General features: G+C 39.8%; 4 protein-coding genes and 2 non-coding genes across 11 annotated transcripts in view; 1 reads left to right on the top strand and 5 right to left on the bottom strand.

Moving 5' to 3' along the window:
* The window catches only part of map6b (microtubule-associated protein 6b), a 10,988-nt gene extending 10,352 nt beyond the window's left edge, over positions 1-636 (bottom strand). The window contains exon 1 of one of the 2 annotated variants that reach the window (XM_067507879.1): positions 1-636. This exon is cut by the window's left edge and continues 486 nt beyond it. In XM_067507879.1, coding sequence (XP_067363980.1) covers positions 1-242 — 242 coding nt within the window. In that variant the 5' untranslated portion in view covers positions 243-636. The other variant, XM_067507878.1, reaches the window with a different exon arrangement.
* A 785-nt stretch (positions 637-1,421) lies between these two features.
* thap12b (THAP domain containing 12b) lies at positions 1,422-6,928 on the bottom strand. The gene is made up of 5 exons (XM_067507877.1): positions 6,602-6,928; positions 5,814-5,934; positions 5,586-5,693; positions 4,161-4,197; positions 1,422-4,054 (listed from the first exon to the last, which is right to left on the bottom strand). The coding sequence occupies exons 1-5, from the start codon at positions 6,688-6,690 to the stop codon at positions 2,148-2,150; spliced, it is 2,262 nt and encodes a 753-aa protein (XP_067363978.1). The 5' UTR covers positions 6,691-6,928; the 3' UTR covers positions 1,422-2,147.
* Positions 6,929-8,409: 1,481 nt separating this feature from the next.
* On the top strand, positions 8,410-8,481 carry trnap-agg (transfer RNA proline (anticodon AGG)). The gene has a single exon. It is a non-coding gene; the product is annotated as a tRNA-Pro (tRNA).
* A 265-nt stretch (positions 8,482-8,746) lies between these two features.
* trnap-cgg (transfer RNA proline (anticodon CGG)) lies at positions 8,747-8,818 on the bottom strand. Its single transcript has one exon. It is a non-coding gene; the product is annotated as a tRNA-Pro (tRNA).
* A 203-nt stretch (positions 8,819-9,021) lies between these two features.
* dyrk1ab (dual-specificity tyrosine-(Y)-phosphorylation regulated kinase 1A, b) lies at positions 9,022-20,582 on the bottom strand. Of its 4 annotated transcripts, none has more exons than XM_067507272.1 (12): positions 19,739-20,582; positions 17,850-17,919; positions 16,139-16,335; positions 15,749-15,841; positions 15,413-15,601; positions 15,042-15,189; positions 14,675-14,961; positions 14,369-14,515; positions 14,047-14,187; positions 13,598-13,901; positions 13,175-13,299; positions 9,022-12,709 (listed from the first exon to the last, which is right to left on the bottom strand). In XM_067507272.1, the coding sequence occupies exons 2-12, from the start codon at positions 17,860-17,862 to the stop codon at positions 12,122-12,124; spliced, it is 2,232 nt and encodes a 743-aa protein (XP_067363373.1). In that variant the 5' UTR covers positions 17,863-17,919; positions 19,739-20,582; the 3' UTR covers positions 9,022-12,121. The 4 variants fall into 4 exon arrangements, with proteins under 4 accessions (XP_067363373.1, XP_067363374.1, XP_067363375.1 ...); XM_067507273.1 differs by lacking the exon at positions 19,739-20,582 and adding an exon at positions 18,877-19,339; XM_067507274.1 differs by lacking the exon at positions 17,850-17,919.
* Positions 20,583-30,168: 9,586 nt separating this feature from the next.
* On the bottom strand, positions 30,169-67,424 carry LOC137129196 (CD166 antigen homolog A-like). Of its 2 annotated transcripts, XM_067508128.1 has the most exons (16): positions 67,063-67,424; positions 42,400-42,506; positions 41,965-42,181; positions 41,758-41,822; positions 41,263-41,350; positions 40,847-41,020; positions 38,531-38,655; positions 38,251-38,383; positions 37,806-37,918; positions 37,584-37,710; positions 36,702-36,823; positions 33,974-34,106; positions 32,831-32,860; positions 32,268-32,379; positions 31,729-31,860; positions 30,169-31,632 (listed from the first exon to the last, which is right to left on the bottom strand). In XM_067508128.1, exons 1-15 carry the CDS (start codon positions 67,121-67,123, stop codon positions 31,758-31,760), a joined length of 1,710 nt encoding a protein of 569 aa, XP_067364229.1. In that variant the 5' UTR covers positions 67,124-67,424; the 3' UTR covers positions 30,169-31,632; positions 31,729-31,757. The 2 variants fall into 2 exon arrangements, with proteins under 2 accessions (XP_067364229.1, XP_067364230.1); XM_067508129.1 differs by lacking the exon at positions 32,831-32,860.
* Positions 67,425-71,690: the final 4,266 nt, after the last annotated feature.

Below are 71,690 nucleotides of genomic sequence, written 5' to 3'. Positions count from 1 at the left end.
CACGCTGCGGCACCCGTCGCGGGCGGTGCCTTCTCAGCCTCCTGCTCTCCGGGATGGGACTGGGTTTCTATGGCAATGGCACCGGTACTCTTCTGTTTCGGCTGCGGGTGATGGGCCAGATGCTGTACGTCGGCCACATCCGAGTATTTAGTGAAAACCAAAGGCACCGCGATGTCCCCTTTGTCCAGCTCGGTCCAAAAGCGGTTAATGCAGCAAGCACGCGTAATGCACGGCCATGCCATAGTGATAAACAGCCTACTAGGACTAGAAAGGATGCACCTAAAAGCTCTAAATCGGGAATAAACGTGCAGACTAACGTCCTACTCACGACTTGTAGACTCGGTCCCTCAACCCCGGTACCCTTTCAGGTTTTGTCCAGTCAGGCTTATTCCTCCTTATGTAACTCTCTGCTGAGTGTGTGTCTCACCAATCTTTGCCTGAGACTAAAGGGAAACAGAGCCCACACGCCTCCCTCTCTCACCTCCTGCAGGCTGTTTGTTCTTACTGAAGTTTAAATGGACTTGGGGCTTCGCTGTGGAGCGCACATTACTGTCTGGTTGCGCATCAAAGCGACCCCACCCACATTTGTGGGATGCTTCGTGATTCCCCGGGTCTGGGAGGTTGCACGGTGAACTATGACCCGCGCTCGTCATCGTCTGGCCAGCAAGAGAAAGGAGCCACAGCCAGTGGGCAGGTCTATGAGCCACAGCTGCAGATTAGTCGTTTATGATCCTTGTAAATATAAACGGTAACGACTAATACTAACATGCAGACAACGCAGCAAACCGCCGTGTTTTGTTGCATTTAATTAAACACACTGTGTCATGTGTGAGAATCCAAACAGAAGATAAATAAACATTAATATTTTGTTGAGCTTCACGCTGTATAATACCACGATGGAATTAAATCAATGAATATAATCACATGTGACATGACCTGGTAACCTGGCATCAAAAACATGGAAGCAGTTCACTTTGTGTAACTCAAGAAGCACCGCCAACAGCACTTTGCTCAAGTTTTCATCCATTGTTTATCAGCGGAAATAAGAGCAGCGTCACATCAGCTTTTTGGGGCACCTGCACGTTGAAGACAGACTCCCCGCCCCTGCCAGGAAGTAACAGGCGGCACACCCGCGCGACTAAATAGAACGCATTGATTTTATGTACAAGGCGTCGAAATATTTACTGCTGTCCTAACGTCTATGCTCAGGCCTGCTGGTCAGCAAAGAGGAGCTGCTACCATGGTGTAAAATGCCAAATTTTATCTAGGGCGGATGTAACATAAGGCTTTTGCTCCATGTGGATGAAATGGTCGTCAATTCAACTAAATAACTACAAAAAACTGGGTCCAAAAATTGCGTTTTCATACAACCAGAGGCAGAAAAATATATTTGCCATAAAACGTTAAAAAACAGTTTATTTAATCAAACTGAAAACAGACTAGTTTGTATAAATTCTGACAAGTTGTTGCAGCAAAAGACTATTTGCAATAAGCAAATAACATGATACAATTATTTCTGAATTCAGAATTGCGTGAAATTGTTTGCATTTTTCCTGCAGACCAGCAAACAGGTAACCTATCAGTAACATATCAGAATGCTCAGTGTCCAAATGCACCATTGGAACTTTCAACATATTGGAGTTTTAGATATTCTCAAATAAGGATCTATCAGCAACATAAGCATTTGCCTAAAAAAAAGTTAGTTAAATAAAAAGCAGAAAAAAAAACAACTACACTTCCTTAGGATCACTTCATAATCAGAAAGGAGGCTGCTCTGACAGCCTGATAACTGAAAATTGACTGAATCTATCTGACACATTTTTAAAGGCTGACATCTTAATCCAACAGGTATATTTATTTTAAAGTTTAAATTTTATTAAGTTTTGCTTGCCCACATACATGCAAGATCAAGATCAAGTTGTAATGCATTTCAACTCATATGCATTTATCTCACATACAATAAAAACAAGGATCATTGGATTTTTCGTGAAAAAAATTGCATCTTTTTTCTTTTTACACCTGCAATTCATTTATTTGTACATAAATCCAGATGTCAATGCATCAAAACAGACACAAGAAAGGAGGGTGTGCGTTTATTACTCATTTTTGTCCCACAACTGGTTATTTTTCTCAGTGTCTGTGTTATATTACTTTGTCGCATCTTCCTCCGCTGCTTCCTCGCACTCTCCCTCAGCTTCGGGATCATCCTCTGGATATAGTCTGCAGTATTTGTCTACCATGACATCCAAGTCGTGTTTGACATGGGTGTTAACGTTGAGCATTATAAGACTTTTGTTCCACTGGTTAACAGGCACGCTGTTGAGATAAACCTGCAGTCGGTCACTCGCCATGTCAGTTTTGTTGTCCTCCAGCTTGAGAACTGGTAAGGTAGAAAGCACCTTGAGGAAAGAATTGACGTTAGGAAAGAACTTGACATCTGGAAGCTGCAAGGTTTCGTGGATGGTGGTGGGCAGGCGGACCTCTTTGCCCCTGTGCTTCCACTTTATTCTCCAGCAGTGGAGCTCTGCAGGGAGTGTATCTGGGTTTGGGAGGTCGTTGCGGTAAACCTCCGCGTAGTTCTCCTCAGTGGTGTTGAACTTCATTTGGCCCATGACAGCTGGGACCAGTGACAGACACTTAAGAGCTTTGAGGTTGGTCTCGGAGAACATGTCCTCTACCTCCTGCATGATGCCACGGATAACTGGGACGGTCACGTACTCCTTAAAATAGACCTCTGCTTGGATTTCGACCACATCAGCTGCACGCTGCTTCCGAAGGAACAGCCTCGGGATGGTCACAGGGATCTCTGCCACAGTGGCCACACTTACGGCCTCCTCATACCAGAATTCATGGTAGACTTCGATGTTATCGCTGACCTCATTTAGGGAATGTAGGACTGCGGTCAGACTGTTGGCAGCAAAAAACACATCCAATGTTTCCCCATTGAGATTCCTCCCAAAGGCTCTGGTGAATGTGAGAACATTCTTTAAGATGACGATGGTGACAACGATCTCAAAATCAGCCAGAATTTCTGCGATTGAATACGCATCCGTGACAACGGCATCAGCAAATGTTCCATCGACATTGTCTCGGATGGTGTCCATGCACAGCAACAGGGGTGGCAACAAATCTAGCAGCACATCAAAGACATTGTGCTGCTCTGTCCAGCCAGGGCCACAGGTTTGTTTTAGTGCGCTCCCTTTCTCTTCATTTTTCTGGTAGTGAGTAGATATCGCTCGCTCTAGCTCATCCTGAGTGAATGGGGTGCTAAAAAAGGCACCAATCCTCCGTAGAGTCTCCATGACAACCTGGACACTGGGAAAAGGCAGGCTGTTGGCCAGGTGGATGTTCAGTGCCATATGGGAGCAAGGCATGTGCAATGCCAGGGGATACTTCTCCATCAGTAATACAGCCACAGCTTTCATTTTGGTGGTGGAAGTGCCAGTTGCTTTGTGGGCTTGACCACGGCACTCCTCCATGCTGAGCCCCCAACGGTCAGTCAGCTGGGCCTCTAGCCTCTCTACCAGTGCAGACTCGTCTCCATCAAATGGGACAAAGTCCAGAAACTCCTCTCGAAGGACATTCTGCTGATTCACAAAGCGTAAAAATAGAGGCAGGTGTTTCTCGCCAGCGAACTCGACAAGGTCCCCGGTCACTAGAGAGAAGAAGCGGCTTTCTCGCACCTCCATTAGCATCTCCTCCCTCACTGTGTTCTCACAGACGTCCAGGAGCTGGCTTTGCTGGGCTGCAGAGAGGTATTCTGTGTTCAGAGCTGTTGCCTCAAACCGCTTCTTCAACGCTTCATCTCCAGAATTCATGCGGTAATCTAACAGAGCCTGAAAGTTATTGGACTTGTGTTCGGCTTCAGATGCTTTGTTAGCCTCTAGTGGGATACTCTGTTTTCCTAACATAACCATAACCTCAAACAGAGATCTCAGGTATTCACGAAACTCCTTCTCCTCTGTGGATAGCTGTGGTTCATCCTCATTGGTGCTTGTGCTATCCTCAACTGCTGTGTCTTTTTTGGAAACAAGCTGTTCAATAGAAGATGCCACTGGGTAGAGAAAGAGAAGAACACAACAAAAGAACAGTGATCATTTTAAGTAAATACATGTTTAACATGTTTTCAATACCTAAAAATAAGTGTTATATTTGCTTACGTCTTCTTTCTTTAATCTTCCGTATATCTTCTTCAGTCTGAAATTAGAAACTGTATTTAAGTCACAAAACTCAAAGAACAGTAGGATCCAAGTGGTAATACAGTGTTTAAACCAGGATTTGATTATGCTAGCAGTGGTGGGGTCAATGTCAATGGTCTTAATGGTCTTAGAGAAAGAAAGCTGATTCACCCCTGTAACAGTTTGCAGCTGTTTATTTATTATATCACATCTGCAGCAATTAGGCTCTAGTACAGACACCTCTTTGGGTGACACAGTCCAACAGTCATTTCACAACGTTCTGATGTCCCTAATACCCTGACAAATTAACTAATGATTTATTAATTTTGCAACATAAAGTACATGTAACAACATAGACTAAATAACTCATTTAAATTAAACAAATTCACATACAATAAAGAATGGTCCTGACATTAACGGTGCGTGAAGTTTAAAAAGAATGAAGAATAAAGCAATCAGTCACTTTCTACTAAACCTCTGGCCCACACCTGGCAGATGGAGAGGTGGGTTTTGGAGTTTTCTGCTGTCACAATCAGAAGGTCCACCAGAACTTGATCAGCTTTAGGATTTGTAGGAAATTGGGCTATTTGGTTAGTGTACAGTGGCCTTCAAACATGTAGCGTTAATAATAATTAGTCAACATGCTTGCTGTCATTAATGTGACAGTGGATGAGAGATTGCGGGCAGAGCTGATATTACTGTCATTCAAAAAGTAGGACTTGTCCAACATGTGTTCTGATAAATAATTGTCAGTCTGACCAATCTATTCATGTACTAAAAAAATACATTGGGTTGAGTTATTGACAGTGATGCGCCTTAATATTTTAAGCAAAACATGCTCTAATTTTTATATGTGATTAAAAAGCTGGCAGTGTTTTGTTAAATGGATGGGATGAAAGCAGACATCAACTAATGCAGACGAATTATTATTTTCAAAGACTGGCCTGAATAATTGGTCAAACCCTACTACAGAAATACTTACTAATCTGGTTTTAAAAAGTTGTTACAATGTGACACTTTTTAACTTTTACGTTTGAACAGCTACAACATAAAACCTGCATACAACGCACACCTTTTAATTTGGAGACAAACATCAATCCTGCTGTATGACACAATCAGATACTTCCTACAGTCGAAGACACGAATCTACATCTTACTGTACAAGTTTGGCCTGAGTAAAACAGTGTCTGAAACCCACAGTGTTCAAAGCAGTGTCATGATACTTCCACAACCTCACTTCCAATATTAAAAAGACAGAGAGATTAAAACAGAGACAACTGAAATTCAACTTCAAATTAACCTTACAATGGTAAAAGCACAAGCATCCAGTCTTAATCTACTTGGGAGGATGTAAATGTACTTGTACATTGTAAGTGTGCAAATCGCTGTGATAAATAGATTTCTTACAAGTTCTTTAATCCGTTTGCGATGCCTGGTATGAGGATTTTTCAGATGGCTTGTCAGATCAAATATGGTTGGAATGGCTGTATCCTTCAATACTGTTCTATAGGGGCTCTGCAAAGCAAAACAGAAAATAAAAACACCTACATGAACCATTTTTGGAGAGTCACAGTTTTAATAGATAAGTGGAAACATACTGCCAAGCTATTAGCTAGAGTCACGTCAAGTACTTACTGTCTTGCACACCATAGCTGGATCGAAGTGCTTGGCACATAATCTGTAATGCTTGTTCAACTGGTCTGATGTTTTCGCCTCCAAATCTGCTCTGCGGCAGTTTTCTACCCAGATTCTGCATCTAAAGAACAAAACCTGCAAATCAGCTCAATGGCAATTTAGCAATTTCACAAGATCAGTTTTACACGGAGAGAATATTTTTATTTGTTTTAACTAATTGTAGCCATCTTATGTAAAGGTGTAACATTTATCCATGGCAAGAGAAGGGTATATAACAGAAATATATATTTTGAGGTTTATGTTGGCAGTTGCATTATATGTGTCACATAATTAAAAGCAAAAGTGGGGAGCAAATAAAGTATTAAGAAATTAATCACTTAAAAAAATGTATTTGTTGACTCATTGAAACACAGTGTTTCATAGCTGCAGTGTGTGTTTTACGAGGACACACGAGTAATAAGTGCCTATTAGATTGATGTGACTAGTTTACTATAACCTAACCTAAAGTTGGGTTAATCAATGGTTTGAGTTTCGTATCAAGTGGGACCTAAAGTAGACAAGATTATAACCATGCAACAAAAAAAAAAGTAGACGTCCATGTAGCGCACATAACTAACACAACCATCTGACTAAATAAATACATAATATCAAATGAAAAACGTGTGACATTGGCAACTGGAATTTACACGCCACTGCGTTTTGTGGTTTATTAGTCATTACAGTAAACAATAACTTAAAATTAAGAACGTTAGCGTCCCGTCAGCGTAGGTGAAATATGATACCATTACCTCTCTGGATCCCGTGGAAAACGAAAAAACGCCAAATCGGACTGGGTGCTCTTCCGTGTACAGTTGGGGGCCGCGCAAAAATTCGGCATGTTTTAGGCTAGCTACTTAGCTAACTAGCGTACTACTATCATCTGCTTACTCTGACGCTTTGCTGGAGGCTGGTACTACCTAACAATAGCAGTCACACTGTATGGCCCCAAAGGTTCGCCGATAGGCGTTTCCATACACGACAATAATACAGCGTTTATTTAATACACGAGACATTCACAACGGTTGAATTTTTTAGAAAACGCTTGTCTATGACAAAGCCCCGCCCCCGTGACTCCTGATTGGGCATACCAAAATTATGAGGTGCAACTATTGGTCGCACGGCCTCTATAGAATTATCCTATTGGCCAGTTTGGGCCAAATAAAGACGGCAAACCAATATTTCTTCTTCCTCGTGACGTTTGGTATTGAGTGCTCCTCAAAAGTGTGGCGCTGCCATCTACTGGCTAAGTCATTGCAGGACGGGAGCTAACTAGCTTTTCCCACCTGGTTATTAAATTGCACTGCAAAGAAATGCATTGACAAAGAGTAGCAGGCATGTTACAGGAGTTAATAGGAAAAGAAAAGCATAAAAAAAACTTTATTGGTTCAGGTAATTATGAAGTTCATTCATATTGAGTCTTAATGTGAAATGCTGCTAAAAGCTAAGACAATGAAAGATGAACATATGTGTATCTTAACTGAAGATTTTATTAGTGCAACTTCAACTAATTAACGGCTTCTCCATTCACAGGGGGATGGAGCCTATCCAGCTTTCAGTGGGCAAAAAAACATAAATGTAAACTAGTAATATTTCTATTAGCTAAGGGTATTAATGCAATTATGGATATCAAAAGTGTAATAACAGATGAGAGTGCGGTTCTATTCAATTGTAGTCTCCCAAGGTTACCGATGACTACGTCATGTCAGAACAAGTCAGCATGCACTGTGCTCCGAACACCGGTGTTGGAATCTGCGCAGAACCTGCTCAGAACCTGCTCACCTCATAGCTTTTTTTTTTTCTTTCTTTCTTTTTTTTTACACTTCTTGCGATTGTGTCTAAGAATCCTAAACATTGATGTTCATCGATTATGTTACTGATCAAAATGAGTAATTGTCATAAACGTCTGTTTGTCAAGAATATTTTCCGCAATAATCCAAATGCCGATGGAAAAAGATCTTATTATTCGTTTGTCGAGGGACCTTCGGGCCAGAGTCAATGGAATCGATTATGACAAATGTTTTGTTTCGAATCTAAAATAGGATCGTATTAACTTATGACCACATAGAGAACTGGTCGCCTAAAGCAAATACAGTATTTTCAGCACTCTTTTAACTCTCTTCGTGAAAGCAGCTAACGTTAGCTCGCTAACGTAACGCAGAAATCCACCAGTAGACTCGTTATGTGTTAGCTACAGTCTGTCTTTCGTATTTCCTTCCGTAATACAATAGTTATATTTTGAGGGGAGACATATTCAGACTACATCACGCCAGATCTTAATATACCTGTAATATCTGAACTAGTTATTTTAACGATATTGTAAGAGTTAAATGTTAAGACTTTTCACATCGCAGAATGAGTGACTGCCAGTCAATCTTAGCATAACGTTCTAGAAGAATAGCTGTTTCACTTAATACACTTTCGTTGTTTAAAATTATAGATATATTGTGAAAAACAGCTAAAGCTAGAACCCCAAATGGTAAAAAACAAGAACAAAAAAAAAAAACAGGTACTAAATGTTCAAGTACTAAAAGCCACGGGCCAATGATCGGAATCATTCGGCTCGTTGGTCTAGGGGTATGATTCTCGCTTAGGGTGCGAGAGGTCCCGGGTTCAAATCCCGGACGAGCCCAGTTTTCTTACTGCCTGGACTCAGGAGCCCGTTTACAAGTACAGTTGCTAATATCGCGACACGGTGCAAAAACATCTTAACTGGTACCTGTGCATTAGCGTGCATCACGTCAACATCCAAACGCCTGTACGCGGACGCCGCTACCGCAACAAAGTATTAATTATAGTTTTCTCAATTTCATTTTAGGTGATTATTAAATTATGTATAGTCGATAAAAAGTAAGTCCGCTGGATACATACATTTCTATTGTTCTTATAAAACTCTTGGGCTCGTCCGGGATTTGAACCCGGGACCTCTCGCACCCGAAGCGAGAATCATACCCCTAGACCAACGAGCCGGGGCATTAAACCAGTCTTTTTCGCTTTTTATGAACTCTTCATATCAGAAGGCGTTCGTTCGAAGTTTTGCGGCGTTCGTGTTGAATATTGAGGTCACCAGTTATTCACTGCAACACAGAGATCACGAGGCGAGAGTGAACACTTCGAGAAAGTAGCGGATGTAAGTGAAATTGGCAGAGAACAATAACGACACACAGAGAAATTCAATTAACTTCTTTTTATATATCATACATAAGACTGTCTTAATATAATACAAAGGGCATTGTCATAAACACAGCAAAGTCTTGACTAGATCTTACAATCTGTGGATACATGGACTTATCCTTTCCCCCATGCTGTTCAATTCTATAGTGCATGTTGCATGTACAAAAAAGTGAAAAAATGTGAAACCAAAAATGAAAAGGACAAATCCAAATTAAATAGAGGATTTCAACTTCTGTTGGGTGTTCAGATATGTCAACAAGTATACGTGTTTGTGTGTAACCCACAAACTCAACAGGCTTATGAAAGATGGAACCTTTTTTTTTTTTTTTTCCAACCATGTGCTTCTCATATAACCAAAAAGTAAGGTTTGTGATGGACATGCACTTACAACATACCCTGTGAAAATTATTAAGGTTTGAAGATCTAGCTTTCCCTGTTTGATTCAAACCCTACCTCATAGTGTTGTCCTGATGTAGTCAAGTACCTTTGCCAAAAGGCAAGGTTTTGCCACTAAGAAAACAGGAGTTCCTGCCCACTGAATGGTCACCAAATTGACAAACATAATCAACATACCAGCAGGAGCAAGGTAGTGAGTTCTATACTTCCTTTATTAAAAAAATATAAATATATACATAAATTCTATTTCAACTATTAAAAAGGGGCTGCATTTCATGACAACTGCTCTAAATAAGAGGTCAATCAGCATGATCTGAAATAGGCGCACACTTACGAGTCACTGCAGTCAATTTTTTTTTCTTTTTCAGTCTTTATTTTTGGAATGTTTAGTACCAGTATGAGTGCCAGTAATAAAACCACTAGCAATTTCTATAGGTCTCAAATTCTGTGGGGTATGAAAAAAAATGATTGCAAATTTGCAATTAACCTTGACATCCAGATAAAACCCCAATCTCAATATAGGTAGCTTTACATTTGTGTTTGTGGAAATACCAAGCATGATTTCCTATGATGGTTTCTCCTTTAAAATGACAACAGCATGACCTGCCCTTAGTTTGAAATGTGGTTGTAGGCAGGTTTTTCTAATTTCAAACCTGGTAAAATGCGCAATAGAAGAAAGAAAGCACTTCAAAATCCCTGATATAAAAAAACAAAACAAAACAAAAACAAAAAAAACGAACAAAAAAAAAAAAACCTAGTTATTGACTGTAACATTTTGAGGACATGCACATCTGCCTAGGCAAAGCACGTGACTGTGGGCTGGTGGACACCCTTTCGTTTGGAACAGGACAACAATCATGGGGATCTGCCCTACCAAATCAGAAGATTATCATTTAACATAAACTGATTCGCCACAATTATTTTTACCCTGCCAAGACGATGACACCAAGTCTTGCTTTGCGGCAGAAACTAGCCAAGTTGACCAAATGATGTATGAAAGGCAGCAAAACCCTTTGAAATAGTATGATGGGGCAAAAGAAAAATGACGACACAGAAATAGAACGCATTAGTCTCCTTTTTTTTTTTTTTTTTTTTTAAACCATCAGCTTCTATCTTGCTACTCCGGAGCCTGCAGAGTAACTACCAAATTCTCTAACATACCAAAGTTTTAAAAGACTCCCAAAATAATCTACCAATTAATATGGAAACAGTTTTGGTAAAATGTTGCAAACAAATCTGGCCAGAATACACAATAGCGGTTTCAACAACGGTCTCCAGTTTTGCTAACGTAATATATTGCAGCTGTTTGTATTGACGTTAAAATAAGATCTTGATAAACTTTGCGTCAAAGTGGTGAACTGCTACATTATTGGTTACAGACACCTATATGCTATAAAACAACTGCTTTGGTATAAAAACATATCCAAAGGGAAAATAAATTCTTGTAAAATTCACAGCATAATTTGAGGAGAAAAAAGGCAGTCACTTAACTCATTTTTTCTTCAGTTACCATGTTTTGGATGGAGAGACTTGTGCAGGTGGTTCTGATGAGGAACTACATGCAAAAGGGAAAAGTAACAAAAACATAAAAGGGTAGACTCTGGAATAGATTCTTTCCACTGCAAAATCCTTAACCAGTGAATAAGATTTTCAAGGAAGTAATGTTTAGGAGGTTGTTGTGTACAATAAGACCCTGTTATGTGGGGCCCTGCTGAAGAAGAAATCTTTGTCGAGAAAGGCCTCAAATTACCATTCTTATTTACCTTTTCTAAGTTGTTTTAATTTCCTTAAAGAATTAAGGGCTGTCTAGAGAGAAAAATAGAGAAAAGCCATCTTAATTCAAATGATAATGTCCAGCTCCATCCCATTCCATGTCCATGAGTCATAAGGCCAAAGGGTTATCTAGAACCAGCCGCTGACTGTCTTCCTTTCACTGGGCTGGATCCTTTCGTCTTCCATGCCCATTGCTGCTCTCGTCTGTGCCGGGCCCTGTTGCAGCTTGCAGGACTATGGGACCTCTAGGCCTGAGGGGTGGTGCTTCCCTCTCTCCTACGACCCGACCGGTGTCAGCATCGACCTGCGGGTTCTTCCTCTCCACCTGGCCAGCACACGCTTTAGGGACTCCACTGCTATGTGCTCCCCTTTAACAGAGTTACACAATAACGACCAACAACACGAAATATCACCGCAAACAATTCCCCTCATTGTCAAGCTACAGGATTTACAAGCAGCTTTTACGTGAAATTTCACTTAAAAAAGGGCAAAAATAATTAAGAACCAGTGGAACAGTAATGTCAGGCAGTCCACGGCTTGAACCGAAAGAGGACGCCGAGCATTTCATCACCAACAGCTACCTGCAAAACGGCTTCAAACTTTGCTCTGAAATGCTCCTTAGAAGATTTTTGCCACATAATACCATATGGTGATTACTTGGTGGTTACATGAAACTGGTGAAATGGTAACATGGATGTCTCAATCTCACTATGGTTATTCCGCAGTATTATTTTGTGCCTAATGATTGCGAAAGAAAAACTGATGAAAATTACATATATACTTTTAAACAAAAGGTTTTTCTCTGTAGTAGCGGTTCAGTGATATCTCCCTTCTGACGTGAGCAGCTTTGTTCTCAACACACTTTGTAGTAAAAAACACCACCTTAAAAATGACGCACAGGGGGAACACACAGCCAAATGTCAGTGCAGTCACGAACTGGCCATAGAACTCTGCTGCACACACACTCCAGTCATTGGAGACTCCTCCCGGTCCATGCCCTGCCTCATGCCCAGGTGGCCTTCCGCTAGGTAGTGGGCAGGCCCCGTGTTCGTGCCCATGGAGAATGCAGGGTGCGCTGCCATGCCAGTCTCCTGCCGTGGGTTCGAGAAGGCACCTAGCCCCATGCTGAGCCCACCATTCTGACCAAAGTCAAGAGCTCCGGCAGGCAAATGGCGGAGCTGGTAGGCCTGGTTGCCATGGTTCCCAGTGGAAGAGGACGATGTAGAGGAAGAGGACGCAGAGGAAGACAGGGAGGTCATGGACAGATGGCCATGAACCACCTCCATGGAGTCCTGTGTCGAGGAGCTGTGTGTCGGGGAGGTGTAGTGGCGTGGGCGTGGTCGCGTAGCCATCATCTGCCCATGGTGGTGATGAGTATGTGAGTGGGGATGCAGGGCCTTAGGGTGCTGAGGGGGAACATGGAAGGTGGTCTCCTGGACTGGGTGGGTCTCTCCAGTGACTGACTCTGGTCCAACACCACCTCCCCACACCAGCGGGGGTGGGTAAGGCTGTCTTGCCTGTTAATGTCAAGCAAATAACAGTGTCAGTGAAATATAGCCATGTCTAACCATGGTTAGCATCTTTGCTTAAAATTGCCGAGTTTAACTGATCTGTTATCTGCCTATTTTAAATTATCACCAAATCAACATGCGGACAAATGATCAACTGTGGCGACCGTAAACTCACAGGATACGCAGAAAGGAAAAAAATTTAAATTAAAAGAAATAAAAAAAAAAGCAAGCAACTTGAAAAAAATATATTTAAAGAGATATGCTTTATTTGTATTAGCGTAACGTATTACCGTCTTTCAGGCTTGCTCTGAAAAGATTTTAATCAAACACAAATAAACAGAGTGCCACCAAGCATATACTAAATGAGCAAAAATAAAATTAATTACAAAAAAAAAAACACCTAAAATTTACTACAACTATTTCTCTACTCGGTATCAAATGATTTCAGTAGGCACTGGTTAATTTACTGACCTGTGGGCAGAGGCTGTCACCATCGATAGCAGGCATGGCCGTGCCGAAGTGTCCTCCACTGTGCAAGTGGTGATGGGTAGGGTCTGACCTTGCTCTGCCACTGGTACTTGTCCCAGATGATCCTCCTAAAGGTGAAACAAAGTGTCAAAAGTGCAGCTCAGACAGTGTCACAAAATTAATCAAATGCTACAATAGGATCAGCTCAACCTCATTAGAGCATACAACACCTTATAACTGTCCTTGAAAGATTTCAAGGAATTAGTTAAACTTTTTGTTAATAAATTTAAAGCACTAATGCCCATGTAGTAGAAAACATTCTCATTTTATTTTAGAACACAGCAACTGATCCATAGATTTTGTGTTTCACCAATTTAGATGAAGGACATTAAAAATTGCTGCAGTGACTTTTAAGCTGGGAGTCACCTGAACTAGAGGAGGTGCTGGAGGTGGTTCCTGAAGACTGGGACTGTTCTAATGCAGGGCTTGTAGACACACTGCTGCTTGTATTGGTCCCCTCATCCGCAGTCTTCTTGAAGAAGCTGTGCTGCAGGGCATAGTAGGGCTGGATGCGGCTCTTAGGGTCATAGTCCAACATCCGGAGGATCAGGTCCTTGAATTTCAAGTAGTCAGCAACAGCGTGGCCAGACTCCCCCGCCCGTCGGCCACCTGGACCCCCTGTCTCCACACCCAAGATGGAGTGGAGCTTCCGTGAGGCTGGAGGCTTATACTGTTCAAGGCAGAGTACAGAAAGATTAAGAGATTTACTCACTCTCGACTTCTCGACTTCACCACATTATCCACCTTGGTTTTTAAAAGAATTACAATGCACACATTTTAGCCAGTCTTTAAATGCAACAAAGAAACAAACTCACCCTTTTGCCATCTTTGGTCTTCTTAACACTCCACGTACCATCTGAAAGCTTCTCAAAGAACTTCCTGGCTTTTGGGGCTAGGTCCATTATGTGATTAGGCGGTATACCAAGAACCTCAACTATTTTGTTCATCTGGTCCACCTGTGGAAATGTTGTAATTAACAGAATATATTCACATTCTATATATTTACACTTTAATACAGCAGTATATGAAAGCTTCATGCAATGAAATGTTCTCCTAAGATGACTCAACGGTAAAAAAAAAAAAAAAATTGGAATACATTTGCAAGGGTGAAAAACCATTTGTTATAACAAATCATACCTCATTGGCTCCACTGAAGAGAGGTTCTCCAGTGTGCATCTCTACCAAGATGCAGCCCAAGGACCACATGTCGATGGCCAGGTCATAGGGCATTCCAAGCAGCACCTCTGGGGAACGGTAGAAGCGACTCTGGATATACTGGTATATCTATAAAAAGATAACAGCAGGACAGTAAGACTCACCATTTGCCTGTAAACCCTGAATTAAATATTCATCCCACCTTATTAGCTACTACCACATACTTCTCAGGCATATTCTTGCATACAATTATTTTATTGCTGATAAGGGAAAACTGCAGCCACATACCCTTTGTCCAAGTTGGCATGAGCTGCCAAAGTCCACTATTTTGATGGCGCTCCTCTTAGGGTTACAAAGGAGGATGTTCTCAGGCTTCAGGTCACAGTGGATGATGCTGAGCTCAGGTGTAGCCAGGAAGAGCAGCGCAGTGCATAGCTGCTGGGCAAACTTCCGGGTGAGGTTGAGCGATACGCCACGGAAGTTAGTATTTCGGAGCAGGTCATATAGGTTATATGAAAGCATCTCAAACACGAGGCAGAGGTGGTTCCGAAACATGAAGTGACGCTTTAGGTGAACTGTAAAGATACAGTATCTATGTTAGTCATATACAAGTAAAGCTATTTAATATCTTTGGAATCTAATTTAAGTGTCTTACCAATGTAATATTTCATCTCGGTATCATGTTTGTTCATGAGCTCTAGAAGGCGCACTTCAATTTGAGCTTGATTGAGGAAAGCTTTCTTGTTCTTGATGATCTTAATGGCAACCCATTCCTGCTCTGCACGGTCATATGCTTTCACAACCTAAAGATGCCAACAAAAGCAAATGTTAGGGTTTCCTTAGGTTAATGTGAAACAATCCCCATTAAATGTAAACTACACAAAATAAATCATTTAGAAATGGCATCAAATATCTCTAGATCATTTATATAAAGCAAAATTAAATCAGCTCTTAAATTTGTAAATTTAAGACTTTTTTCCTCCATCACAAGTTTTGAAATCAAATGTGCAATTCATAATCAAGCACCTGTCCAAATGATCCTTTTCCTATCAAGGAATCAATCTCATAGCGGTCCATCCACTTCTCTCCATTCTTGACGATGTAGTCATAGTTATCATCGTCATAGCCATCATTAAAGACTTTCCTCTCTTTTTTGTGACTGGAATCTTCACCCTGACCCTGTTGGTGCCGTCGCTTCTTTTTTGCATAATACACCTGTAAGTTAACAGAACAATATATATATATATGCTCACACTTGACACATTACTTTGAAATTCCAAAGGTTTCACAGTTAAGTTTTAATCCCTGCAATGCGAAAAAGATTATATAGTTAACATCCAATTATTAAAAAACAAAACTAACCTCATTGATGTGTTTGTATGTTTTGATAAGGTCAATGGAGAGCTTCCTCAGGGGAGCTGAAGTTGGGTCACGAAAGCACTGGGGCATGTGCCTCTGAAGTGTCAAAAGAGGAAATCAAAATACTTCATAAAACAACATGCACAGTACTCTTGAATGTAAGAGGGCTGTTTCTAAATCTTACAGGCCATTTATAATGTGTATTACAATATCTTCTGTGCAATATTAAATGGCTACACTAAAAGAAACATCTGAGGAGCAGCTACTCTGCCTGGTGACAGCAGCAAAAAGGGAGTCAGACTTTCAAATAACATTAAGTATAGCAATTCTTGTAACACTGCACATTAGGACTAAAAGAAATCCAAGAGCCGGGGTAGGGCAGGTTTAGTTCACCTGATTGGCAGTGAGCTGTGGTGTCTGGTCGCTGTACGGTAAGACCGTAACAGATTGGTCAGTGCTTGGCTGGTGGCGGTCACTGTACTGCTGGTGCGTATGGGGCATTGGAGCAGCCATCTGAAGACCAGCAGAGTGTAAAGAAAAAGAGGGCGCAAGCCGGACGGACGAAGGTTTGCATGCTGAAGTCTCTCCTCCTGGAAGAAATTAACATTGCTTTGAGTATCGTATTTTTTTATTCATTATTATATCTAAAAAAAAAGACACAAAGAAGAATTAGGGGTAATAAAAGTACCTTTTTTTTGGCCCAAAAATAAAACAGGTAAAGCCATTTCAAATAAATGGCCATTATTTACTGCTTAATCTAGCGAGAGAGAATTTCTTTAACACAAAATGTGTTTACCTTTAGAAAAGAAATTTATACGCCAAATGCAAATTATGCATTTGTAATATTTACATGCATGTTGAAATGTTCAAGCTCACATTGTAGTACAGATGAAAATGATCATAGAATGATAAAAATATGTTAAATCTAAAATGTAAAATAAATGATTTCACTGTTCAGAGAAATCAGGTTAAAATATAGTGTCTTGTTAAAACTATAGTCATAAAATGCATCAAAGGATAATCATAAAATTAAATAAAACAGTAATATATCTCAACCTTTGTGATGAAAAAGAAGCAAAACAGCAGGTTTAACAGTGAAAATGGGTGAAATAAAGCATCTCCACACTGTACAGTGAATCATCCTTCATTTTAAGCCAGAAGGAATCAAAAAATTATTAAATAGCATGTTCAGCTATCAGCATCTCTCACCAGACAACACAATTCACCAGTGCTTCACAGTAACCACTATTCAGAATCCCAGCAACAGCACCTAATTAGCATAGCCTATCACCACAGAGATACAGCGTGATTTGGCAAGCCCATCAATGCACAGACCAATCACAACGCAGTATGCAAATAGCCTACTTTTGTTGCCAGGGCAGAGCTGCTCCCATTTTCCAATGAGAAAACAAGAAATAAACAAGAAATAAAATTGAACTTTGGCACACTTAGACGTTGCTTTCAACACAAGAGCCTGACAGCAAAATAGCTGCACAGCCCAAAACCTGCACTCCATCTGAGAGCGTTAGAAAGCTGACCCAGCTTTAGAGAAGGGAAAAATACACATCCACTAGTAGAAATAAGAGGAACTGTAAGACCATAGCCCATAAGCAAACAAGCAAAAGCTATATTTTAAGAAATAAAACGTTTAAATGCTTATTTTAATATTTATATTAGTTTTTTTAATTTGTATAAGGTATTTTTTATAAAAATAATTTGGTACAGACAACCTCAAAGATAATACTCATAAAGTGAACCTAGATTTTTTTCTTCAACACCACATTTAAAGCACAAAAAACTGAATAATGACTTAATCTATTTTACTGCTTAGTAATCTGCGCCCTGAAAGCAACAATGTCAAACCAACCAACTTTAATCACTTTGAGCTCTGTCATCAGATAAAAAAAATAAACAGTAATAAATTGAAATGTTAATATATTTATATATTAAGTTTACTGACCAATATTAATAACTAAACATAAGAGTGTCCTAAAACTTAAGTCTACGTGGCAGAAATTCAAAACAGCAAAATAACTGAGAAAGAAGATATCTTAGGTGCACCACTTCCCACCAAAGGGTTAAGGCTTAATATATAGCAGCTAACCTGGATGCATCATCTCCTGTAAAATTTCATATCATCCTGGGAGGAGAGTCCAGCAGCAAACCACAACCCACTACAAAGAATAAAAACACATCATTACCATTGTGCATCTTTGGTGAGATATAAATTTATACTGGTTAAACTTTAAGTTGAAAAGACAGGGCAGGGGACCTCTAAAGACCAGAGGACATCCCAAAACTTTGAAAAGTTTGCTTGGGGTAAATTTGTGAACTTTTGTGAATTTAAAAATAAAAAACAGGTAAGCTGCTTGTGGATCAATGGTCAAAAGCAATTAATACCCATGCCATGAAATTATTAAAACACAGATGATGTAAAGCTGTAGTACATGATAAATAGTTCACTTAGAGAGGCATAGACTACATACCACTTGACTAAACAATTAAAAATGTATAGTGCTGTGAACTTAATAGCACTGGATCTCCTCACAGCATGTTCATATTCCATATAAAACATGCTTTTTTTGTTTTCAAATGGCAACCCAGCTGGCCTGACTAGAATTGCGCTACAAAATTGTGCAAATTGAAAAAGGACAGAAAAAAAGTTTGGTTTGAGAGAATTTTCCAAACAATACCTGTCATTGGATTAACATAACTATTAACTGAATTTGATATTTTAACAATTACTAAGCCTACTACGGAAAATTCAAGCTGCATTTGAACACAAAAGCAAATTTATAAGCACACTTGTAGCTCTTTAGTATCTCCAAAACGTTTGCTTATTATTCATTTTCAGTACTGACATATGAACAGTTCCTTTTCCTGGCTCTGCTCATCACGGCATCAACGGCCTATTTAACGTTAGGTGTAAATATAACGACAGCTAGCTTGCTATTAGTAGCCATATCGTTTTATAAGAGATGCTAAAGATATCTGTAAAAAGCCTGTGTGTCATCTTCTCACGCCCAACTGATTACATCTATTCCAAAGCTGAATCAAATGTAACCAATCCAAAACAATTAAAAGCCTAACGTCCGTGTATAAAGACGGTGCCCTAGTAGCTCTGTACTTACAGATGATGGGGTAGATCTCGTCATGGTTGGATTTTAGAAAGCATATTCAGAGTTAATTTTTCTCCTCGCTTGCTACATATCGTTCTTTTATGCCTCCTATTCCTCGTACAAATGACAAACGTATTCCGGCTCACGTTACCGTTAGCAGTCTAACTAGCTAACGTTGTCGTCGTTAACGTTACCCTGAAAACTGCGGGACAAGCAAGCATATCTCTCACCAATCCCACGTTAACGTTAGCTAGTGACGCGGTGTTCAGCCAGCGGGGTTGTGGGGCCCATTCAGCTGGTTCGTCAACAACTCAACGTTAACCATTAGCCAGGTTAGCCGAATTAGCCAACAGGCGTTAGCCAGGTTAGCTAGGTGAGATCCAACTCTAAAACCAAGACTAACGTTATTGCACATCTAATATCAATACAACTAGATGCTGCATTAGCATTGCATGACTGTTGGCTAACACAGCAACATTTACTTCAAACGTACAATGACAATGTCTAATATCGCAGAGTTATCGTTAACGTTAGCTATACGTTAACACCGTGTCAGCATGACTCTCCTACCAACCCCACACAATCCGCTGCACCCTCCAGTACACAACCAGCTAGAAAACTATTCCTGTCCAACATTAGAAATGAGTCCGTTGACCTACTGACTGAAAGCAAATGTTAACGTTGGGTTCAGCGGAATCGGCACCGCCACAAAATGTTAGCTAGCCGCCATACCGTAAGCTACCATTCTCCACTTCACTGTCGCGTCCATTATTGTTAACCATTCACGTTACAGTTAATGTACATCTGCGAAAAAGTTGACGTTGAATTTCAAGATAACAAGGGCTAATGATGATAACAGTTTACAATTGCTCACCTCTGATGGCACGATCTTCATTTAAAGTCCAATAACCTGTATGATGAGGAAACTTATCCAGCTTGAGATTCTCCCCTCCCTGCACGGTTAGCGAGTAATGTTAACGTTAAATCCGATCCTCGTCCTCTGACCGGCGAACTCTAAAATAATTCTGCAGTCAAATTTAATACGCGCCTCATTTTCCAAATCTTTGATGATCAACATCAGCGATAGAATGAGCTTTGAGTAACGTAACCATCAGCTGATGACTAGCAACATGCTAGTGTTAACCAGCACACATAACTTACTAGCTAACCTTAGCGAAATGGCTAGCTGGTAGACAAAATGAACGCAGCTAACATTAGCTACCTGCCCTGGCTAGCCGTAGCTTCTTCGGCTAGCCTCAAGCTAACAATTCTAGCTACCGCTAAATAAACGTTATGTCAAATTCGGATTTTACGTTGTCTTTGAAAATTTTGCGTCGGCCACTTCGATAAATACGCACGTACAGTTGAATCCGGAGTACTTAAATCACGAATCAGAAACGGTGCCCTCTGATAATTTTGGTTAGGAATTTTGTGTCAATTTTCACAAAATGGCGCGCGGTCCAAACCTGCGCAGTGAACCGGCCCGGTGGACCAGAGACACGGACAACTGAGTTAGTGCGACGCCGCCTAATTATTTCAACTGTGTTAAAATGTCGGCCTCTTGATCTTCTTGATCCGATCCACTAGACGCATTTCGATATCCAAAAACGTCAAATATATATCCACTGACAGCATCATTCCGGCGGGAAGGGAGAACATTTGAAAAGACTGAGCTGGGAAAAAAACCCTCCTGACAAAATGGCGATGCTCTAGCTTGTTGCCATGGCAACTGTCAATCAAAAAACGAAGTACCCGGATGCACGAATGACGAATAAAATCTAACTGGCCAGAATTACAGGACACACATGATTTCAGTGGTGTCCCTGTCTGTCTCTTTAACCGTGTTTGCCCTGTTGCTACCAGCCGGCAGAGATCATATAATGTCAGACTGTGTTTATTTTTACAATTGGAAACCATTTGCGATACATTCTCTCACAGTGAGGAGGTCGGTTTTTTCTAAGTGTCGGTCCATTGTCCACACTTTATCTTTCCTTCCTTATTTCAATTATTTTAATTAGAGTACTATTGCATTTCTATTGAATTTTACCTGCTGATATAATACCACACCATAATATTTTTCTTTTTCTTTATGTTCCAGCAATGTGTATATATTTTCATTTAAATACTATATTTCTCTTTTTTTTCTTTTTCTTTCTTTTTCTACATATTTTCTATTTAGCCCAGTCATGTTACATATCTTTTTGAGTTAGTGTTTGTCTTGTCTTGGGTTTTCTGAAGAGGGTTCGATCTTTTTTTACCTTTTCTCCTTTGCCAGTAATAAAATTCCGGAGGCAAAATGCTAAATCTCTTATTTATTTATTCTTTTAGGTTTATTAGTATTACATCGACTAGAATATAAAAATACTGGAAAGAGTGAATAAAATACCCACTAGAAGTTTAAATGTTTGAGTGTAAAGTCTCCACTGGTTGCTAACATTCCCATATTCCCAAAAATAAATACATACAGACTCATATTTTCAGGAATAACATTTAATCAATTGTTTCATTAATTATTTGTTTTTTAATTATTTGTTTGAGCATTTCTTTGAAGTTATGTGTTCTTAAGGTAAAATATACCAGGGTGCCAAAAATATTTTACAAATATAGGAGGTACAAGTTTACTTAATGATTTTTTTTTGTAAACAGTGTTTTACTTTCACTGTATTTTCTTAATATTAGTTTCAAATTTAGTATGCAAACCTCACCGCCAGGCCTCACCTCATGAAAAGAGCTGTTATGTAATTCGAGAGGCTGTATTAGGGCAACTGGGAAGTTTTAGGAGGAACAGCTACAGAATTACGTGCTGCAAAACATCACCTTAAAACCCACTGACAATACTTCACTTGATGTGAGCCCTTATGTGAAAATATCCTACATTTTTTAAAAACACTGTTATACATTATCGTTAAGAAAGAAGCAAACAAATACCATCACTTTTTAGAACAGAGCGTTTCATTTGTATAATTCACAGACGGTTTTCAGACACGGCTTTCTATTTTAAAAAAAAACCTAAAATGATAGGGATGAAATGAGACATTTGGCTATTAGTGTTTTTATTTATTTGTCCCCATATATATTTATTTTATATATAATGTCCCCAAACATTGACTCAGAATAAGTGATGAGAGGTAGTCACAGTCAATCAGTCAAACACATTACACAGTTTATCTGAAGCCATGTGAAGTTTACTGTCTTTTTTTCATAAAATACTCTTTGACAGTGAAAAACACAGAGTATTTTTAGTTTAAGAGATATTGTATGTGTCTAACTCCTATACCTCAAGCCTCTGGTAAACCTTAGATTACATTTGTGCACAGAAACAGTGGGAATACAGCAAGACCATAGATGGATAACTAAACATGCCCAGAGGCCCAAGAGGTCAAGGGTCCATGGGCCAGAGCCTCTAAAGGTATTGTTCATGTTTCTTGTTGAAAGAACTCATCCAAAAGAGATGCAAAACAACCACAGAAAGATGCAAAATTACTCAAAAATGGTTATGGACAACCTGACACTATCCAAACAGGAGAGAAATGACAAAACACAAAATGTCCAGAAATATAAACTCACTTTCAAAAAAACAAAAGTAAAATGACCAAATTACAAGAAAAAAAAAATAAGAAAGGGTAAGGGGCCCTTCCTTGGCTCTACCTAGGGTCATATTCTCTCATATTGCATCCATAATCTCTGCCACAAATGAGCAGAGGACTGTTGGTTTGGAGACAAACTTGAAAAAATATTACGCCAGGACACTTCCTTATATGTGATAAAGCAACTATTAATTAGTTTTATATTCCAGTTTAATTTGTGACCTGCCACGTGTATTTCCTTTTGGAAGAAGGCCGGTCTTTCATTCTCCAAATGTCAAGATTTAGGGGGAAAAAAAAAAGAGTGGCGGCTGTAATCTGAACAGTGCATCACCGTTTGGTGCCTGGGGCTGCATAGCTTCAGGCTGGTCAGAGTGCCCATAGTGAGCCCTGTACATATTGTGGCTGAGAAAGTTAGCTTATGCTACAGGTCAGGTCGCAGGTCTTAAATGGGTCAAGTGAAGTGTGGATTTGATTTCCAGACAAGTGCAAGTAATGGATTCTTTCTGGTACCAAGCTTTGCAGGTGTGCGGCAGGTTCAGTGCAAAATTTGACCCATGCAGGACTCTGATGTCCCATAATGCAATGCACTGTACAGTAACTAGCAGTAAAGATTATTTATATTATATATTTATATTAGTTATTATAAATTTCGTGGTATTTAAATATAAATATTGTAGAAAAGGATAACAGTGTAGAAATTGAGTAGCCAAACTTTGGTCCTGGGTTTCCCCCTGACGATGTCATGAAAACCATCCTTGCTGGTTTATTTGTAGTCAGAGGAATCTGTTGTAATATGTTGTTCTATCGATTCCTTAAGTGATGTATTAATTAATGTGTTTTTAATCCTGTGTGTTTTTAGTCATTTGATGAATATTAAATATTGGAAATTTGCTGTGTTTTTGGCCACTTTGTGCCCTTTTTAGTTGTTGAGTGCCCGTTTTGGGTAGTTTTGGCACATTGCTCTTATTTCTTAAGTCATTCTGTGTCTTTTTGGGGTCGTGTATCTCTTTGTGGTAATTTTGTGTCTTATAACTGAACTCAGGAATAATTAATAGTAACTTCAGAAGCTCTGGCCCATGGCCCCCTCACTTCTTGGGCCCTGGACCTGTGCCCAGTAGGCCCATTCAATAATACATCCATGAATATGAGTAGGATTTTATAGAAGCAAAATGGTTTTACACAATGTGGTGGAAGAGCAGGCAATTGTACTTGTGCAAAGGTTCAAGGATGTGAGTAATGTGAGTAAAATCCAGGGCAAACTATATAATAACAGTTTGAATGTTACAGTTTGAATTTTCAAAACTGGCTGACATTTTAGAAAAGTCGATAAACATGTATATTCCAGCAGCAGACAAGTTAAATGACAACCAAGGCACTATGTGCAAAAACCTGTCAAAGGAGCTGAGAAAGTGGGATTGAATGTTCATATAGCGAGGTTGTAAATGAGTCAAGTGAATCAGATGCAGATGCTTAGAAAGAGTGAGTTTGGTACTTAGGGGATTTGCTGCAGGTGGACAGGTAGAAAGATTGAGGAAGGACCAGGTGAGTCAGTGAGTGCAGGATGAGAAGAGGCAAGATGGAGAGTCTGAGGACATCTGTTGGTTGAATAAGGAAATGACAAACTTACAGAGAGTCTTCTGGACCTGTTTCGCTACTGTCGCTCACAAGTTGTTTAAATCAACACTTTACACACTAGGTTTTTCCAGTTTACATCAACCTCATTGAGCATATGGATGCAACTTACCTGTGTAGCTTTTTGAGCTATAGCTCATTGCAATGACTCAGAACTTTGTCAATATACATTTCTGTTGTGTTAGCAGGTCACTCTGCTTCACTTATAAAAATGAATAGTATATACATCAAGCCTGCTTTATTTGTTGTTGCTTTTTATACAGTGTAGTGTCATTCAAATAGCTTTGCAGACAACAAGCTAATAATAAGAGTATATATAAACATTCAAAATATGAACAAGTAAAAATAAAAACAATAAAATAGATAAAAATAGATACAACAGATAAACAATTAGAAGAAATGAAACAGAAAAACATTTAAAAGCAATTAATCCAACAAAAGAAATGATTGAATAAATGTATTTCTATAGATATCAGCCCTTTTAACTATTCTCGTTTTTGTCCTGCACTTTTTAACTAAAAGCTGGGTTCTGTACTGACTATACCGGTTTAAAAGATGATAAGAAACTCAAAAACTGGAAGTAATTAATGTCACAACATATTGTATTCTTACTTTAATGAAAAACATTGTTTTTACTAAAAACAATGTTTTTATTACTGTACTGCATTAGATTTTATTCATTTTTTTCATAGTGTTTAAACACAAAAAAGCTAAATACTGAAAATTATGAAGTGAAAATACGGAATGTGTGTTCACTTCAAATAAAAAAAAATAAAATATGTAAAAACTTTGTGAAACACATTTGCAAGAAAAACTTCTGTTGTGCTAAGAAGGAGCTGATGAACATCGAGTGGATCCAAGTTTCATTAGACACATCTTAGCAATTGAGAAAAAAACGTAATAGAAGCAATTTAGATACATAACAGATATGTAAATTCATCCATTCAGCCGCTCCAAATAAAAAGGCTGACCCAGCACTATCTGGGTAGAAACTTGAAAAAGGTTCCAGTCACAAGACCCAAAAGAGCCCCCAAGGGGTCATGTGGTAAGAACAAAATATTTGTCATCCAGTGGCAATGGAATATTAGTCTGTGCACACTGATTGGCAAACTAAGGGCACAGATTTCTTTTTTGTTTCGGGTCAAAAATTGACCATCCACCGCAAACTGACTGCTGTCCTGGGGAGCATAAAAACATTATAGAAGAAGGAAATTCAGACATAGAAAAGCTTTTAGTGCGTTTGCATTTAATGTCTATACTGGTGCTTTAACTGGTGTAAATGAAGTAGCTCTTAGTATATAGTTTAAATACAAGCCACAACTGTGCAAAAAAACGTTCAGTTCTGGCAGAGAAAACCTAAAAGATATTGGCTTTTATCACTTTTTGGACAAGAGAAAAATAGATTTTACAGGTTATACTAGCCCTTTGATGAAGAATACGAGATGGTTTGTAGTTCATGGCAAAAAGCAGAACAAATACACTGACTCATTAGAAATCATTTTTTATTCTGCATTATTGAGTTATGACAAGACAGACATTCACTTGTACCATGGGGATACGAGTTGTGTCTATGTGTTGTGTCTATGCTTCTGTGCATGCTCGCTGCAGACAATTTGTATCGAAGTATTTCAATGCCAAACGCTCTGAGAGTGCACAAGCCTAATTTGGATAGCTCAGCGTTTGCAGAGTCAGATTTGTGCACATGATTCTGACCATGTGCTCACTCGTTTGTGTATGTGCTATCTCTGTTTTCCCTGCTTGTGTTTGGCAACCACGCGAGCCCCTCAGAAGCTTCGTAAATACCTGGACCCACAAGACACCCTGACCGAGACACTTAACCTGCATGTGATGTGACTCTCAAGGTGTACTACATACTGTTAGTATAAGAGTACCCTGCAGTGTTAACCCAGACCAACATCTAGACATAACAGTCATATTTTAAAACCCCATTTAAAACCAGAGTGGGGCAGAGGATCATAATTTATCTGCATTGCAGAGATATCACCATGCTTACGATAAAATGATCCTACCCATGTGTGGGAAAAATATAACACCCGACTTGGCAAACCCCCCAGTCCTTCATTTCTTCTTTATTTTTAACTTCGTTATAATTTTGTCTTTTGTTATTGTTCCTTTAATTTTTCCATCCATTTTCCAACAACAAACAGTACAAGAAAAATTAGGTTTTTAGACTAAAAAAAAAATGTTTAAGTCTATGTAGGCATTGTTTCAGTCACCTTTTCCTGACCCATTTCAACATATATTGTGGTTGGTTCCACCAGACTGTTTGAATATATTGCTTATCAAAGTTGCAAAAGTCTAGTGTGTGAAGTGTTGAATCATTTATATTGTGAAATGCCACTGCAGTAATGGCATTTACTGTTGCCTTCTTACCTGGATACATCAATAGCGTATATCTGAGTTAAGGTTTTAGCTGAAAGGAATACTTCAACTCAAAAAATAATTTCTTTTGTTGTTTATTTGTGTTGTTTTAGTTGAGTTCACAATTACAAAACATCACATTCTTACCAGATTACAGATGAAGCCCAAGCTTGAAAAGACTTACTGCATGTTTCTCCTTTACATTTCTGAACCCATTTTCCTTTTTGTGTGACTTCGGGCATGAAGTACCATTGGGTCAACTACCTTTTAGCTGCTAAAAAGCTATAGTTAAAAAGGGTATTTTATGTGGAGTTTCTCTGAGTGAGCGATAAATCAGGGGAGTGACTGACCACACATTGTAACCTGTAGTCCACTGCAGCAGCTGTAGACCTTTGTATTTATTCAATACTATTTACTTTTTGAAAATTAAAGGCTGGACTACGTTTGAAGTAACTTTGAACGGTGCTTTAAACCACATGTGTAGGCTACACAGATTTTGCCTCCGTGTGCTCACACTGGAAGGGTAAAAAAGGCCCATAATGTGGTGAAATTGGATGACTTAAATAAGGGTAAGCAAATAGAAGATCGAGTTGAATGAGAACAAAGCGGAAAAAGCCCAAAGTGATGTGTACTTAAGAAAAGGGGGTTTGCCCTTTGTGACAATGCTGCATTCATGAGCCCAATCCAGCCCAGCAATTTGCTTGTGCTAATAAGTACTGTATTTACCTGGCTGCTGGTGGACTTCACTAAATTGTGTTCCTCTAACAGACATAATTACTCTGAAATTAGTTCTAGTTTAGCTGTTATTAGTGACAATGATCCTGGATAAATATTAAATAATTTAAATGGTAACTGGCCTTATACTTATATAGCACTTTTTCTACCTATCGCTACTCAAAGTGCTTTGCACTACTTCTTATTTACCCAGCTTGGTGGACATCCACTCTTCCTGCGCCCCCGTCGCATAATTTAGGATTATGTAAAGTCTAAGACAACTCATAACCTTGTGTGAGAAAAACGTTTCAGTCTACTTTAATACATATTAACATGCACCATCTTGTAATCATTCATGATCAAAACCAGATGTAACTAAAGTAAAAGTTGAACACTGAAGATACAAAGAATGTGTATAAGTACTGCTTCTGCTTTTGCCTGTGTCTGGTCAGGTACTACTTAATACTTTGGATGTTGATTTGTTTATAGTGTTAAACCTTTTTATATTGTATCATAAGTGATGACTGTATATATAACTGTTATATGTGTGCAGTTTTTTGAATTCAGTGAGTCATTTCAATTCACTGATTTTTGTAAATACAAAGACGTGTTTAAACTGAATGATCATATTGGTGTATGCATACATTGTAATAATAACCCTTAGGGTTAGTACCACCAGGGCTACTAAAATTGTGACTATCTTTAATGTTTAAATGCTATTTAGCAACAAAAAGAGCCAAAAGCTACACATTCAAGTATTTAGGTTTTCAGGTTACTACACACAGTGTATAACATCATGTTTCTCCCAGCTAATGCTGGTGTTTTGTGCCTTTTAACCACACTAAATCACATGAATTCCACCTTAAATAGATATGTAGGCTTTCACATTTGTGCAGCAGTTACTGCTGTAAATGTAGTATACTTTAGTTACTGTCACATTACTGTTACAAAATTGCATCAAAAATCTGAAGTGTGAGTTCAAGAAAAACATAATTCATGTCTCTACTTTGCAGAGTATGTGACACTAAGCTCTCTTTTGCCTTCCCTGTATTAAAATACCTCTACCTCCTAGCTCAAAAAAAAAAAAAAAAAAAAAAAAACTCCTGATGAAATCACTTGGAAGACTTTCAGATGATGTCATTTCTGGAGAAGCGAGTCGACCAAGACTACAACCTCTGCAACCCGATGACGACTGAAAGAAATACTCCAGGTGATGTCATCCTAACCAGTTTGGCAGCAAGAAGCTAAGGACTATTTTAGCAAATGCACCTTGTATTTATTAAATAATCAACAAATCATTAAATAATAATGTCATAGCACACCCCAAATTAGAAGCACAGGAAGCCTACTGAAAATCTGTGAAGTTGCCCTTTAAAGCCTACAGTAAAATAGTTGTCTTAAAATCAGAAACTGCTCTTAATTTAAGTAAATTAATTTACTAAATTTTGACTTTAATTATTTGTGATATTCTAACGAAGAAAATTGATATGGTAACAGTAAACATAATTTCAGTTGCTTTTTAGTCATTTCTGAACTTTAATAAAACATGTCCTTACATAACTTACCTCTTGCTTTTGCATCCAAACTTCAGGTTTCACTTGTGCTCAAACCCACAAACACACATCCATCCATCCATTATCTGTCACCACTTATCCTGTTTGGGTCATGGAGCCTATCCCAGCTGTCTTCGGGCAAGAGGTGGGGTCCACAGAGAGACATACACAGACAGACAACCACTCACACTTATGGGCAATTTTATATTCACCAATTAACCAAACATGCATGTTTTTGGACTGATGGTGATAACCCACGGAAGCACGGGGGGAATATACAACTTCCACACAGAAAGCCACGGTCAACCAAGATGCAAACCCACCCCCTTCTAGCTGTGAGGCGGCAGCACTAACCACACACACACGTACAGTACATAGAGTCCAGCTGCATGTTACAGTATACTACTTAACCACAGGATGGCAGCAGGAGCTCAGTTGGTTTGTATGCAAGCTTCTGCAAATGCATGCATCCATTGGACAACATTCAAACACTTTGCATTTACACATTTATTTTAGATTGGCCAAAGTGACATACCAGCTGAGTAAAATCAGATTAAGTAATATTAAATAACAGGAATGACAGATCATGAACAGTGGCTACCACTTTCTCTTGCGTTAAGGGAGTGGAAACGCTTGTGAAACTGGCTGATTCATGGGATTGTCTAATAAATGTTTTTAAATTGTGTCAAATGGAAATGATATTGCGAGCAATGATCTTTAATAACAACCTTGTGGTTTACAAAGGGAAAGATCAGATTACAGAAAAGGTCAGAGAAGAGTTTATTTTTTGTTGCCAGCCTGACATGTTGTGTAGGAACATCCTGTTCATCCTAAGCAGCATTTTAATGTTGCACCTGATTTAAATTTGAAACACTTTTTGCTGTGTAGTCTATTATAAGAAATGCATGAAATTAAAATTAAAAATAAATAAATTTAATTGAATGTATACTCTGTATGTAAAAGTGTTGTACTGGTAACCAAAGCTTTGAAAAGTATTATATATTTACTCTAAATGTGGAGACTACATTTCAAGAATACTTTTAATACATTTACTCCTGCACGATGAGTTATTTACATTATATACTAATAGGACACAAAAAGTAGAACATCCCAGAAGTAATACATGTGTAACGTAAAAAAAATAAAAAATGTAACCTTAACTGTGTTGCTCTTTATTTCAAAGGGTAATCAGATAAAAAGCACAAAATCATTATTAAAATTCAGTGGACATAGCTTGTTCAAATGTACACTTTATTTTAAACAAAAGTACAAAAACGAACATCAGGTATTTACAGTCCTTGCGTGGCAATGTTCACTTTCTTTGGTCATTCTTCCAATTTGATGGTGTGACACAAGTTAGGCAACAAACAGCAGCTCGGAAGTCTGAAAATATCACATGCTGAATCTATGATTCAAGCAAATGCTGAGCAACCGACTGATGACAAATCATTTTTATTGAGCAAATCTGCAAGCAATTTCTTAATAGCTTGAATCCAAGATCATGTGACAATTATTCAATTTGCCTACCAGGATATTTCATCCTGTACAATATAAATAGCAAAAAAAGGTAAAATCACACACTTCACAATTACATCCTGGTCTCGATACATTTCCAGATTTAGTAAATGCTGTAAAAGGACCAAAACTGTGACATGTACAGCTGCACATATTCCGTTGTATTCTACACAAATTTGACATGAAAACATAAACCCTAATGCACATCGCGTACTGAAGCAATTACAGGTAGATTTTTTAAAAGAAGGCAAATGCATAATGGCTACTCTGAGACATTTTGGAACATCATGTACATCCAGTGTTCTTGATCAGAAAACAATGCCAAAGTTACGTTGTAAACAATCATATGACAACACAGGTGGAGCACAAGCTGAGGATTTTGCTCACAGCCTTGACAGATCAAACGAAACATGGTTTCATTGCTGCAGGCTCAAGGACATTTTCTTGGGAAAAGCATAAAAACAAAGAAAGGCTTCAGGTGAAACAATGTCTGCAGCCAAACTGAAGCCAATACGTGAACTGAATTATGCTTTGACGTTCTCTAAACAATCTACCTGGTTGGGTTATAGAGCGGTTATGGTAATTGTACAGTATCATTGAAAAAAGAGACAAAGACAAACTAAGTTGCTCACATTTTCTCCCCTGGATTCTTTGCAAAGAAGTACACACATTCAAAGAAACCAAAAAATAAAAATCATGTAACACCTAAGAACTGTGTGGCACATTCCCTACTTTCGCCAGCAATGCAACATGTAAATCATATCACCATCAATAACTAAGGCAGAGTATTTAATATACACATAACCCTTTCTGAATTCCATCATGGTTCCAACATTTTTTTAATGCCTGAATGAACAAACTATAAATCCAATGTACAAATCAACACATATAGTGCACTGATGCTGAAGGCTGAAGACGGTGATGACGAGAAACTAAGAAGTGACGGCGGTGATGTCTTTCAGTCCCCTGCTGTGTCTCCAAGGGCCCGAGAGTTGAATGTTGACTAATGCAGGCCTACACATCCTTACAGCAAAGGCAACTGGTCTAGTCGTAATACTTGCATCAACTAACAAAGCCAAACAAATCAGCATTTTCTCAATTTTCCAAGTTCCATTCTAGCAAACAGGAATTTCATAGCAGACAAGTTTACACATGTATCAGTAGTGCAGACAAATTATGTATATCACATACAATTTCCATTCTTTTTTTTTTTTAGGAATGGAGGTGTGAAGGGTTAAGGGTCTGAGAGGGGGTGTTTGGATATGCCTTTTAGTAAAATTCTTCCTGAAACCAAATCCAAACTGTCTAGCCCAATGTACACTTGTTTTTTCATCCCCCCCGAAACACAGAGTTGAAGTGAAATGTGCAAAAGTTCCATATTCTCACTGGAAATAAAAACAAAACATCAAAAACCATGTTATTTGAAAGGAATTACTTTGTTAATCATTCTTTAGGCAAGTGATGGAAGTGTTGTTCTCTACCTTCCACATTCCCATAGGTTGCTGTTTCTTTACACCTCAGCTTTTTGACTGTTCTCTTCCACTTTTTCCTCTAGTTTCTTCTCCTCCTCAGAAGACCCGTTCTCCTTCTCACCAGTCTTCCAGCTGCCTTGTCTGTCGGGAATAAAAACTGTTAAGCTATAATGCTGCAAATGTTTGTATCTTCACTTGTTTTGGTGCCATCAGGTCGTTGGCTTAGCATCAAAGGCTACAAAGTGGTGACTTCCCGTAGGTTTGTCACTGTGAATTTGTAAGGCAACCACCCAGGAAGTCACTGTGCCCAGCAAAGAAATAATCCTGCATATAACACCTAATACCACAACCTGTTGCTCTTACAGTGGGAGGCCACTGTTTTCACTTTAGATGCTAAGTTACTCCTCTGGCTTTGGCTTCATATTACAACATAAACTCATACAAACCACCAATGTTCACACACAGCTTTTGACAACAGAGAAAATTTGTGAAAATACAGGTCATTTCAACATTATTATTTAAATTTGAGGACAGAGTATTGCACTAACTTGGATTTCTTCATGTAGACGCAGCCCACCAGGCCCACAACAACGGTTGCGACGAGGAGGCTGACTACTACTCCAACCACCAACTTGGTTTGGTCATTTTCGTCTGACTGGTCTGTAACAAAGATAAAACAGAAACATTAAAAACCTTAGAGGCACATTTCAGGACGAAACTCCAGTCTGAATTGATTTGAATACAAGGAAATTAGATTCAATAAATGCATTGATGAATGGACACATCCACGCTGTACATGGTTATGACTCATTGAGTTAAATGTTAATGACAAATATGCTCAGTTTAGGACTCTTCATCAGCCAAATGGATTAATGCACAATGTTGACATATTGCCAGGATGCTGGTAGCTCCATTCCTCTCAGTCCTTCATATATGTTTTTCATGAACAGAAGCACTGATTTTCCAGTAGTACAGTCCTACGTGATGTTTAAGGCAAATATTTGATAAAGACCCTTCTTTCAGTGAGCAGCACTTGATTCCCCCACAGTCTTTGCTCACCACCCCTTCCCTCCCACTGTCTCTTACAAGCAAGAAGACCGCTACAACTTACCTTGTTTATCCATTCTCACCTCCTCAAATACTGAAATCAGATATAAAATGAAATTACCGTCCAAACAAAAGGAAAAATTATGTCCAGAAGAATGACTACGCTACTTCTATTCTACTTTTGCATGCAATTCAAAGAGGGAACAGATCAAATCCAGCATCCCAACACAGGCACGCACACTGAGCGAGGAAGGAAAGCCAGGTGAAATGCTGACCCAAACACACAGGAATGAGTAAGCAAGAAAGCAACGGAAGATATTAACACAGCACACTCTAGGACAACAGTGTATACAACATGTTAAAACACATGCATCAATTATGTTTCAATGGTGTTAGTCAAATTTGGACGTTCACTCAGTGATGAATAAAAAGCAAGCAACCATCAACAAAACAAAATAGAGTTAATCGCTGAAAAGCAACTTTAGTGTAGCTACTAATTCACACATAATGTGTTTTTAATGTTTTTCTCACTTTTAATCACTTACCTTTTTCAAATTTCTGTCTTATTTATGTTCTTAGCATATGTTACTTTCTTACATCCGCAACTGTTTACATTTGTTTTGGCCTAATAAAGTTTCATATGTTCCTGAGCTCAGTGAGAGTTTACCTAATTAGATATACAGTTCAATCATTTTGAAATTGGAAAAATAGTAAAATACAAACAAATTGTCAAACATGTTCATTAAAAATCGAAGTTAATTTTAAACAAACACATCAAAGGGGATGCAAACTTTTGCACAAATTAAATTTTCAGAATTTTATTTTACTTTACATCCTCTTACATGTCGGGGGATTCAAAGCTAACCCTAAACCTTGCATAATAACTAAGCCCATTCAGCTGATACAAATGTTCTATCATCATCAGAAGTAACTAAAAAAGGTCAGGGAGTGTATATAAAAAGTTATATCAAAATAATGACATTTATATTAGTGCAAAAGTTTGCATTCTTATTATACTTCCTTCCTTGTTATCCTTATTGCACCACATTATCCTTTTTCCATCAACATTATGTAACATGCAGACAAAAAGGGTTAGTGAGCAGAGTAGAAAAAGCATCTACAAAGGTAGATTATGAATTAGGTTTCAGAAAAAATAAGAAGTGGAGAGAGCAGTGAGTCCAAATCAGTACCCCCACTTTGTACTTACAGGATGATACTTTTAAAGTTTTGGTATCTGTGCCAAAGTCATTAGTCACTGAACAAGTGACGGTGAGATTTGCAGTAGGCACAACTGTGATCTTGTGTGTTATCTTTCCATTCATGAAGGGGCTCTCGTCAAACTGAATAGGAAACAAAGAAACACAAACGTTAGCATTGAAACGTCCCCTGTGGTTGCATTTAGGTAGAACGGTTTCAGTACCACCAGGGGGCGATGCGGCACTAATGCCCAGGCCTTTCCATGACAAAGACACACCATGTGTACCTCCGGGATATAGACACTTGAGACTCAGAGGAAAACCCCAGACACAAAGACAAACTGCCAACACCCTTTTCCCTTCCTCTACATATACAAGAGTATGTTGCAATTTTGCATTACTGAGCCTGTGTTCAAGTTGTACATTATTCTCGGTGTGAATAGACTTTAAAGCATGTAATGAGAGAAGGAAAAAGAAACTTTGACTAAAATTTAAAAATATGTGCTATCTTCAGAAAACATTGTTATTCAGTAAAAGAGCTTTGTGCTCCTTTAGAACTGATTAGATATTGACACAGTTTTAGGTTTTGAGGTTTGATAGTGGCTGAACAAGGTTGAAAAGAACTGAACCATCCCACACACACACACACACACACACACACACACACACCATCAGGTTCATATGTAATTCACACAGTTTCATCGAGTGGCTCTGCTATCAGTGTGCACGCAGGTAGAGCACAGAAACAATGAAGGGAAAAAAGGTCCGTTTAAAAAAAAATAGATAATTTCTGTCTCCATGACAGACTGGAGCATAATACTGTGTTTTGAGCTGTAGAAAAAAAGACATCTATTTGTTGGAAACACTGAGGATAACCACCTAGAAATGTTTGCACCATTTAAGTAAAAACATGTGACAGCTGGGGAAAATACTAACCCTGCAAACATTTGTGCACAAACCAGGTTGCATTCACTTATTCTCCAGTAGTGGGTCAGCAGCATAAAGGGTCTCAGGGCCAAGATAAAACCAGTGTTCTTTTGTTTTGCCCCTTACAGGAATCCAGGGAGAGGAGGCTTAAAGAGGCTGCCTGCATTTGGTTACACCTTTACATCTCTGGTGATGCTATTCATTGGTTTGATGTGAGGAAAACACTGCCATGATATTTAAACAACCATATGAGCAGCTCAGTGGTTTGTCTCTACTATTCAAAGAACCGTTAATAGTTCCTGTAGCAGTGCAAGCAAGTAAGTGGATTTTTAGAAGTCCACACACCAAAATAGCTCTGTATAATCCCAAAGTGTACGCTGGTGTAGTTCCAAATGATGCAAAAACTGGTCTCCATTCACCTGCTGCAGATAGGAATAATTCTGGTTACCTTAGATGCTGCTGCCTAAAGATGTCACTCCATCTGTTACTGCAGAAAAAACCTGTTGCCATCTTACATACGAACACTATTACCAGAATTTCTATGACAACCAGTTTCATTTTACCAGCAAAACAGTGACTACTTTTAAGACAGAAATCTAGACAAAACCTCTTTAAGTTGATTCTTGGTTTTATGGCTTGATGTCTTTAATCTCTCAAAAAATGACACTGATGCAATGGTTCAGTTACTGAAATTAGGCACATTGTCAAACTTAATATGCTTGCACAATTTCTAGGTTTTGCAGGGATTACTTCCAGCAAAAATATGGCCTCTGCAATACACTTTATAAAGGAGTACTGCTATGTTAGATGTTCTTTAAATTTATCTTGCTGCTGATTTTCATGAAATAAAAACTGTTTTGATTTATAGTTCATTCTTTCAGTAATGGACCTTCACTGTATTTAATGCTGCAGTATGAAATTCTCTAAATAGCTTTTAGAAGAAACACGCAACAAAACTTGTAGAAAGGTGCAGATGTATCTATTTGGAATCTGTTGCTGATTTCAGTTTAAGTTGCATATTTTATCTTTAATTACCTCCCTCACCATATGGGAGTTTGGCTCGTCAATGGTGAAACCCACCATTCGTGCCCTGTATTCCATGCTTAAGGGCTCTGAGGTTGGTAATGGTTAATTGTGCTGCAAACAAATAAACAATTTTCTCTCGTGTTGTATGTTCTGTCTAGAAAAAAATTCAAAATGTGCTTGTTCACACTACTTTAATGCAAAAAAGGGGATTTATATGGTCTGACCTGTAATATTGGCATTGTGCACCAAACAAACTCAAATGCATGGACACGGGAAAGAAGCACTGCATTTGTAAGACCATGTGTCTACAGTGTGTATTTTTGTGGGCTTGATCTGCACCCACTAAAACTCTGGGAAGGACACAACAAATACACCTAAACGCCAGTAAGTATACCTGCACTTTATCTTCTACATTACACAAAATGTGACTGGTAACTATGTCTATTCAGCAATACCAAGGTGTGAGACCTCTAAATATTAATCCAAATTTCAATAGCCTATGCATAATATAACAATACTGAGTACAGATGTATCATTTAAATGCACACATTTAAGCTCCTATTTTAGTTAGTGTGTGTGACTGAAGAATTCCCACATTTACAACACTATGGAGGAATGCAAAGAAGTGTGTTGGCTGAGAGGAAGAAAGAATCCTCTGCAATCACAATGAATAAATGTATGTTTAGTTATATGAAATCGATGGGTTTGATCTTCACAAATTACAATAACTCATATCGTGTAATTCTGATAGGGGGGGTAATACTTTAGGTGTGTGAGTGTGCATACCGAGGTGCCATTGATGCTCCAGGTCACAGCCGGCTTTGGGGAACCTTCAGCCTCACAAATCAGGACCTTATGCTGGCCGTCTATGCCGCGCTGTTTGGACAGCCGTCTGATAACTGGAGCACCTGCAACAGGACTTACGTCTTCAGATATGTCTGAATGAGACAATGTCATGTTGCATTTCATCCATGGACATAAAAGAACTATATTTCATCAGATTTGGGAAGTGCTCATTCCCTTTTCGCCAAGAGTTAGATGAGAAGAAGACCGATACCACTCTGTCTTTGCTGTGTAACTTTAACAATGGATGATGGAGCTGCTTGAATAGCCATATAATGGCTGCTGTATCCAGGTTAGCAATTGTTAGCCTTTAACTTACAAACACGGATCCCAGTAGGACAGTACTGTGTGTACCACAGTTGTAATAAGTCAATATATACAGTATAGCATCACAATTTTTGTACAAATCCGCCATCTTGGGACTTCAAAGTTAGGGTTGATGTGGTTCCACCAATTTTCCTGTTTGGAAATTTTGACTTCAGGAGAGAACCAACCTAAAATTGAACACTCCACAAACATGCTAACCAACAGCTATCTGTAGCTAGCTTAGCACAAAGCCTGGATACAGCTGGCCTGACTCTGGTCGAAATTACTCAAATCTGCCTACACTCCCTAAATTCTGTTATATATATCTGTTTAATACACATTGCAAAAAGCTTAATACTAAGTTAGGACTGTATTTAAGTCCCTGTTCTGGGCTGTTTCTGTAAAGGTTAGTTTTGATAGTGGATGTTTGAAAAAATATGGACAGATCACCATTTTAACAGATTTGATGGAAGGCTAATCCTTAGTGTCTCCCAAACTAACTTTCCTTTAAGTTCTTACCTTCCACAACCAGGTCAAAAGAACCCGTTTGGCTCAGGAGCCCCATTGTCACCGTGCACACATAATGGCCAGAGTCTGAGAATGTCAGCTTGGTAAACTTAGGCTGCTTGTCCAGCTTGACATTATCCTGAATACAATGAAAAGCATATCAACACTGTTAATAACAGGCACAAAGGTTTCTCCACTAATGCAGGCCTTGGTATATAAAAGATGGCTTTTTACCTTTGTCCAGGAGACCTTTACCTCCCCAGAAGCATGAGTCTGGAGATTTAGATCCAAGGCCTCACCAACACTCTTGACAATATTCCCAGAAAGGTTTAAATTGATGTCTAAGTCTAAAAGGAGAACAGGATGGGTTGAATGAGGGTTGAAATGCCTGTTGTTAACTATACAGCCTTGCTCTCGCCTCACAGCCCTGCAGATGCAGCTTGTTAGAGGCAGTGCGGTTCACACAACACTTTTCTGCACAAAGCACAAGGGGACAGGTAGGCCAGCAAGAAGAGATATTAGCCCTGTCTTTTCTCTAGCAAAGCTTTTCTCGTCTCAGGCAACAAATAAGATTACGGGTAGAAAGAGAGAAATTACACTCACAATGATGCTGGAGCGTGCCATAATTGCAGTAATTTCAAAATTTCAAGTTGCACAAAATAAGGTTTTGGCTTCTTACAGTTGACGGTGATGAATGCAGATGCTACCAACGCGGGGTTGTCAGTGAGAGAGCATTTGTATTCGCCGGTGGCGTCACGCGAGACATTTGTGATGGTGTAGGTATTTGTGTTTTCCATCCTCACAGACTCTCCCTTCAAACGCATACAATAGCAGGTAATTAATTAAAGGACATTTTTATCAACGAATAATAATGAGTATAATCATAAATCTTAAGCTAAAAAAAAGTAATTAAAACCAATACATTTCTGTTTTCCGTCAGAAACTGATGCGTATATTACCTTAAGGTGGAAGGTAAAGCTGGTAGGAGGAGGGTTACCATCTGCCACACACTTCAGACTCACATTGTCCCCTTCTACAAGAGGGTCCTGGGCAATGACCTGGAGGATGATGTTCTCTGTGGAGTCTGTGAAGAAAATGAGAGATAGAAAGTTAAAGGGAGGGGGGGGGGGCACATGTGATCGTGTAACAAGTGGAGCATGTGCCCCCAACAGCTGATGGCAGGGGCTGCAAGACCTGCTGTGCCAGTACGCTACAGAGAGCTCTAACTTTCTGTCTCAACATTTGTTATGACCAACTTCAAAATCCTGCAAAGGAGACGGCTGACTTGCAGTCGGAAGCACTCGACCAAAGAATCCTTTCAAAGCTCAATGTTTCTGCTCCATCTGAGACAAACTCTTTACATTACTTGTAAGAAAGTGTTCCAGCATTGATAGATTCTACTTTAAAGGCAGGTAACGTCAATATTTAATGCTGGATTCTGTACAAATCCCACTACAGAGCCCACACCTCATTTTTCAAACGTCACCATTAAAAGGGGCCGTTCCTGGTGTTTGTCTTAGCTGGAAGCAAAAGAGTTATAGATAAATATGTTCATGTAGTTGCTGCTGGTGTAGTCCTGATAAACCCACAGAGAAACAATGTAATTTTAAAAAAAGTCATATTGAAAACATTTGGAAGCAGTTTTACCTTTTTTTTGGGACATTTTATAAAGAAAAATCACATTAGAATCAGTAGAAACACATGCACATTAATTAATGTATCAAAGAATTCAAAACCGCACTACTAATTTTGATACATGAATTTTTATGTGGAAAATCTTAACCACATCCATCTGGTGTAGGAAAGTTTGTTGAATGAGATTTTCAAAAGGTGAAAATAAACATCTGCTGCAACAATGCTGCGACAGATTTTTTTCCAACTTTTTTATATAAGCTTCCTTACAACAAGCAAAACACATTTCATTCCTTAAGGTCTTTCCTGAAGGGTCTACATTTTGATCTCTACCCAAATACCCAAAAGGACATACTCTGTCATCTTAGGTATTTTGGCCACTATGTACTGAGGTTTCATTTAATATGAACACAACCAAGTACGTGAGAAAAGACTCACGCATCTGTGCTAACAATTAGATGGGCTATGGGTTGATACCACTCTCTTATCTGTCTGTTAGGGTTATGAGATGCCAAGGTGATGGTCTGCCATCAGTATTAGCAGCCTAGTTTAGCAAGTGTGTCTCGCACCATCTGCAACAGTTAGATGGTTTTTTGGTGACTTTTCAACTTATTCGACATTTAGTATTGGCATTGGTCCCATCAGTGAGACAGACCACTCTGACTTAGCGAATCAATGAACCAGAGGTGACCACTTTAGCAATGTCAGTATAATTTTAAACTTATTATCATACAGATCCTTAATAAACATAGGGATGTTGGTTCTAAACTGTCTGGGGTGAGGCCCCAGTGCTGTAAAAATGGTAAGATCATGCTGCTTTGTTTCTACATGGTCCCAGGTCTTCTGTTTCCTCTTTCTCTCATGCATAACCGGGATGCTACATGTTTGTTCTCTTTGTGATGTGTTCAAGTGCCACTCTTTGCCCAGACAAAAGGAAATGTGAGACTAGTGGCTGTTCTTTGTTGCCACTAGTTCTTTAATGTCGGCTTACGGTCAGCTTGTCGTAATATGGTCACCAGAAATGGGGAAGCAATCAGCTTGGCTGTATACAAAGATTTTTTTAAAAATACACCAATTGGCGCCTCTGAGGTTTTCAAATTAAACCATTATATCTTATTTAATACTAGGACAACTTGTAAATATACCAGTGAATCATCCTCATTGTCTAAAGGTCTTTGTGCTAAGCTAGGCTAACCAGCTACGTATTAGTTGTGGTATTGATCTACTCATATAACTCTTAGCAGTACTTTCCCAAAAAAGTTAAACTAATCTTTTAAGGAGTCAGTTTGTGGAAAACGTCGGAATTCACACCTGAACCTGGATTGGTTACATAAATGAAAAACTTGGCACATGAGGTACATAAAATATTAGAGAAGTCTGTACGCAGGTTTGTGAGGTGGCCTGTTGACAAGTAAAAAAAAAACCAACAACACACAACCACACTAAGAAGAATTACTTCCTTTTGGGAAAGAAAGTATAGTACATTAACTGCATATTAACATTTCATAGCCTGTGGTGATGTGGTGATGATGAAACTGAAAAAGGCTTTTTATTTTTTGCTGAAACTACGCTTGTCTGCAAACAGCCTTTGGTATGTTTCAGAGTGTTCAGGTGAATGTTGTTAGAGGAGTTCAGAGACTCACAGGTGACAGTAAAGGTCACTGGAGAGGACACCAGCACTGAGCCCATGGCGTGCTGAGTGCTGCAGGTGAACTCTGCGTCTGTGTCTTCTTTCTCAGCAGAGTACTCCAGTGTGGAGGAAGTGGTCGAGAGGCCAGTAACAGGGTCCACTAGGACGGAGGTTTGGATGAAAATATCTAGACAAACAGAAAACAAACAACTCTGTCTGAAAGCTAACAAGGAAACAATAGTGTAATGACCAAAACACCGCACTCACACTGTGCAGTACAATTCATCACTAAAGAGTAATTCACCATGACTACCCCGGTGGGAGAGAATAAATACAATTCAGAATGTAATATTTAGGAATGTCAAAACTACTCCTAAGAGCTGCTGAGTTAGCATTTAAAAATCAAGCAACAATGTGGCGAATACACACCTTTATCATCAGCCACCAGGGGTTTATTGTTCTTTAACCATGTGATGTTTGCAGCTGGATTGCTGTCTTGAGCAATACATGTTCCTAGCTGTGGGTTGGGGGGGGGGGGCATTGAAATACAAAAAAAAAAAAAACAATAACCACACATCATTTCATTAATTCAAAATATTCATCTAGTTAAATGACCAAACATCTGAGCAAATCCGTTTTTTAGTGCCTTTCTGGCACTTGAGGATTGAGGAGTTTTCTATGCAATAGACCATGAAATGCCTAAAGCATTTCTAAACCCCCTCAGTTCCACTGGGTGTTTTAATTGCAGTAGGGGGATTTTGCTCTTTACTAATTCATGAGAATCACTTCAAAGAACTCATTACTGTAGTAACACAGTATGTGCTGTGCCCCCAGACACCTTAGCTCAGAAGAAGGCTTTCCCTCGATGATATACTGCTTAAAATAATGTAGATATAAGCAATGTGTATCATAGAAAAACCCCACCTTAGTAAGTTTACCAATCTCCAGTTCTTCCACTTTGTCCGATATCTCCAGGCCTGCTGGCGTCTCTAAAGCACATCAACAAAGTGTTAGTGAGCAGGGTGTTATTTTAACAGATTTGCGTGCTGCGTGTTACTGTCAATCACAGCCACACCTTAACTAAAGTTAAGGACGAAAAAATGTTAATTGGATTTTACGCCCTGTACTCACTGTAGATCACCACATTCACGGGGTATTCTGTGATGTCTTCTCTAGTCACCACCATGCAGATAAAAGCCCGCTGGTCAGTCAGCTTGGCTGCGGAAAGCAGGAGGCTGGAGTTCGGGGCCATGCTGATGCGGTCCCTGTATTCATCAGTGGCAGTTATTGAGATGCTCTGGTTTTTGTCCATGATCAGGAGGCCTTCTGACTGTGCACTTCCTTTGTCCTGGAGATGGGAGCACAGTGCATTTGTTACATGTCGGCCACATATGGCATTGGCTTGGAGTTCAAATACACCCTCTGTTCATGTAGTGTCATATGGAGGCACAGATGCATGGTCTAATGCACAGTGTGTGCACTCAGACTGGGCGTGGCTCAGACATGATAAGTGGGTGTCAGACAGACTTCACCATTTTGAATGAATTGACCTTCACTTTGACTTACATATTTCCATTTAGTGATCTTGACATCCTCTGCTTTTATGTGTACATTGTTGCACGGGATCTCAACTGTCTCCCCGTACAGGCCGATAACAGTCTCCAAAGCGCTCGCTGCGAAAGAGAAAAGCAAAGCCACGTTTTTCAATTACTTTTTCAGAAGAGCTAATCTGGTCAGCTCCAACACAGCATGAAATTTTCTCACAGAGAATTGAAATCCATTATTATTCTGAATGCTTCCAAGTCCCCGCTTTCTGTACATATTTGACTGACGATTATCAATACTACTTAGCGTTCACCTAAATACACTAAGAAGAGCGGTTTCTATAGAGTCCTGCTAATTTTACAGCTCCCTTGGCAAAAAAAAAACCTTTCCTGCTCCAAATTGCATTGAAAACATCGCCATGGAGACAAAGTGCTTGAGAGAAGGGAGAGTGGGGAGGGGGTGGGAGGTCGTTGCCAGCAGAAGTGTCAATGGGCTGCGATGAGGGGTTAGAGCCAAAGGACTGCAAGAAAGAAGAGGCTGCTATGGGCAGACTGAAAATGAGGTGTTGCTCAGATTTTGTGGTATTACGATTCACGTTTAAGACTTCTCAGAGTTCAGGCTAAGCTAAGCGTGAGAGTGGGTGTGTGGAAGTGAACATCTGACAGCTAAAATCCAAAACAGTTCATCAGCAGCTCAGTAAAGTGTATGAGAAGGAAAAAGTGGTTGGCCACTTTCTGTTTAATCACTGACAAATAATGCTCGTGTACTTACAGGAAAAGTGTAAAACAGTGAAGATGCTCAAATATTCTGTGTGCACTCAACCTTGAAATTGTCTGATTATATTCTTGCACAAAGAAACAGCTGCAAATCCTAACGCCATTTCTGGAAAGTTTCACACTGGCTTTGCCTCTCAACTCACCAGACTTTATATGTTTCATCAGAGTAGTGAAAATATGGGGCGGGTGATTCATTTGCTTTGTGTGTAAGACTCATTTAAATCTTGTTTGAATGAATGTAAATACTTCTTCTATGGTTACCATTGTCTAGACCGAGTAACAATTGGGACCCCGAGTGCATATTTGCACAGTTGAATATTTAGGCAGGTTGGGAGATGCACAAATGGCTGCTTCCAACTCCGTTTTGATTCTCGCATGTTAAATCCACTGGTGACAAGTGTCATTTTCAAATCAAGACAATTAAACGAGTTCATAAAAGCTGCGCACTAATCTGCTTTGACACAGACACAAAAAAATATATCATTTTGCTTCAAGTCAACAAAGTGTGCTGTTTTTGTCATCCTCCTCACACTGAGCTGAACAGTTTCACACCCTGACATTTGTCACTCATCCTTATGAGCCGTCAACTCTGAAACAATATAGAGTGTGAACTAACCAGGGCCTGTAAAGCCACTACAGGAAGCCGATGACAAACGCACAGCTTTTTTAAGAATTATTTTTAACTGCAGTATGTTTAGCTGTTCTCTGTTTTGAAGTTTTTTTTTTGCTACGTCTCTGCCCTCTGGCCACTAGTCTCCCTTTGACGGAACAGTTATTTATATAAGAGACATTTTGGGAAGTAGATTCACTTCTCATGGAGACAGTTTTCTTGGCCCAGCGTAAAGACTAGAAATAGGAGAAGAAGCCAGCTTTACTCTGTCCAAATGTACTTGGTCTGGAGATTACTAATTAACATTTTAGATATCGCTTGTTTAATTTGTACAAACTCAATGTAAAAAAACAACAAACTAAGGTAGCTGTTTGCCTGTTTTCGGTCTTCTTGCCATCCCATCTGTTTGCCATTCCCAGGCTCTATATTTATCAGAAACACATGAGAGTGGCTGATAGTGTACTTCTCAAACTGTTGAGCAACTTAATAAGCAGACACAATTGCTTGACTTATATCAACCTGTGTGACATAAAGTTTAATGAATAGTGGTCCCAAAAAAATAACCATGTTTGTTTTATTTGTATATTCATAAAACAAGATAACAATAATTAGACAAATAGTCTTTGAGAGACTGTGTCAAACAACGGTTTTTATTTGGTTTTCTAATTCACTATGACATGAGCCAGACTGGTAGGTGTAAAAACATCAGAATTACTAATGCAGAGAATGGAAACGACATATACAGAAGAGACACGAAAGGCTTTACCTTTTATCTTTGTTGATGACTATAATCAGTACTTACAGCTCTATCCGTGGAGCAGGAAACCGCTTATGGTAGCACCAAATAGTGTAACCCACCCTATAAAAACAGTTTGAGAAACAAATAGCAATAGCACAGCACTTAGATACCCACTCACGATACAATCCCCGCATTTAAATAAGGCTCGGTGACATTTAATAGTGACAGCATGGGACAAAACAAACCTCACTACATTTCAGCTACTGACAGCTTTACCAGGAATTCATCATCACACACAGGGATGCGCTTCATCACTTGTCAACTAAAGTACAATTAAAAAAAATTTCTACATTGATTGCTGTTATTGTTCACAATTTGCCACACCTAAAATATGTTCCCTCTTGCATTATGAAGTGAATTAAAAGGATTAAAGGCTTATTTTAAAAAAAGGTATTGCATTGATTGGGCTCACTGGGTAATTTGCTTTGGTCAGGAAGTCACATAGCAAATACCCAACTTCAGACAATGTGATGAAGTTTGTGAAATGCAGCCAGACGGTATGTGCCAATTAAAAAAGGTGCGCCCGCTTTTCACACAGCCTTGTTTACCTCCGGATTTGGTGCACACCTTTACAATCCAATCCACCTGAAATGGTAATTTCAGGTTGCTGGTGCGAACACAGCCTGCTGATGTGGCCGCTTCACCCTCCCCTTGTTTTGTCTTTCGGATTTAATGTAATGAAACCGACTCTCATGCTCGAACGGGCATCAGTTAGACTGTGTCAGGTCCAGGTAGAAAAGATTTCACATGCTGGGTGGAAAAAGCGAAAATGGAGACATTGTAAATCTATTAAGAAGACACAGGTAATGAGCTCTCTGTGCAAGGCAGAGGCACGTGTTTTGCATATCTGTCACATCCAATGACACCCTGCTACTTTTCATTTTTGTAGGAGTTATTTAGGACGCCAAAAATAATCTGCCAGCATCGAGATTATGCGCTACACCTGGGCGTGTTGGTGCCAGAACACTCTGATGGGGGAGCAGACATTCATGCTTCAATGCAGTGCTTTTCAAAATCTAGTTGCCAACCAAGTCCACAAATTGTAACCTAATGTTGAGTCTCAAGCGTCTCAAGAGAAATGCTGCACAAACTGCTCTGCTGCATCTCACAGTTGTTAAATAAGACGAGTCAGTTAAATTTAGGTTACACTTGCACGGCAGGGTTGGAAAGGCTACTGCACTTCCTGTATAATGGACTCCTTGCATTTTAAATTCAAATAGGCATTTTTGAATATTCAAATAAAGCTGTGTTCAGCCTCTCTGAGAACTTTGAGAGTTTGTATCATAAAAGGCTTTATCTGCGCAGATTACACTGTTACACAATGAGAACTAATCACACATGTTAAGTTAGAGAAGACAAAGCTCCTGCTGCTTACTGAGATAAGGTAATCCTGCGCAACAAAAGAGGGTGAACAGTGTGACTTCACATTGACAAACACATGCATACGCGAATGCAAAACATGATCTCTTCAAATCATTGTCTATATGATGAGTGGAGAAAGGAAGTGGTGGCTGACATTTTAACAAATTCTTTTCTCGGGAGAGGTAGTGCTGTGTATAAAGCTACTGTTACCACCAACCGCACTACATGAAACACCAGGTGCAACCAGGAGTAATCAATAGTTTTCTGCCGTAGACTTTTTGAATATGTCATCAAGTAAATCGCTCTAGGTTCCAATGCACTACACAGCCGAACCCAAAAACTTGGCTTGTCAGGCTTGATGTTAATTTATTGGTACATATAAAAGCAAAGTTTTCACACTGGACACAAAACACAGCGAACACTTTGGCAATGGTAAATCAAGTAATAGACAGGCGAGTGACAGAGACAGGAGGCAGCACCGCAGGAGATTCTTTCATGTTCCTGATTAAGGTGCCTCTATCCTTGAGAAGAGACAGGTGACGACAGCTCAGATATAAGCTCACCAGGGAAATCAGCTACCTCCCCACACTAGTCTCTATATCCCTGTTTTGCTACCTTGCGCCCTCCCATTTGTGCGTGTGTGTCGGAGTTTTTGTGGGCGTGTGAATGTCTTTCAACTGCAACATCCAAAAGAAAACGGAGGCCCAAACTTATTAAGTGCTGAAAATGAGGATTGTGCAGTGAATGGAGATCCCATGGCGCATGTCCACAAAGACTTGATGGCAAATAGCCTCGCTTCAGAAGCAGTTCAGTGGTGAGGGGGGCAGACAGAACCACTTCAACTAGATCAATAATACTTGAGGAAAGGGTAGATTCTTCTACTGAATGGTGCTTGCCTAAGGAGCGAGAAAGCAAAGAAAACCTAACCTCCCGTGACATTCTGATTCTAGTCCTTGTCTTTCCATTAATAATTTAAAAAGTGTCTAATTTTGATTGACCATATAAAGTAGCCAAAATGAGAAAAGATGAGTGATTTAATATGCTAAATCTCTCATTACTTACTGTCAAGTTAATAGAGGGACTGCTGTCGTATAGAAAGGAGTGGGAAGGTTTCAGGTAATCACTCAGGCTACTATCAGGGTCCCAAAGCATCCTCGTAGCTATTTACTGGTATATGTGCTCTATAGGCTGCTCTTTTGTCAGCTCCTTCACTCTGTTCACACCCTCAGCTCATGTGTTACTGACAATGACAAGTACATGACTGTATTTGAATCCTGTTACAGTATTCGTTCAGGCTGGGGAAGTGTTCCTAACCAGCTAGCTGAAGAGGGATTTTTTAAAATACATAGCTACATCCTCACTATCTCCATCTGTCTCTCTCAAGGGAAGGGGTGTAATCATGTCGTTGATGGATAACTGACAGCACACTTGCACAACATCGCCTTCACACAGTTTCTCTTTTTGTTGCAGGCTGAACCATGGAAGCAGCATTCCAAACATCAACACTGGGAGCTCTATAATTTAGCTTTTTCCTGCCTATTGTAATTGCCTGTCAGTGTCTTCATAGCATAGAAACTAAGGCCATCAGCTTGTCTTTTTTACTGGACTGTAGAGAGTTTGCTGCAATGTCCATAGCTGTGTGACACTCCGTTTTTGAAAAAGTGATAAGGAAGCCTGGCACACACACATTGTCCTAAACAGTATATACTGTATGTAGCTTAAAGAAAAAGGAAGATGGTTTATTACTGGTAGCGTGTCTCTAGGTACAGCAATGTTCAGGGTTGGCTCGACCACTACTGATACCCAAATTGAAATATCTCAAATATATCCATCCATTATTGGATGAATTGCCTGGAAATCCTGTACAGACCTTGTGATTCCCTGACTTTCTTCTACTGACTCCATGAGATTATTTGTAGCTCTCAGCTCATTAAGTAGTTAATAGGTTGCAATGAAATGTATGTTTGCCTCCAGATGAACTTTAATAATCTTGAGTAAAACCTTTAACTTTTTATCTTGCACCATTATCATATTTCAACAAAAGGCTTTAATTTAATACCTGCAAAACTAATGACATTCCAATATGCTCCAATATACATTTCACATGCTAAACAACATCATGTTTGCATAGTCTGTTAGTATTGTATTCATCAACTGATTTAGTTAGTGATTCTTGAATGAGCCAAGTTTTAATTTTTATTTTATTTTCTAGAAATTAAGTATTAATTAAATATGTATATGTAGTGTTAATGATGCCAAGCTAGAGAGTGTTTTCATGTCTGTTTATTCCGGCTCTTTCAGAATGAGAGACGATTTGAATGTTTCATTACTCCAGTTTAATGTTTAACCTGCAGGAGGTTCTGAAAGCTCGTGTGTTGGGTTTTGATAAATCAAATTAATGACAAATAATGAAAAATGCATAGCATCTGAAGATATCATTACTGTAGAAATGAACTGGAGAGCAGGTCCATCAAACAGACCAAAATTTGGACAATCACAGACAAACCTGTCAGAGACAAAGATTTAACACTTTGACCAGTGATTCTGTGACTGATAGTGAGAATAAAATTTACAAATCAACATACAATTCACAATTTTTTGTGGCATCTTAGGAAACTTTCCCAACAGGATGGTCCTAAAGTTCACTAATTTCACAGTATTTCTGTAATTATCTTCTTGATAATTGTTAAATGTTTTTTTTTTCAATAAAAAAAAAAAAAAAATCTACTACTATAAATCTACTATTAAACTGATCAAATATTTTTTTAAATCTCTCAGCTCTACTGCTGATGTTGACAAGCTGCTTTACACTCATCTATTTTTCATACGTAAGCAGCAGGTATGAGTTTGTTGAAATACTTCAGGGTTGACAAAAGCTGCATTATGTGAAATGAACTGCACAGAATCTGTGATGTGTAGATTTAGAGCTGTTTTTCATGCCTCAATTTATGCCACACCATCTGTTTCAAGACACAGAAAGCTAACAAACACCCTAAAGATGTTGCACTAAGTCTTTTTGACTTTCAGAAGTGAGGGTCTTTAGAGGGAACTAATCTGAAAAAAAAAAGGTTCATTTATGGACAAAAGGACTTTGGGACAAAGGTTTCATTTTCTGACAATGTGCCCCACAGGCTCCATCAGCAGTCCAGCTGAACTAGCCCTGTCTAGTCTCTTTTTGTTTTAGTAAGTGATCCACTCTCTACGGATTTCTATCTACAAGTTCCATAAGAAATGTCCAAAGTCTAACACATTTATTAGTTTTATGGCAGAAGAGAGGGCGCGATATAGTCTGACATTAATATAGCACTGAACTGATGCAAAGCCATACAAAGAAAAAATATTGGAATGGGAAATTAGTCTCAAAAAGCAGCAGACCAATTTATTTCCACACTTACGAAACATTATCTTCCCTGTGCAACATGTAGGCAAGTTCTCACTTTTAAGTCATGTTTCCTCAAAGACTGAATGAATCTTCAGACAACTGAAAACCTCCTCAGTTATTACTCACTTAAGCATGTGCTTTACAGCTAAAACAACGAACTGAAAGACAATTACCTGGCAGCTATTTTTTTTAAGCTGAAGTCTCAAGCATTTCCTGGTTCTAGATTCAAATGGAAGAATTTGCTGCTTTACTTAGTTTTAGATCATTAAAAAGTGAAGATCTTGGGTTCTGAAATGTTACCATGTCACACTGGGCTCCTGACATTTTACAGACATTATGATTGATGTAGACGATAATCGGCACATTAGTCAGGAAAATAGTGCCTCAAACACAGTATCTGAAACTGTAACTCAATCATAATGAATCAAAATGGGAAAATATCTCCTTAACACATGCAGTTAAATGTTTGTCTAAGGTGTGAACAGAAAAAAACATCATCCCACTGGGAAAGCTGAAACGTGGGATGATTGCTTGGTTTTTGGTTAAAATTACTTTAAATAATAATGAACGCAAACGTGTCATTGATTCCTTAATAAACTATTATAAAAATCATTTCACAACTGTAAAATTGTTTTTACCAACATCAAAACTCAAGCTGGAGTAAAATAAAATCGAATAATATAAAATAAATAAAAAGCCTGCACATTTTTACAGCCTACACTCTGCAGAGCCATGTTTGTCACCTCGGGGCAAAACAAGCCTGTGTTCTGCTAAGGAGGAGGACGGACAGCAAATGGAGAATTATGTAGAGTATATAACACACAGTATTATTAGTCTGAGTCTATTAGGCGTAATGGGTCCCCTCCTTCACCCCAGCAGCATGGACACATTTTTAGACCACTGTGTTCCCAAACCCACAACAGTGTTCATGCTTTGCAAACAAAACACTCAATCAGACTATTCGTGTTAATACAGCTTGTTATTGTGAAAAAAAACAGGCAAAACATCAATGTCTTACAAGATATTTTACGTTTTACAAGATATAAGAATGTGAATACGTGGGGGAGTCAATCTCTAGAAAATAGCCCTCATCAGTGCTCTTTATTTATCTTTTGCAGTGTGAAATGAATACCATATTTTCTGCAGAGACATATAGATAGCATGCCCTCCTCCCCCTCAGGCAATGAAAACAATGATCGTGTGTGGTCAACACACATCTACAGACAGCAGCAGGCAGGAGTGGGGCTAATGCATTGCCTGCAGTCCCACCTGTCGGGTCCCCATTGTTGCCTTGTGACTGAAAATGCTGGCTCCATTTTCTTTGATTTCAGACTCGCTCCTGAGGACTCCTCAGTACCTGTGCAGACCTGCTGCTGAGGGATCAGGTTGCCGCTTCCGCCTCTTGTCAGGGATTGAGCCAGTAGGACAAAGACAGCTCAAGAAGGGACAAAGGATTTATTTTGCTTTCAGGTCTAAGCCACTTGTGTAATTAATGGCTTATTCACGGACATGTCATAATGTTAAAGAAAAATGTCTTTCATATCATGAATCTTTAATGTTCAAATTCAAGTTCCAAAGGCCCCCAAAACATATTTTAATTCACTTCTTACATTTTCTACTGGGGCTGTTGCTGCAAGGCTGCTGTCAATAAAGCGTAATCAAAGAATTCTACACCCAGACAGGCATTAACAATTTTAACTTGTTTTTGATTATTTTGGACTGTTGCTCATTTAGTCATAAAATATTAACGAGAAACTAAGTTTATATGCATTCTATAAAGATAGTCAAAACACTTAGCATCGGCCCGGGGGAGCATTCACTTGGGAGGAGAGGATAATGGCATGAGCAATGGAGTAATAAGCCCAAAGGACAGACAGTTAGTCCTGCTCTGCATCTCAACACAGGATGTCCAGTGACTGAGGTGCAATTTGTGCTGTCATTCTAAGGTCAACAACTCTATTTAAGTACATAGGATTATGTGTGATACTGAGGGAGTGGCATCAAAAACTGAACTGTTTCTTTTTTCCTGTTAAGTTTCCATTAAATTATACTGAGGTTGCCATAGAAATCTCTCAACAGGATGTTGCATTTTCTGTGTTTAAACTGTTATTCCAGGTAATATGAAAAACACAGCATCACACATCGAAACAGACCCCAGACTGCCTGTTATATTACCAAAACCATGTGCCACCAGCTCTTTATATAATAAATATCATCATCTTCCATATCGGCCAAAGTTACACCAAATACGAGCACTATCTCAATTTCCTCATCATTATTAAATGATGACCATTCAAGCTTTGAAGATGGATGATAAAAAACATAACATACAGATTTACAGAACACAGCAGAAAATGTGCAACTGATTTAAAACCGTTCTGTATTTTTTCTTTTGGATTACCAACAGAGTATAATCGGAGATATTAAAAGGGAGTCATTGTGAAACCTTTTAAATAAATGATGTTCAAGTTGCTTTAAATTACTGTCTCACTCTAAAGATGCTGACAGCACAATCAAAGCAGAGAAATCAGCTTTGATTTAGTTTAAATCATTTGGCCAAGCTTCAGCAAAGCACTTTGCTGTATATATGTATATATATACATATATACACGTATATATGTATATATATATTGTTAAAGCTATGCCACATTACAGACAGTATCATTGGAGTCATTTTCTTACATTTTTCTTTGGGCCAGACAGATGGGCAAGATAAACGCATATTACAAGAAGGGTGATTATCACTCTAAATGGCTTGCCATAAGGTTTCCCAGAAATTGATCTTGTGGCATGATCATTAGTCTTTGAAATGCTCTCTTCTACACACTCGACCACACCAGCATCTGTACACCCCTCTTAAAAAAATGTCATAAATTGAGGCAGCAGATGAGTCGCATGGGTGCAAGCACTGCTCTTAAGACAGCAGCCTGCTGGAGTGATCGGGTGGTAAGTGCACTCAGAAATCACGTCCATTATGTCGTGAATTATGTATTTGAGGGGCGCAGGCCGGGGGACCCAAAGGGAAAAGTCGCTGTGAGATGCCTGTGGGAGGACCGGGGGCAGATCACAGGAAAGCTCACAGCCCTAAACCTTCAGCAACGACTCCCATTAACCGTGTACCATTAAAGGAAACATTGGGCCATTAACAAGGAGCAGCCACGCACTTCCTACTTATCCATTAACCCGTCTTAATGCACTTCAGCACCTAATGTTTTGGCAATGGCTTTATTTTGTTTCTGGGAGAGTCTGCATTACCTCACCCCAGTCTCTACATATGGAAGGAAAAAAAAATGATTTTGAAACCCCCCTGACAGCAGCAGACACTACTGGAACCTAATAGATCTACACATATCCGCGTGTCATGATGACCATGTTTCACAGGTATGAATTTAAAATGCGCCATCCCCGCAAGGTTATAAAAGCCTGCCCTACCCCCCACTTCAAAGTAATTTTCTAAAAATACACACAGCATATGAGCCAACCAACGCTTTACGGAGGAAATTAGATTATCAAATAATTTCTAGCTATTAAAAAGGAGAAACCGGGCATTGGCAACCTGAATCCCTCTGCTGCACAGATAAAGCCCATTTTAATTAGGGCGCAAATAATCATACAACGTGTGCCTGAGTTAAGTCTCCTCAAAAACAGGCTATGTGTACGCTGTGATAGGACCAAAAACAGCCTGACAAACATGCAGCCTTAATAGAATACACTATATATTGTATGTTTACTTTATACATTTAAATTAATAAAACTGCATCTGCTATTCCCTACTAACTTTTCACTTCAATATCTAAAAGCGCTAAAGAAAGTTCACGTATTAAATCTACTTATGAGTTTATTTTAAAATGCTGCTTTTGTGCAGAGGATACCAAGGCTGAGGTCTATAAAAGCTTAGTTCAGTGAATTCAGATGTAAGGTTCGAAGCCACTCATTCATACTTAATCATTTCCGAGTCCTTTAAATGTGATAACTTTCTCATATTCCAAGGAGCCTTCAAACTTTATTAAACTGGAGGATCCTACAAACATTATTGAATTTCTCCTGCTCGCTCATGCCTAATGATGAGCTTCCATCCACACGCAACAATAATCACTGCGGCTTTAAATTTAAGCAAGTTAATCTTGAAGTTGCACAGTTTTGTTTGGTTGAACTTATGTAAAGTTTTTAATTAAGTAGGATTTTTATCTCTGGTTGGTCTAAGGTGTTTGTGTCAGTTATGTGACAACATGTTGCTTGTTTTACAAGAGAATGAAACATGTCAAAGAACGTTACACAAAAAAACCCACATTTAGGCTTTGGGTGTGTGGTAGAAAACAACATGAGATGAAACAAATGTCCTGTAAACACCATCCACAGTTGTGATTCATGTTCATAGTGTATGTTCTTGGAATTTTGTGTATCCAACTTGATTCACACACATTTCAGTTGCAGGCATCTGAGTTCGGCACAGATAAATGCACAGGTTTTCAGTGCTGTCTAAAAACTCTCATCTTTAGCTGGTGTAATTAAAATGGCTTTTCCTGCACCATTTAAAGGGACGTAGCAATTATCAACCCAATTAAGGCTTCGAAATGCAGTGAATCTGAAAATTACATAAATGTTTACAGTGTAATAACCTAAATGTAAGGGTTAAAGAGGTGTAAATGCTGTTGTGACACTCCAGACGAGGCTTCTAACAGAGGCTAATGCATCTCACTAATTAATATAGCGCCCTGAAAGGTTTGAACTGATATCCATAAATCTAAGAGAAAAAATATGAATCCTCAAGTTCTTGAAATGTTCTCTTTCCTCCTTGTTCAGTGCAATAACTTAATAGGAAGGTGTAAAATATTCCTGACATATTCAAAACAACGTTTTTGACATCAAAGTGCTCATCGTTTCACCAGGTCTCTTCAACATCAGACGGGAGGTATCAGTTTTTTTTGCATACAAGCCATAAACCTGACAGCTTCACTTGCCTGAAGCAAGTGAGCCAACTACAGAAGGGCTGAGCTCGAGGGTAAGTAAGTGTCTGCTCTCTGATTAATAGATTGCACTTGATTTATAATATATCTTATTAATAGCTTAAATGGTCCTCAGCACTAACATCATACAATATCAAAATGTTGGAAGGGAGATTGACTGGTACTTGAAGGATAAGTAAATTAATTGATTAATCAATAAAGGGAAAAAAACAATTATGGAAACTGATTCACTCTCATCGATCGACGATCAAGTCCTCCAACCCTAACAACCCACAGAACCATTTGTTGAAATAGTACCCACAGAGGGAGGCTACTTTTGGCAGGACACACCAAAATGAAATGTACTGCATCAAAAAAAAACTCATCTAATTTTTCCCTGTCTCAAAAAGCCAAAAATGCTGGACTACAACTGTGCAAACCGAGCAGTTTAGTTAGGGGTTAAGAATACGAAGAACACTCAATCCTCTGCTTTGTGAAGCCATCAGTTCACTTTAACATCCTCCTGACAAACGTTTGGGTGTCTAAATATTAGATGTCTGTTATGTTAACTACGGCCGTGGAAAACCCTTCACATTGGTAGTTTTTGTCTACTTGTACATAAGATGTACCAGCTGTCTTTAGACGAAAAACAAACAGCTTCAAAATTTCACCTTAACTTCTGGAAAGTGAGAGGAATCTTTCACATAATTTCATTAGATTCCTTGACTATCTATCTGAACCATCACAAATGCCACAAATTTGGCATTCAACACTGTTTCCCCAAATCCCAGCGACAGGGGTAGTGGTAGCATAATTTTCTGTAGTCATCATCCCCACATTGTGAGGAGATATAGCATTATTGTGGATCATAATTCTGGAATTTATTAAATACCAGAGAATGGTGCAAAAATGCCCATGACAAGCTGTCAGAGCCTAAGAGGATGTCTTCAGATGTCTTGTTTTATCCAGCAGTTCTAGAGCTATTCAATTTATGATGATGTAAAAGAGAAAAGCAGCAAAGGCTCATTTTTGGTGGAAAATGTTTGTGAAGTTGACTGTGATTTATACTTTCAGCTCCAAATTTATTATTGAAGTAATTTATCAACGTATGCTGTCAAACACCTGATGGTTTCTGCTTTTCTAATGGGAGGAGTGCAACTGTTTTGTTTCATATTACTGTTAATTATTAAATAAATAATTGAATATATTTACTGTTTTGGACTGTTGCTCATAAAAAAAAAAAAAAAAAGAGAAGGCAATCTGGACATGTCACTTTAGGCTCTGGGGGACATGTGATGGGTATTCCCCCCTTATTTTCTGACAGAAATGACAGCTGCATCAGTAATGAAAATAACTGTTAGTTGCAGAGCTGGCTAAGACCCGTGACAAACCCCCACGCTCAGCACGTTGTGTATGCAAAGAGACAGAGCCCTACAGGAGGGTCAGGACCATCAGACTAAAAGCATCCGCCCACTAGTTGCATATTCAGTGAATCAGATTCATTTTGTTTTGAAATTTTAGCCCAGCTGGCAGCTACAGATTCCACTATTTACCCAACTGCACTCTTTGTTCAAGTCCCTGCCTGTCTGCACCACAAGAGCTCTCTACTGTAAATGGGGCCCCACCCTGTCCCTACCCCCACCCAAAACTCCCTCAATAGGAAAGCCTTTGAACATTTGTAGTTCGTTCATTGTGTGTGTGTGTGTGTGTGTGGGCGGGTGTGTGTTTACTAGTACACTATCTGGATGATAATAGCAGTGGTGCCTAAGGACACTGGTCGCACGTGCTGTCGCAACACAGGCCTGTTAAAGGTAAATTGATCCATGTCCATACAAAGCCACACAGCGCTAACACTGACCACAGCAGTGGACATGGAGGACGATGACTCAGCCCAAAGCCCATCACTTTTCTACGTGGGCAAACAAGAATGCATCCACTTATTGATCTTAAAGTGCTTCATTAGACACTGCATGAGGCATAGACAAATATTTTCCCCACGCAAAATGGATGATTAATGGAAATATGTGCGATAGTTTTATGATTGTCTGGATTAAATGCACAGCACCTACTTTGCTGTATCAATAATGTATGCCTTGTTACGCTGTAAACACCACCAAATATTAACAGGTAGATATTTTCATTTGTTCAGCAGATGGTTTGAGAAGCTTTCATCTGTGGTAATTGCTGTGGCGAGGCCGATACCTTCGCATTAGTTAGCGCTGCTTGTTGTTGTGCACTCATGATGATAGACCTGACCTTCTAACCCTTCACTGTGAAACAGAGCAGGCAGTGCTCCCCATTCCAATAAGCCAAACAGCCTGGTTGGTATTACGAGGGCATGACGGTTTCAAATTGTGTCCTGCTTATGCTTCTGGCTCTGGGGGGGTCCTAAAGCCGCGGCTGGCTAAACAGAGCAGAGAGCGGTGGGAGGAATACATGGAATGCAGATAATACATACAAAGGATTATGTACCTGCTTGCACATCAAATCTGTGTGGTTTCACATTTAATACCCATGGACCAGTGTCTGCTTTGATGGAGTAGTGTGAAAGGTTGGAGATTAGCATGCCCTGTCACACCGCTAAGACTTCCTACAACTTCAGCCTCTAGACTTGTGTGGTGGGATAACAGCTAACATGATGTGACTGAAAGGCTTTACTAGTGTGAACTCCAATGGCGCCAAGCTGCTTTTTTGTGTATGATGGGTTTGTGTATTCCTTAAACGGCAAAATGTTGGCAAAGGTGAAATGAATTCACTTATGCTCAAAAGACAATTCATCTTTTGTCGAAGAAAGGTCACTAATAGTGTTATCCCCCCATTTTTTTAAAGACAAACACCAGATAAAACTGTCACAATACACCTAATCTTGCGTCTTTTGTTTGCGTCTTTTGTTTCTGTAAGATGAGATACCGCTCTCAGTTTATGTAATTCAGCATATGTCACAGTTGTCTTCGCTGCACGGGTCCTTTAAGGCATAATAATTTCATTAGTAGTGGCTATTACATTTTCTGCTTCCATCAAGACATGAGGAGAAGCCATACATCAAGGTAAGTGCTTTTAACCATCCACCCTGGCAGTGCACATTTTTAAGTGCCCCCCTCAACCCCCTTCTCTTTTTTTTTGTCCTATGTGCTACATCCAAAACAAGAGCAGAAGAAGCCCTGCAGATCTAACTGACAGTGAGCAGCAGAGAAACAGCCCACTTTAGAGGAAACTTGTCAATAAGCAAAAATGTGCCAACACCTCTCCTACTGCTGAAATATGCCTACAAAACATCAAAACCTCGACAACGTGGCCTGAAGAGATAGGGAGTAAAAGTCTCCACAGTAATGCTCTGCACAGACTATCCCCCTTCAAGCAAACTGAGTGAACACGCGGCTCGGAAAGTCCTCTGGAGCAATGCGCTGCTTCGACTGCTGGGCCAGACAAAAAAAAAAAACAGGGGCTTGAGGGTGTAAGCTCCACTGAAAGTCCAGAAAAATCCGCAAATTGTAACAAAACTAAAACACCCTTGATAATTAGGAATACTGTTGCTGCTATTAAAAAAACCGACATCTTAGTGTTGGACAAGATATCTGCACAATTGCCATGTGAGTGTATATTTAGTCATTCTGACAGCTATAACAGTAGCAATGTTGCTCTGCCGGTTGCACCAACACTCTGGTCCAGGCTGAAATATCTCAGCCACTACTGGAGAGATTGTTGTAAATTAGTCTAGAGCTTAAAATGGAAATGGTATTTTTAGGAAAGAAATTCCACAAATGTGATCGTTCAGTGTTTTCCACACACTTGGGCCACTCAAATATATCAATTACTCTTCAGCTCCTGTAGACTACTTATTTGCCACATAAACTGCCAAATGGCAGCTCAGATCAGCTGTGGGTAACATTAAATCCATGATGTGATGACAGGACAAAATGAGCGGTTCTGCGGTCTATGTGTCTACTTTCTGCAACTTGGTGGAGAAACAGGGCTCCCACTGCTGTCTCTAACCAAAGAACATCAATATTCACTAAGATTTATACATTAAATATTAAAATTAACTTGAAATTACCCCCCCACCACCACCACCCTGGTTGGTTAAAATCTCTGGCAAAGGCTGTATATTGATTATCTGAACTCATGCCTGCAATGGTATAGTAAAGGCTTTCCTATGTCCCTTAGCTGCATTGTACTTTAGTTTTTATCGTTGTATGAACTAGCAAATGTCAGCTTACTAATACGCATAGACAGGTTAATTGAGTTAACTGAGCTTACTTGTTATAAGCACAAAAGCATTGTCATTATGTTAACACGCTGACACTAACACTGCTGCTGTGTCTGAGTACAGCTGCACAGAGCTGTGGCTGGAGAATCACAGTCTTGGTTTATAGTCCATTAGAATTTCTCAGCTAAATGGGGGAAAAAAAATGTCACTGCATCCAAAAAAACTCATTTCTCACCTGCCTCCACTTCCTTCGGTTGTTAATATGATGAACACGCATATTTGCAGATGTAATGACCTGAGATAAGAAAATGCAGTAAATGAACTGGATATTTTTCTCTGTGTCCCTATTCAAGCATGATGAAATGCCACCCTGAGCAGAAAGGTAACAAAGTTGTCCAGTTATTAGAGATAATATTGTCAGAAAACATATTCACATAATGACAAACTGTGTCTTTGATGTTGTCTTGGTTGTGTCGCCTCCGTTTATAGATGAGCCTGCTGCTGCAAGCCCTCCACAATAAGACAAGGTAGTCCTGAGATTTCCCCGGAAAAAGTTTTGAAAATCCAAGTTGATTTACCTTAAATGTCCCTAACGTACACCTACAATAAAATAATGCTCATTTTTCACTGTCAATTTTTTTCTGCTATGTGACCCTGCCTTCAAATGAAATCACTATCATTACATGAGGAAATGATGTGTCCTCTCTTCTGCGTCTTCCGCTTGTATAGGGGGAAAATGAATGGTAGTATAATGGGTTATGGCGTCTTCATTACTCAAAATTAAACACGCAGACTTCATTTAACCATGTCCTCACTCTAGCCAAGCATGGTAATAATCGGAGTTTTATTTGACAAGGGCCTCCGGTAGACAGGCTGCTTTTGAGCATTCTGTTCAACATTCCTCCATTTTTCTTTTGCAACATCCTGCAGTGAAGTAGAATTAGTGCTATACAAATTCAAGCTTTAGTGCTTGGAGGATAAGTCAGTACAAACGTGTGCATTCAAATTGCACCAGTGGGATGTGTAATACTTAGAAACCCTCCCCAGAACCACGAGGCTACTTGACCTCTTAAGACTTCTCATTAGAAAATTAAGTACTGCATCCAATTATCAGACATGCATCTCTTCACCTTACTCATAAGGGCCTGGCACAGGAACAGCTGAATACTTAACAGCAAAGCAGAGCTTTTTACCATGAAACATCTAACACATCCTCAAGATGTGCATCAACCAAAGCATCGCTAGAGAGGTAATTGCCATCTAAAACCTACCACTTAACTTCTCTGAATAAAAAAATGGAAGTTCAGTCTGTAGAAACAGTGCTACAGTTGCAGCTGTTGTGAAAACTAGACAAGACTGCATTGAGCAACATATTGTTAACTGTCGTGAGGGTTACACTTATTCCTCACTTAATCAGGTTTTTTCCCGAGAGATTGCAAAGTTGGAAGACAGTGCCAAGAGGCCTGAATCGAACTTTACACTCTTACTGGAAGGTGAAAACTGAATGAGGGATTATGATTTATATTTTACACAACTGTAACTGAAAGAACACTTACAGATGTGCCTACGTTCATTACAACATTGAATCTAAAACACATGGTCACCATTACTTATGTTGCTTTGGTCACATTTCCATTTGTGTGACTAACACTTGGTGGCAAATGTTTCCTTTTTGTCAAATATTTCCGTTTACTTTGAGCTATTTCAAATATTAGATCTGTGCTTCAAATATAACTTTTAGATTTATTACTTTTAGTTATTTACTCAACTATTTTTATTTTTACCTTAGAAATAAACAAGCAAACTCTATATTATGTTTAGCTCGACATGATTATGTCTTAACAACTAACACATTTCGGGTTACTTTAACTTTTCGTGTATCATTTAAAGTACCCTGGTTTAAAATCGAATACATAACTACCCCGGACAAAACCTTGTGAAAACCTACTATGATTTGAAATTTAAGACTGTATTCATGGCGTTTTCCAAGGGCACATTTTTAAACTCAAAAGTGGTTCGTTCATGTGTAGCTTCAAGTGTATTGGTACACTGATGACCTAGAGACACAGGCCGACCATTCACTGTTCCATCTTGTTTATTACTTATGCGCTGACAAAATGACATGCTTTTAATTCCAATCTGAGCCATACTCTTCACTCTCCTGTGTGAAAGAGAGTCTCCCTGAATGGGAACTCCTGTCTCCTGCAAGTTCAACTGAAGCAGCATGTAATCAAAGATAGCTTCGGGCGCTGCAGACTGCTGCAACGGTCTATGAAGGAAGGATGGTGGACGACACTACAACACAAAGAAACAGCTTTTAAAATGGCAAGAATGTGAATGCTGAGGTCAAACGCAGACACAAGGCTGTTCTGTTGAGTCCCCATGGCAAGATGCAACAGAGAGCACCACAATGTTTCATGAATGAAAAATTGCTAAACAGCGTGTGAATGAATAGAGTGACTTCTCAGTATTACAGAAGAGCATTGGACCTAACACAGGCGGATTCAGAAACGAACAGAAAAACAAAAGCTCCATGTCATTTTATTTGCTGGCCCAAGGCTTAAAATGGATGTTTCACCTTTTGCACAAAAGCTACATCCACCTGACAGACTTCCCTCAATCAGACAAAGTCAAAACAATGGGTTCATACAATAGCAACCCCCAATTTTACCACTTGACTTCTCACAAATAGTCATAAATAATGACTTTATTCAAGTGCATAAATATCAGAGGCTCACCACTGACCCTCTTTATGGCAGCTAGCACTCCCATATGGTGACTCCACTCCGCTGTCAGTGGTGGATACAGTATTGCTTTGTCTTTTTTTTTTCTTCTCTAAGATACATTTTAATGAGAAAAAGAGGTTCATTAAATCTAATTTACAAAAAAACAAAGGCCACAAAAGCACCCCTGAATTTCCACACATGTGCCCCTTTATGGTGCTCCTTAAATATTCTCTACGGTCAAATAATTACCATTACGGTTAATGGGGGCCTCCCAACGAATTCATTAAAACACAGCAAATGACTCTAATGGAGATTTTGAACAAAGATCCGTGCCTTGTTAAAGATGGGTGTGGCCGCAGGCTTTTCATATGGAGAAGGGATGCTTCCTCCCCAGTCAGGTTGCACAGGGACAAGCAGCAGCTACTCTGCGCCCCCTCAGAGGGGTGTGTGCTGTTCCATATTAATGACAAAGAGAGGAGCAGGAGCAAGAAGTCGCTATCATACACTCATTTGTTTAAAAAGAGCCAGCCTCACAATATAGTCAGTGGGAGTCCAGTGGAATCCAGTGAAAGCAGGGGGCTGCATCAGTGACAAAAGACGGAAACCTCACTTTTTGTCCCTGAAACAAGGGGGCTGCCCAATTTCAGAGTGCAGTTGGTCTTTGACCAAAACCAAGGATACCTTCATGCATTTTAATGGGGGGTATTCCTGCATAAAGAAAAAAGCACCACTGCAGTGCACAGCAATCTCTCTCCTGTTGTTAAGCCTTTCTTTATAGCTGAAACAATAAACCTCTGATCCCTCCCGCTGGATAACAAATAAAGCATTATTTTGTGTGGCAGGGTGAGGAACCTGGGTGCAAAATGAGAAAAGTGAGAAAACTGAGATGTTAAGTGTGATTGGTTAAAAAAAAAAAAAAAAAACATCATAATGCTTTTCTGTTGCAGTGAAATGATCCCAACTCATTTTAAACATGGAAGCTGTAGCACAGGATGTAGAAAAACTCACACTCAAGTGCTGCATTCAACCAGCATTTCTTAACCTAACTGGCAAATTAAACAAAAAATTGACAGCTGAAGAGTCCTTTTAGCAGAGATAATAAAAATTGAATATATCTCACACTCTGGCTCTAAAACTGGGGCAAGCCAAGCACCAAAGTGTAATTAAGATTCACTTGCTGCTGTTTTACTGATAATCCTGTGTGTAAAACTGTCACAGGCGAACAAAAGACCCTTTTCTCATTGAGTCATTGCCTGAGAGTGATTACTTTTGCCCCACGAGTCCTTTCATTTTCTCAAGGCAAAGCCATCTCCCTGCTCAGAGTCCAGCAGTGAATGAAAAGCTCTGTCCAGCACGTCGGAAACTCAGCATGTTCATGTAGTAGCTCGTATTGCTTCACTGTTGTCTCACTACATCTAATCTAAAGGTGTGGTTTGATGTAGTGATGAGATTTAGGGAGTTGGAAACCATAAAAATACACACACACACACACCTAACAATTTTCTCATTAAAAAAAACTATACTTCTACCAGTTCTTATCAGGTGATTAAGTTAAAGTAAGCTTAATGCGAGTGGAGAGGACTGTTTTTCTTCCACCATATCCACAAACACACAAACAGGAATCATAAAGAGACACTCGCCCCCCTTCAGGGCCCTAAAAAACAACACTCCTCCACCTGTTCAGCATGATGGGGGTGGAAAGAAACACATGAGTGTGGGTGTGTGTGTGTGTTTGGGGAGGGTGTGCTACTCCAGCCCACTGTGTGATGGGTGCAGGGCAGACCAACAGAAATCACAAATGCCTATCTTGTAACCGTGTTACATCAGAGTTATTGGCATTTAACTGTGCTCTTATTTAAACAAGCCAGTGCTATTGATTAATCTGTATTTCATTTTAGGTCCATTGTATATAAGGAAGAAGTAAGATGCTCATGTAATAAGCATAATTTCCCTGGGGACAAGCTAATGCATCAGGCTGACTTCTATTCAAAACCATAAAGATTTTTTTGTTCCTAGTAGTAGATGAGGCCATTAACTATCAAGTCTGATTTGAGATTTCCCCATTTGTGATTCGCACTCTAACCTGCTCTTCTCTCTGATTTGCAGAGATTGTGTAATAGTCAAATTAACACCACCCAGAAACGTAATCTTCCTTCTGAGTTACTTGTAATTTAAAAGCTAGAGTCGCCATGTCTGCAGGTAATTAAGTTTGATCCTCATATCCTGGCTGTAAAGTTCTGCAGCCACGGGAACCGGTGTGTATTCTGCACCCCCTGATGGAAAGTGACACGGGCCTCCCACCAACCCGATGCCACATTAATTTACAGTACGACCTTGCCTGTCAGCAGCAGCACTGGATTCAGCTAACATTTCTACGTATTCCTCATTCTGACCCAAAATCTCATAAAGCACACATACAAGAACACACAAGCCCAATGCTTCTGGCTGAACATCTGTTTCTTATATCTCACTTGTTTTGTGATCCTTTCATGTGTAATGCTATGTGTTTCTACTCTGTACCAGGATCTTTTTTTTTTAACTCAGAAACACAAGGATAATAACTGTGTGATTCTACTTCACACTTTCCCTCCACACACAGAGCTTTTAGAGAGACTCCTATGAGTTGCCAAATTTGGGTTAAGGATCCAGCAGGATAATGAATTTTATGGATAACACATCTTAGGCCTTTTTGTAGCCCTCCTGCTGCAATTAGTTAAAGGGTGACTTGACTGGTTTTCAACTCGCTCCCTATGGCTCTAGTCTTGGGAGTAAATATGTATGAATGCCATCAAATGTTTGTCTGCTTTCCCTAAATTAAACTATCTGTTGGCTTCTAGCAACAACAAAAAAATGCCTCCAGATGACATCATCTGGAGGATGGCTCCAGATAAGATTTGCTGAGCTGCTGCTCTGGAATCCTCTTGATGACATAATCTGAACTCATGATGATGAAAACTGGGTTTCCCAGCTAGGAGCACAAACCGATTTAAAAGATCGACGGCTTTCGGCTTGTCCCTTCAGGGGTCACCACACTCATTGATTGGGCATAAGTTTTTATGCCAGACACCGTTCCGGCTGCAAACCTCCAGCACCAGAGTGGCCCTTGGTGGCTGGGCAGGGCCACGCCTGGTGGGGTGGGATTGCAGCCTGCGCCCTTATGTATACCAAACCAATGCTCGACCACTGAGCCAGGAGGCCCCCAAACCAGCACAAACCCGAGTCATTGGTTACTATTTGAAAATTTGGTGAAGTTGCCACTAAAGGGAACTATGATTAATGAATTCTTTTTCCCTTTGTCAGCTTAAAGTTTCCTTTGAATTCTTTAAATTCTGTAGAATTTCTTTTTTCTCACAAAAGCACTTTGTTATTTGTAAATGGTGTTATGCAGCTAGCCATTTGTTAAATTTCTAAACAAAGGATTTTAGAAGAAGAAGTTTTAAAGTGATAGCACAGAGTGAAGCACAGACTCCGCATTTCTATTCAAAGCCATGATTCGGTTCAGTTGCCATACTTTTCATGAATGCATCTGAATTTTTCATGAAGGGATACAATACTTTGCAAGTCACAAAGAAATCTCCTTTCAGAGAAGAAATTACCACAAGCAGCCATCAAACATCAAGGGGAAACCACCTATAAACAAGCCGAGGCGTGCACAAGCACATAAAAACACAGTTGTACGAAATCTTACACATAACCCCAAACGTAATATTAAAGCCACTCTTTCCTCTTCCTTTGTGCATTAGCATCACAGGATTCAGGAGACAGGCCTGGACATAACCTAGTTAGAGATGAAAGAAAGGGGAGTGAATCTGTCGCAGGTGAAATTGGGTGACCCCCCGCAAGAGATTAGTCCATTAGCAAAAGGGAGAGCCCCACTTGCCTGACAAGTAATACCAGCTGTGACACCGTGCGCTGCCTGTCTGGTCGGGGGTGGGGGGGGGGGGGGGGGTGGGGGGGGGGGTGGAAAGGGTGGAGACAAGAGAGTGAACAAAAAAACAGATGCAGACTGTTTGTTCTGAGACTAATTCAGAGATCTGCTTTTCTGCTCTATCTGGTTGTGGCCATGGCTGAAGCCCCGGGAGCGTCTCCTCTCACATCTGTTCAAATACAATAAACACAGGCCTGCTCTTTATTACAAGTATCAACGTAGGTTTTATTGCGATTCCAAAACTCAATAGTCCTTGTCAGTCAGAGTTTAAGCATACTGATCAAATTGGCAAAGATTAAGGGATATTTTGGTTTTGTCATAGCTTACAAGGTTTTTTCCAGCCATCTGTTGCCTAAGCAAACACAGCCACATTTTGACCATCACTTAAAAGCAGCAAGTGTGCTAAACCCAACAGCAGTGTGTACGGCCATAAAGCCTAACCTCATTACAGACTCAGTTCACTCTCCTTCATTCTCAATCACTGCAGCGGCACAGCGGTGTAAAAACTCCTCAGAAGGGCTTTTTGCTTCCTCTCAAATAAAACCCACCTGAGCCTGACTGATAGGTGCTGCATGGTGTTAATTTACAACAACAGGCGCCACTGTAGTGTGACGAGGTGGAAGGGAGACCACTGAGATCAACCCTCTCATTCGCCTTCCTATCCAAGTGAGTAGTCAGAGCCCTCAGTGCAGCTTTCCTTAATGGCCTGGCTGAGTGACGCGAACACATGGTGCTGCTACCTGTTGGCCTGACTGAGCAGACAACAAGGAAACCTGCAGAGTGGCACCCAGACCTCCAGCACTTTAAACACCAAGCACAAATTTCAGACTCAGATGCGTCTTTAAAAATCAGTTGTCTTTGTTTTATGCTCCTTTTTATTTATTTTTTTTTCCAAATAGCTATCAGGAGCACCAGAATCTCATTTTCCAAAGAATATTTTAAAGCCACCCCCTCCCCTTAATGCCAAGTGACTGCATTCAAATCACCTCCTAAGAGCCACATTTCTTTCCTCCAAACTTGGACACATTCACTTACAACTGCCCGCATCCAAAAAAATGTGTCCCCGTGTGTAATTACTGGAGGGAGCCTGTCAGGAGCGCTCCCCCCCCCCCCCCACCCACCCACCCACCCAACATGCAGCCCATAATTACAATAAATTGGACAAGATGAGAAGGCAGCATCATTCTGCTCTACATCCTGGGCGGAAAAACATGCAGAAACACAAAAATCAGGAGCCTCAAAATGACATCATGGCATGAGCACATGTGAATAGTGGGTGATGATGATTACCTCACAGCCTCTTCTATCATGCATGGGCACAAAAAGTGTGTGTGTGCGTGTGTGTGTGCGGGGGAGGAGAGGGGGGGGGGTACAAAAGGTAATTGGGTGAACAAAAGACAATATTTAATGTGGCATAAGAAGCGTATAACTAGAACAGTCACTGTTGGCAACAGCTCATTTAATAATAACATCTTTACTGAGACGAGTGAAGTTAGAGGACCTACTTATTTCTGAACGGACGACATCAATTATGGATTTATCAGTGTAGATTTACATGTCATATTTCACGATAACTGCAAAGTCCACAAGTGATAAGTGCAGGTCTTCTTTATAAGACGATCATCAGTATGACTTTGCAAGTCCGCTGAAACCAGACGGACGTTTGCAGCTCGCGCGCCATATGCTACCTGAAATCCCTACCTGCTTTACTCAGACTAACCCAAACTCCACTGCACTTCACTAACTTGTAATTTCCAAAAGCACCGGCGTCTTCGCCGCGCTTTTCCCTCATATTTGTGCTCACTAACCCGGGCGGAAGTTTTGGCTGACACCTGCGTGCGTGACAGCTGCGACTTTTCCCTCACGGCTACCTGCGGCTGGGCTGCACGGGCGCACACCGCCGCGTGAGCTCCGCCAAGCGCGCGGTGAACGGACACAATGGCTTTACCTTGGCAGAGGAGCGCGATGAAGAGGAGGACACACACGGAGCTGGCAGACAACAAGTGCATCCTTGCGAGTCCTCGGAGATCCTCAGTGGGCTCTATCTGATTTTTAGACGCTTGTCTTAAAAAAAGAGTTGGTTGACTTTTCTGCAGGTGGATTAAAACCAGAACGGTGCTTTCTCTCTCTCGAGCCTGGTCGCTCGTGCCGTACGACGCAGTTTTACTTCAGTTCGGGCTTTTCTTCTTCTTCCAACGTGGCATATACTCGCCAAGTCGCGCTCGCGGCAGCTCTGGTGAAACAGGTAATTGTGAGGGGCACACAGACGAGCGCGAGGGAGGGGGATACTGTCTGCAACTCCGCCCCCCTTCCCCAACCCAACCCTACCCCACACACAGTCTCACACACAGTCTCACACACACACACACACACACTACCCCCAAACACTCCCACACACACACTACCCCCAAACACTCCACCCTTTTTCTTAAAAATCTCCTTCACTTCACCCCACCCTCTTTAACCTCCCCCCCCCCCTTTTTTTTTACAGCCCCTTTTCTCGCTCCATGTGCCCACACACACACACACACAAACACACACACAGAGGCACACAAAGGAGGGAAACTTCAACAAAGCAGCCCCTCACAATAGCTGATACCCAGCGGCACCCAAACCTGCATTTAAACTGCATCTTAAAAGTAAACATCAGCAAATATTAGCAGCAAAATGTACTGAGGTAGTGTCCAGACAATGTTTTTTTCCTAATGATGAATCAGATAATTGGATGTTTAATTAATGTCTCAGTAAAGTGAAAAATCACAGTTTCACGGAAGGGGAGGGGGCCATTTTCAGACAGGATGACAAAACCGAAAGTATCAGCTTCAATAACATGTATTTGATATTTCTTTTTTTTAGTCATTGATAAAAAAGCATGTGAAAACAGTCACAGATTCACTTTCTGTGGGTTTGTAATTGATTATGGAACTAATCACTTCAGCTGTCAATACCAGTGACAGAAAAAAAATCTTTCAGGGGAATTTAATTGTTCCACATCTGTCCGTCCGTACTCCGCCTCAATCTAGTGTCAGTTCAATGTCATAAATGTATGGTGGCATCAAGATTGACAAGGCTGAAATGTTGACTTTTTGTGCTTTTTAGTTTTAAGTTTAACTGACTACAGTGACATTTTGTGAGCCCAGTGAGAAATCTGAACCTGTCAGGTATGAAAAGTGCAAGTACAGTAATACGATACAGTAAATGCAGTGCATCAAAACGTGCATACAGGCCTAAATATATCCACATATCCATCTGAAATGCAGTGGAAGTCGATCTCCCAAGATGGAAAGTGCCTGAACCTCAAAATTGTACTTAACCACAGTGCTGGAGCATTTGTTACTTTCCAGCACTGCCATCTCCAACATGCACCCTTAGATATGCCCACACACACACACACACACACACACACACACACACGTACTGAGGTATACTTTCAATCAACCCCCGCCTTAGACTTGTTTTATGCAGGAAATGGCACAGAGTTTCACAGAGCTTTATGCCTCACAGTCAGAGGACAGAAGGCTTATGTCAAAGCAAGCTATAGGATGGGAGTTCAAGGTTAATTATAATGAAGACATTTGCAAATAAATAATTTAACCATAATTAATTATTGCTTGCTCATATCTACTTACTTTTCAATTATTTCCCTGAGCACATTCAAGAGCTACACCACAATAATTAATATCCATATAATGACGATGATAATAATTATAATTTATGTAAGTGCTTTGGCACTGAGAGAGCTTTCAGTTCTCTTTACTTGCACTAATTGTGTAATGTCAGCATTGTGTAATGTCAGCATTTTTTTATATTGGCCAACATAGCTGGTTGTGGTTTCAAGTCAGGTTCCCATGTGTTAACAAATAGATCGTGACTGTAGTTGAGGGGCTGTTTTCTGTACCACAGCGCTCTAAAGCAGGCATAACAGTGACAGTAGCAGTGAGCTCATTTAAGAAGTTGGTAAAAATAACATCAGAGCATGTGAATGTCATTAAAACTACACTTGCTACAAATAAAATGATTTACCGCTGGGCTGTAACCGCATGATCATGCTTGTCTGATCACAAAAAAAAAAGTGTTTTTGTGTGTGTGTGTGTGTGTGTGTGTGTGTGTGTGTGTGTGTGTGTGTGTGTGTGTGTGTGTGTGTGTGTGTGTGTGGGTGTGTGACTGCGTGTGCACTCAGTGTATGTTGGGCTGGAGGAGAAATCTATTGGTCTGAAGAAGTGAGTATTCCTCTCCCTGGGTGTGAAATTCATGTAGGTCTGTGATGGTTTGTGCAAATGGAGTGAGGGCACAGGCTGTGAAAACCTAATGCAATTTGATTAGAAGTTAACCGCAAAGCAATATTTTTCCTGCCTCAGTGCACCACAAGAGGAAAAAAAAAAAAAAAAAAGAACTATTTGCTTTCCCCCCCACCCATGTGAATGAGACGTGAATGAGACTGTCTGATGGCCAAGCCTGCAGCGTGGTGCTCATTTACCAATAATACCATCTTGGCCTTAATTGGGATTTCAGGTGAGGCTGGTCAACGACTAAAATTTTGAAAAATGTAATAGAACAACAGTAATAGAATTAAATTCACGTGGCCGGGAAGTAAACCCGCAGGGTTGTGCTAAAACTTCATGTCATGCGTCTTCTTTTCAGAGGGATGAGTACAGCTTGAAGCTTAGGTTGATTTTGTATTCACAGGAGAGCATTTTTAGTCAGTCCCTATGACTGGAGAAGGAGATTACACACAGAATAATGAATTACAATATATCATGTCATAGTGGAGAAACTGTACCAGCTCCTGCTGTTATTTATTTGATGAAAGAATGAGCACTCGTATTCTGACATCTTGTGAGACATCTTGTGACACTGCTCCTGCTATGAGCATGGAAACAAACAACCTTGCGTTGCTATGGACTCAGGCATTGAAAGTACACGCTTTTGACATTCAGTGGCACTGCAGACAGAAGAGATCTTTTTTTGCCTCCCTCCCCCACGAGCACATGTTGTAGGCCTACGCTAATTATCGAAGGTGTGTTTCAAGTATAAAAGGAATCAAATTCAGCTTTGTCTGAATGAACAAAACATACACCAGGCGTGCAGCACGGGTTACAGCCAGAACAGGATACTACTCATTTCGCAGCCCCCACAGTCATCACTTCTCCTTTGCATTCCTTCATTTTCCCTTGGTTGAAGCAGAAAGTGTGGCACAGGTTAATTTAGCTCCTCTCCCGGTTTTGTGAAAATCAAATTTCTTCCCTATCCCGTGGAGACGCCGTCCCCTCCAGAGCTGCTCCCGGGGGGCAGACGAGTGATTAGGCTCCTACAGACTGGGCTCCGGTAAACTGTGTCAAGCAGCGAACACGGTGACCCTGGCATTTTCAGCGTGGCCAAGGGAGGTGAAGATCCACTTAATGGCCAGTCCTGTGCCGGCCAGCAGCCCCACTTTGGATCGATAATTGCTTCATTAGTTAATCTGATTGAGTGTGTGAGCAGCCTGGAGTCGATGCAGAGTTACCTCTCTTTCTGTGAGAAGTCTGTGTTTTATTGATTTCATTGTTCTCTGTAGAGCCTAACTTTTCCCCCCAACTAATCCTCACATTTACACGAAGAAAAGGAGAATGGATCTCTTTGTTTGAGCCGCTCACGCCATCCATACCTCACGTATATAAAACTTGATCGATACAAAGTGCCTCTCGATAGCAACAGTAAAACAAACGAGGAGACCAAATGACATATTTGATGGTGCTGATTGTTTTAGATGGTTTGAAACTATATTTAATATGCAAACCATCTTCTCAGGCGCAGTTCAACAATCTGTAAACACAGCCCAGACATCATCTATTCATTTCAGATAGTAAACTTGTTTGCAAACATTAGATTTTATTTGAAGCCAAGCTTTAAGAAAGGTTCAGCACCGAGAGCCATTTTATCTCTGTTTTTTTTTTTTGTCTCCACCAAGTCTTGAGGGATTATATCTGGGTATATCGGTGCCAAATATTTTGTTAAGTTCAGCAGTTTTAAAAACAATGAAGACGAGAGTTTTGAAAGTGAAACAAACCCTAAAACAACATTGTGTAACTTTCTCCTTTTTGGAATATTTTCTGTAGAGATACTCTCCACAGTAATTTACTGTGGAAAGATGCTGTTGAAGCCTCCTGTGACTCACTGAACAGCGCTGGCAGCAGTGTGGAGATATGAACTCGTTCTTTTTGGGCGAGGCTCACCCTTCTAACCAACCAGAGAAGGACAAATGCTGTGCTTTCAATAGGCCTTTTTCAGACAGGCGCTGCTTTCCATTAATAAAGACCTAGTAACATTTACAAGTCAGTTTTAACACAACATCATTTTGAATTGCATGCAGGTACATTCACAGATAGGCACCAGGGTTATTATCATACACTAAAAGGGAAAAAAGAAAACTACTGGTTGTCAAACAGTAAAAATAAACTAAAACCTAGGTCAGACAACACAGTCTAATTGTTTCTGACCTTTTCAGGCTAACATGCCACATCTGTGGCAATGAATTTCAAGAGAAAGCCGGACAAATAAGAACTCATATTGTTGGAGAATATGCAGAGAGAAAGAACA

This window comes from Channa argus, chromosome 6 (assembly GCF_033026475.1).
Source record: "Channa argus isolate prfri chromosome 6, Channa argus male v1.0, whole genome shotgun sequence".
NCBI classification, from domain to species: Eukaryota; Metazoa; Chordata; class Actinopteri; order Anabantiformes; family Channidae; genus Channa; species Channa argus.
Note: the sequence above shows the minus strand (reverse complement) of the source record. Positions and strands in the feature narration are given on the sequence as shown.

What these genes read in the sequence shown, in the direction of transcription:
- dyrk1ab (XM_067507272.1), bottom strand. An exon ending in TCTTCAGTGGAGCCAATGAG is followed by an intron (nt 14,188 to 14,368) that starts GTATGATTTGTT and finishes ACATTTCCACAG; the next exon opens with GTGGACCAGATGAACAAAAT. An exon ending in GTGACAGCCTCTGCCCACAG is followed by an intron (nt 12,710 to 13,174) that starts GTCAGTAAATTA and finishes TGACATTAACAG; the next exon opens with GCAAGACAGCCTTACCCACC.
- thap12b (XM_067507877.1), bottom strand. Translation starts at nt 6,690, where the DNA reads ATGCCGAATTTTTGCGCGGCCCCCAACTGTACACGGAAGAGCACCCAG. An exon ending in CAGCTATGGTGTGCAAGACA is followed by an intron (nt 5,694 to 5,813) that starts GTAAGTACTTGA and finishes TTTGCTTTGCAG; the next exon opens with AGCCCCTATAGAACAGTATT. An exon ending in GAAGATTAAAGAAAGAAGAC is followed by an intron (nt 4,055 to 4,160) that starts GTAAGCAAATAT and finishes TTCTCTACCCAG; the next exon opens with TGGCATCTTCTATTGAACAG.
- LOC137129196 (XM_067508128.1), bottom strand. Translation starts at nt 67,123, where the DNA reads ATGCACTTGTTGTCTGCCAGCTCCGTGTGTGTCCTCCTCTTCATCGCG. An exon ending in AACTTTAAAAGTATCATCCT is followed by an intron (nt 32,861 to 33,973) that starts GTAAGTACAAAG and finishes ATCTGATTTCAG; the next exon opens with TATTTGAGGAGGTGAGAATG. An exon ending in GGTGAGAATGGATAAACAAG is followed by an intron (nt 32,380 to 32,830) that starts GTAAGTTGTAGC and finishes TCTTTGTTACAG; the next exon opens with ACCAGTCAGACGAAAATGAC.